The sequence below is a fragment of the Oryctolagus cuniculus genome, chromosome 1 (genome assembly GCF_964237555.1).
Source record: "Oryctolagus cuniculus chromosome 1, mOryCun1.1, whole genome shotgun sequence".
In the NCBI taxonomy this organism is placed as follows: domain Eukaryota; kingdom Metazoa; phylum Chordata; class Mammalia; order Lagomorpha; family Leporidae; genus Oryctolagus; species Oryctolagus cuniculus.
Window position 1 is genome coordinate 55,328,292 of NC_091432.1, and position 54,447 is coordinate 55,382,738.

A 54,447-nucleotide genomic window follows, 5' to 3' on the forward strand; every position below is an offset into this window, starting at 1 on the left:
GGCTCACTAGGCTAATCCTCCACCTTGCGGCGCCAGCACACCGGGTTCTAGTCCCAGTCAGGGCGCCGGATTCTGTCCCGGTTGCCCCTCTTCCAGGCCAGCTCTGCTGTGGCCAGGGAGTGCAGTGGAGGATGGCCCAAGTGCTTGGGCCCTGCACCCCATGGGAGACCAGGATAAGTACCTGGCTCCTGCCATCGGATCAGCGTGATGCGCTGGCCGCGCCGGCCACAGCGGCCATTGGAGGGTGAACCAACGGCAAAGGAAGACCTTTCTCTCTGTGTCTCTCTCTCACTGTCCACTCTGCCTGTCAAAAAATAATAAAAAAGTAAAAAAAAAAAAAAAAAAAAAAAAAAAAAAAAAAAGATAATATGCTAAAAGCCCTGTTGGGGACTCAGGAGTGGATGATCCAATACAAATAACTCATTTCAATGTTGCTTTCTTCCCAGGCCTCTAAGGTTTGTCTTCAACATTGTATCAGGGCATTTATGGCAACTCAACTTTATTTAGTTTCAGTCACCCATTGAGTCTAGTTTTCTGTTAACCAATTGAGAATATGTAAAACACTTCTAGCTACCTTAACTAGTATGACTCTTGAATCTCTAGTAAGTGTTCTCACATCAATAAACTCAGCCAATATTAAATTATAGTGTTCTTTCTTTGATCTTGTACCCTCAGAGTCCAGAGTCTCTATTATATTCACAAGATGTTTACTACTGCCAAGTTAGCTAAATCTTGCCATTCTTCTGGCACGTAATCCTTCTCTACCCAGATTTATTTTGTAATTTGTCTCCTAGAGCTTTCTGGGTCTGACTTATATTTATAGGTCTGTAGTTAGGAGATATGGTGGAAAAGAAAAATAGATACTTCCTTGCAAGATAAGGCCTGTATTATCTATTTTATGGCAAATTACCCAAAATTTAGCAATTGAAATGGAAATCATTATCTCACAATTTATTTGAGCCTGGAATCTGGAATTGAGTTAGGTGGGTGATTCTGTCTCAGGTTCCCTCATAAGGTTAGGAGCAAGATGTCAACTGGGACCATAATCATCATAAGACTTGATTGGGTCTAAAGGCCCTGCTTCCAAGGGGGCTCACTCCTATGCCTGGCAAAGTAGTGCTGGTTTCTTAGTGGGAGGCCTCAGTTCCTCACCATATGGCATATCCTTGTAACATGGCACCTGACTTAACCCAGATCTAAGAGAGAATAAGCAAACTGCATTATCTTTTTGTGATATAGCCTCGGAAGTCACACACCATCATTTCTGCAATATTTAATAGATTACATGTGGTCATTTAATACTAGAAGGTAGAGATCATTGGGACCTTCTTGGAGACTGATTACCTTGAGATCACAATAGGGTTTTCAAGAAAGATAAGGCCAGCCTTATCGGGAAGAAGGAGATTGCTTCTATAAGCAAGGGCTACTCTGTGAATTTTTAAGATTAATTAATTAATTTATGTGAAAGGCAGAATGACAAAGAGAGGGAGAGGAGAGACAGATATTCTACCCGTTGGTTCATTCCTCAGATGTCCACAACAGCAGGGACTGAAGCCAGGATCCGGGCCCTCCATCCAGGTCTCCTACATGGGTGGCAGGGGCTCAAATACTTGGGCCATCATCTGCTGCTTTCCCAGGCACATTAACGGAGTTGGATGAGAAGGGGAGCAGTTGAGCCCTAAACCAGCATATGAGATGTCAGTGTTACAAGCAGCAGCTTAACCCTCTGTGCCACAACTCTGACTCCACTCAGTGGATTCTGGAAAAACAGGATGCTATTTTTGTATTTCTGTTATTTTCTAATCAGTGCCCTAACTTCCATACCAGAGAACAAATAAAACTGTTAGTTCTACCTCAGTCTTAATTCAGCATTCTTCTGAATCAGATTCTGCTTATAATTTTTAGATCTGCACCTATAAGAGATAAGGAATTTTTCAGGGCAATTATGGAAAACCTCTGATTTTCTGAACATGCCCTGAGCTAAGATTTGAAATCTTGAGCCTCTAATTTTCTTTTTTTGCACGACTTCTGCCCTTGATTCCTTTTGCCTTTCAGTCTATCCCAGCAGCCAGTTGGTCTACCAAAGCCTTGCCTTAATAAGCATTTTATTCCATATGACAATAGAGAAACTGTTTAAGCAAACAGAATTTTTTAAAAATTTGTATATAATTACCTTTATTTTATTTGTTTTTATTATTTTTTTGAAAGGCAAAGTTATGAAGAGAGGGAGAGACAGATCTGCCTGCTGATTCACTCCCCAAATGGCCTGCTACATCCAGGGCTGGGCCAGGTAGAAGCTAGGAGCCTGGAATTCCATCCAGGTCTCCCATATGGTTGGCAGGGGCCCAAACAGCCCATCTACTTTACCAGGCACAATAGCAAGGAACTGGATGGAAAGTGGAGCAGCCAGGACTCAAACCCATGCTCAGATGAGATGCCGCCATTACTGGCTGCGGCTTAACCCACAGCACCATGACACCAGCTCCCAGAATGTATTTTATAACATAACTAAAAAATATATAGAGAGGTGTGGATATAGAGGTTTAAATCATGTCTGTAGGAATTTAGCCATTGCAGTCTCTTGTCTCTGCCTTCCTTTGTTGTATTTATTCCCAGGAAGATTCTCTCCATGTGAAGGCAGAGATGACATCTGGCTTACTTATCAGCATAGCAATTCACAGGTGGTTTTCTTTCTTTCTTTCTTTCTTTCTTTCTTTTTTTTTTTTCTTTTTTTCTTTTTTTTTTTTTTTGACAGGCAGAGTGGACAGGGAGAGAGAGACACAGAGAGAAAGGTCTTCCTTTTGCCATTGGTTCACCCTCCAATGGCCGCCGCGGCCGGCACACTGCGCTGATCCGATGGCAGGAGCCAGGTGCTTCTCCTGGTCTCCCATGGGGTGCAGGGCCCAAGTACTTGGGCCATCCTCCACTGCACTCCCTGGCCACAGCAGAGAGCTGGCCTGGAAGAGGGGCAACCGGGACAGAATCCGGCGCCCCGACCGGGACTAGAACCCGGTGTGCCGGCACCACAAGGTGGAGGATTAGCCTAGTGAGCTGCAGCGCCGGCCCACAGATGATATTTCAATAACTGTCCACTGTGTATTATGAATTACCAGTTCCTCTAGTGGTAAACAGACTCTGACTGCCTTCAAATGCAATCAAATAATTCCTGTTTCCTGGAAAGTCAATTGCTTATAACTCTTCCTATTACTGCATCAATCAGTGTTCAGCAGTATAACACAGAATCTGGTCTTGTTTAGGCAAGAAGAGATTTCAAGCAAAAATTGGATGCTTGCAAAACCACTGAGAGAAGCAAGCTCTAGGATCAACTCTGGAACAACCTGTAGTGTTCACAACCACTTTCTACCATAATTAAAAGACCTCCAAATCCCATTGCTATAGGAACTCACTGCTATTGTTCACACAACCATTTACTTCTGCTGCTGCTACCAAAAAAAAAAAAAAAAAAAAAGCTAGCTCCAGAATTATATCACTTCTGACAAGTCAACACAGTAAGTTAGAATCCATGCATCTTTCCTCACATGGCTTAGTTCTGAATCCATTTCTCACAAGATGTGTTGAACCAAATCATGTTTGGAATTCTGACTGAAACACAGTCTGGGAAATACCATTTGTTAGCTTTCTAGCTTTTGCAATTTAGAAAGGGGTTGGGCTCTTATAACATTCTCATAACATCAGTCCACACATTACTCTCATGACATTTTGTTCAGATCAAGTATTATCCTATAAAATTGTTAGTTTTATTGGGCATATTAGATTGAGAGTTCTTTAAAAACAGGGATAAAGTTTTACTCTGTTTTAGGATAGTCTGCATTTACTAGTTCCTCCCTCAAACATAATCCCACATTTATACACTGCTATTTTACAAACATGCAAATATCTACTACAAACTTGGAAGTTTCTACTAAGGACTTTGGTGTCTCTGAGTATAAATGTATCCTTATACCATCTCTCTTTCAGGCAGACCATGCTCACTGTCTTCAATGAGCATGGCTTCATGGATTTCCATCTGTTCCCATCCATTCTTGAACATTCCTGATTTTTTTTTAATCTTTTGATTTCTTTCCACTGAGAGTTCTCTTCTGCTCATCTGTAACTGTATTCTCCAATAATCCCTATAATATATTATTCTCCTTTCACAAGATATCACACTGTAATTTCTTTTTCAGTGTCTCTCTTCCCCCAAAGGCTTTTAGTTACGTGAAGGCAAAGACCATTTTGGCCTTCCTCAGTAATATATCCCCAGTGTCTTGGCACACTGCCTGGTACATAGTAGGCATTCAGTAAATATTGGATTATGGCAACTTTGTGCCTGGCCCCAAGTTATAGTCTCAAAGTTACCTCTGACCAACATTAGTAAATAACAAATTTTATCTTCCTTATTGTTAGTGTGCTTGAGGGCTTTGGTTTTGTTTTTTGGTTTTTGGGTTTTTTTACAAAATGAATGTTATTAAAACATAATGAGGAGCCCCTGTGTGGCGCATTGGTTAAGTCACCATTTGCAAAGCAGCATCCCAACGCAGAGCACCAGTGTGAGTCCCAGTGCTGCACTGCTTCTGATCCAGCTCCTTGCTAACACACCTGGGGAGGCAGTGAAGAATGGCCCAAGTTCTTGGGCCCCTGCCACCCATATGGAAGACCAGATTGGATTTCTTGGTTTCAACCTATACCATATTAGGCTGTTGTGGCCATTTGGGGAGTGAAACACCAAATAGAAGATCTCTCTCTTCCTCTCTGTCACTCTGCTCTTCAAATAAATAAATAGAATGATAAATAAATCTTTTGTAAAATCCTCTGAAGTAATAAATAACACACTCCAAAAAGTTCTACAAGAAACTACAAAAAGGGAAATCCAAATTTCTGACATACAGCTTGCCTTCTGACACAGACTGACTATCTGTCAGTAGTCTGTTCCATCGCCTGCTTGTTGGTGTCATTTACCTGGAGTATCCATCCGTTGTCCCCTTCCCTCTTTGAGGTCTCAGGTGTGTAAGTCCTTAGGGAAATTGCACATTAATGGGGTAATGGGTCTGTTTTGGGGTGAATTGCTGCCCTACTCTTCTGGTGCCTGTTAGTTTTCTGTGTATCTATGTGTTCCAATGAAGAATGGTAAGCCTCTTCAGTCAATGAGGAAAAATTACACACTACTTTTTCCTAATCATGACCACTTCTTCCTAACTGTTTCTGTTACAGAAATTGTGATGCCAAATAAAGTATAAAACTCCAGGGGCCCAACACTATGTTAGAGTCCAGCCAGTAGTGACAACATCTCATATTGGCCCAGCTGTAGCCGTTGCAGTCATTTGAGGAGTTGAACCAGTGAATGGAAGACCTCTCTTTTTCTCTCTGTCTCTACCTTTCTCTGTAACTCTATCCAATAAATAAATCTTTGAAAAAAAATTAAATTCCACAAATCAAGTTAAAGTCTATGTATCACTTCTGCTTCTAGTTTTTCTGTTACAAAGAATTAGTTTGAAAGTATATTAGTTTGTTCAGGTTGCTATAACAAAATACCATAAAATGGTATCTTTTTTTAAACATTTTTTAATGTATTTGAAAGTCATAGTTACAAAGAGAGGGAGAGACAGAGAAAAATCTGCTGATTCACTCTCCAGATGACTGGAACAGCCCAGGCTGGGCCAGGCCAGAGCCAGGAGCTTGAAGCTTCAGCCAGGTCTCCTATATTGGTACAGAGGCCCAAACACTTGGGCCATCCTCTGCTGCTTTTCTCAGGCCAATGGCAGGGAGCTGGATTGGAGGTGGAGCAACCAGGACACTAACAGGTGCCCATGTGGGATGTTGGCATTTCAGGCCACAATTCTGGCCCCAAAATGGTGACTTTTAACAGAAAATTATCGCTCACAGTCTGGAGGCTAGGAAGTTCAGAATCAAAGCCCCAGTAGATTCAGTATCTGGTAAGAGTCCTTGTTCTCATAGATGGTATCTTCTCCACTGTGCCCTCACAGAGTGGGAGGGGCAAAGAGGCACCCTTGGACCTCTTCTAAGGACCAATCCTATTGATAAAGGCTCTGCTGGTGATTTAATCACCTCTCAAAGACTCTACCTCTTAAGATTTCAACACATGAATTGGGGGTGGAGAGGATGTTCAGACCACAGTGGAGTGAGACTGTTGAATTCTTATTTATTTTATTTGAGAAACAGAGAAAAAAAAAAAAAAAACAGACCTCCCACCTGCTGGTTCACACTCCAAATGCCCAGGAGCCAGGGACTCAATCCAGATTTTATCCACCATGTGAATTTTTGTCCTTGATTTTTTTTTAAATTTTTTAAAACTTTGTATTTACTTATTTTCACTTTATTTAAAAGGCAGAGACAGAGTTCTTCCATTTACAAGTTCACTCCCTAGATGCCCACAACAGCTGAAGGTAGGACCCTAGAACTCAGTCAGGGTCTCTGTTGTGAGTGGCAGGGACCTAAGTACTAAACCATGATCTTCCCTGCTTCCCAGGGTACACACTAACAGGAAGCTGGGCAGAAGCAGAGGAGCTAGTACTTGAAGCAGGCACTCAGATATTGAATGCTAATGTTCCAAGAGCCATCTTTACTGCTGTGGGAAACACCTGTCCCTGTCTTTGGCTTTTCATCTAGTTGTCTCCTTCCTCTTTGCATCCACTCCTCCCCCGTCTCCTCAATTTTTTCTTCTCCTTTTCCTCCACTCTCACTCTGACTCTGCAATTTCTGCATAGCATAAAGGCTGCCAGCCAAGGGTTTAAGATCTTCTGAAATCCACTGCTCCATTTTCCACTAACCAAGCTAAGGTATGAGTGAGTGAATGTGTCTGCCCCGCACTACAGGCTAGCATAGCCCTTCCTGAATCCCTCAGCCAACTCCCACATATAAGGGGTCTTCAGAAAGTGCATGGAAAATGTGTATCATTAAAGAAGTGTGTATCAAACCTATCTTTTAATTTTTTTTCTGTGAATTTTTTGAAGTACTCTTGATGTGGATGAGGCAGGAAGGAATAAGGAGCTAAAGACTGCCAACATCCAAGCCAAGTGCACCACCCAAATATCATCATTTTCCATGTTGATCTTCATCATGCAGCTACACCTCACACATCAGGAACCAGGTGCCATGACACCTTTTTGGAGATTACCATAGACACTCATCCCCACCCCAAACCCTGCCTCCTATGAAGCTTAAATCAGGCTCTGCCCTGAGCACCACCTCTACCCTCTAAAAGGATTACCTCAGCCTAGCTGGGGGAAATCCTCTCTTCAGGGTGCCCTCATTCATGTCTCAGTGAGTACTATCTTTTTTCCTGTTAGTAAATCCTGCTCTTCTGTTCACCTCTGTCTACATCTCTCAGTTGTATTTTTTTTTTTTTTACCCTTAGCCAAGAGGCCAAGAAGTGATTTTTTTTCAAGATTTATTTATTTATTTGTAAGGTAGGGTTATAGAGAGGAAGAGGCAGAGAGAGAGCGAGATCTTCCATCCTCTGGTTCACTCCCCAGATGGCCAAAACAATTGGAACTGACCTGATCTGATCCAAAGCCAGGAACCATGAGCCAGGAGCTTCTTCCAGGTCTCCCATGTGGGTGCAGGGTCCCAAGCACTTGGGCCATCCTCCACTGCTTTCCCAGGCCATAGCAGAAAGCTGGATCAGTAGTGGAGCAGCTGGGACTTGAACTGGTGCCCATATGGGATGCTGGCACTGCAGGCAGCTTTACCCGCTACACCACAGTGCCAGCCCCCAGTTGTATTCTTAAATGCAGAAGATATGAGTCTGGACTAAGTCTAGCTGGGGGTTTCTTCAAACACAGTCAGGGCTCTTGATCTCCACAAGATAATTTGCCACAACATTCTCATATGTCATGATTCTTCAGCCTAGTGCAGTGCTTCCTCTTCTTGGTTCTCGAATCAGGCAGGGATCTAGCTCTGGCTTAAGGTATTGTGTTGTTAGCCCATGGATCTTTCCTGATTAACCTGAGGTAGTATAAATGGTGGAATACCACTTAGGCCCTGGAATCCATACTTCCTACTCTCAAATCCCAGTAGTACTATATACTATTTCTCTGTGCTTCATTTCCTTGGCTATAAAAGAGAGACTAATACCAGCCACCTCCTAAGGTTGTATACCTGTGGAACATTTTTAATATAGTTTGAAACATAGTAGGCATTTAGTAAGTGTTTATTATTAGGAGCTCATGCATGACATTGTGGGGGAGAGACCCATGCTGCTTTTATCACACACATAATTCGGCAAATGTGTGTTGAATGACCACAGTGCACCAGATACTGAGCTAGAAAGAATGTAGAGATAAAGCAGAAACTAATGCTGGCTTCCCTGAGCTGCATTTGTAATGATGGCAAGGGGCACCTGTTTATCTCGTTGGTCCTTCACTGCTCTTTCTATTGACTTTTGAATAGAAGAAAGAATGTTTACCTGTTGGCTTCTAATATTATCTTATAGTTTGTTTTCTTTAAAAGGTTAGAAGCACATTTTGCAATCATACATCATGATCTTCCTAGTCTCTCTCTTAAATTTACCATATTATAGAAGTTACATTTTTTCCTGTTTTCCTGTGGTTAGAAACAATACCTGTCTCTTCCCCAAATGCTCAGCTCTTCAAGTTCTCAAATTATAACTTTGTACCTTAAACTAACTCTGGTCCTCCTTTTTCCCTTCTCTGGGCTTTGATGTGTTGGTTTGTCAGCATTTATGTGTTTGCCCTTTGGCAATAGTGAGATATGGAAAGGTGAGCTGTAATCAGAAAGGGTCAGTGAGGTTACCATCAAATGTCTGTACTTATTTAAGTCCCTTTGTCACCAGTTGTTTTCCAAATCCAGCTGTGTTTTATCTCTGCCTTATGATTATTGTGGAAAAAGGCAGAAAGGAGAGAAACTTTTTAAATGTTCTGTCCAAAAGAAAGTAAAGAACCCTTTCTAGAACAAAATATGAAGAACTAGTATAAAATGACCTTTAAGGGAGAAAGGGGAGGTTTTTTTGTTTTGTATTGTTTTGTCTTGTTTTAAAGATACAAAAAATAACTAAAAATAAAGAACATTTCTTTGTTCTGGTTTATCATTCTTTATCAAAAACAATTTGGGGAGACCAGCACAATGGCTTAGTGGGTAAAGCCGCCACCTGCACTGCCAGTATCCCATACGGATGCTGGTTCATGTCCCGGCTGCTCTTCTTCCCATCCAGCTCACTGCTAATGGCCTGTGAAAGCAGTGGAAGATGGCCCAAGTGCTTGGGCTCCTGCACCCCTGTGGGAGACCTGGAAGAAGCTCCTGGCTCCTGGTTTTAGATCAGGCCAGCTCTAGTCATTGTGGCCATTTAGGGAGGGAACCAGTGGATGGAAGACTTCTCTCTCTGTTTCTCCCTCTCTTTGTTCGTAACTATGCCTCTCAAGTAAATAAATAAATCTTTAAAAATTTATTTATATACTCTGATAAACACTTTGTTTTCTGGCAGAGGGGAGCAGTCATGGACAGGCCTTGAGCTCAGCTGTAGGGATGTTAAATGGAGATGTGCAGTGCTGTGGGATAAAGATTAGTCTCTGAGACAGCACTGAGTGGGTCAGCATTGTTTCACTCTGATATATTTGTTTTCTCTTCTGAGTTCCTTGGTGAATCACAGATGTTTTCCACCCTTTATCTGATCAGCCACAATGATATGTAACTGTCAGCCAGAAAACAGTGTGTTTATAGGCAAGGGAAGTTAGGTATTTGATGCAATAGCAACCAAAATTCACTTTATTATGTATAGTTCTTCTCCATTGTCTTCAAACGTCTTTCCCTTTTAGAATTGACTTGCTATTATCTCTAAAAAGCCAGTCATTATTAAACCAGTGATAAAGTAAGTTTTTAGTAAATAATTTATATTTCAATAATCTTGTAGGTCAGAAAAATCCTACCAAAATAGTAAATAGAATTACTACACTTAAGGCAATTTTTTATAAACCAGAGCAGTCACATTTATTTTCAATTTGATGAGAAAAAAATGAATGTTCTTTTTGTGTCATTAGAATGTCAAAATTATCCAAAAAGATAGAACTGGTTAAGCTGTAAAAATTGTCAGTTGCTTCACCTGGCATCACAAAACTTTCCCATTTTCTCATGTTATCATTCCCATTTCTAGTTATAATTTCATTCTTAAATTAGTAGCTGTGAAGAGTACTAGATACCAGATCCAGACATGCTGGACTTTTCAATAGTATTTATAAATCTTTGAAATTTTCACCCCATCATTAAGGTGGTCCTTCAGGATTACACTTCAATGTGTGGCAAAATTACTAGAAATACAGAATATCTAAAACTATATAATGAGGCCAGTGCTATGGCATGGCAGATAAAGCCACCTCCTGCAGTGCTGGCATCCCGTATGAGCTCTGGGTCGATTCCTGGCTGCTCCTCTTCCGATCCAGCTCTCTGTCATGGCCTGGGAAAGCAGTAGAAGATGGCCCAAGTCCTTGGGCCCTGCACCTATGTGGGAGACCTGGAAGAAGCTCTATGCTCCTGGCTTCAGATTGTCCCAGCTCCAGCTATTGTTTGTGGCTATTTGGAGAATGAAGCAGCGGTTGGAAGATTCTCTCTCCCTCTCCCTCTCTCTCCCTCTCCCTCTCTCTCTCTCTGCCTCTGCCTCAGCGTCTCTGTAACTTTGCCTTTCACATAAATAAGTAAATCTTGAAAAAAAAAATATGGTAAGTACAACTCTGCTTCTCTGCCAAAATCTAAACCAGAATCAGAGATCCTAGATTCCCAGTCCAGAAACACGAGGCAAACAAACCTGAAAGGGAGAGTGCCTGACTTTTAGACCCTGCTTTGTAGAATTTTATGGGTGAGACCTTAAATACAGCTCTCATTGTGTCTCAGTTTTATCTTCTGTAGAATTCTGAAACTGCTCTCTACCTTTTACCATCCTCTCTCAGTGGTACTGATATGTGACATAGGAAGTTTCTTTGGACTACTCATTAACATTATCGTTATTATTGTCATCATCCTTATGCTTGGAAGTTAATTGTTTTGGATACTGCTTTCATCACAGAAACTCAAAGATTTATAAAGAGAGACTCATGTATTCATAAAGCATATCTTGGCAAATTCTATGATTCCATTATGCAAAATAAGTGACTTGTTTAAGTTTTCAAATAAGTTAGTAGATAATCCAGAGCTAGAAGTCCACTTTAATGTATATGAATATATACACTAGCTGTCAAAGCAATAGCATAAATAACCTATCTCTTTGTGTTATAAACTCACACCCTAATAATTGAGACTTTTAATGTCTTGCAAAACTGTACTCCCGCTTTAAAAATTACCTACAACCAGGAATTATTTGTAAATGACTTATCTTTTTTAAATTAACCATCAATGTTCCAAAGAAAGAAAATTAGTTTTAACTTCTCTAAGAAGACAACTCTGGGGCTAGCGCTGTGGCGCAGCGGGTTAACGTCCTGGCCTGAAGTGCCAGCATCCCATATCGGAGCCAGTTCGAGACCCAGCTGCTCCACTTCCAATCCAGCTCTCTGCTATGGCCTGGGAAAGCAGTAGAAGATGGCCCAAATCCTTGAGCCCCTGCACCCACGTGGGAGACCCAGAAGAAGCTCCAGACTCCTGGCTTTGGATCGGCGCAGCTCTGGCCATTGCGGCCAATTGGGGAGTGAACCATCGGATGAAAGACCTCTCTCTCTCTCTCTCTCTCTCAATTCTCTTTCTCTCTCTCGCTCCTCTCTTTGTGTAACTGACTTTCAAATAAATAAATATTTTTAAAAAAAGAAGACAATTCCACCAGATACAGTAGTTTTCCAAATAGCTACTGCATTAAAGTTCTCCGGAAAAAAAACCAATAGAATGTGTGTGTGTGTGTGTGTGTGTGTGTCTATGTGACAGATTTATGGGGTAGGCCAGCAGGCTGGAGACTCATGAGTTGCAGTGCAAATTCAATCTACTGACAGAATTCCTTCTTGAGGAGGAGGGGTGGAGAGGTGGTCAGTCTTTGTTCTGTTAAGGCCTTCAACTGATTGGATGAGACTTACCTAGATTATGGAGGATAACTGTTTTACCCAAAGTCCACCAGTTGAAAGGTTAATCTCATCTAAGAACACCTTCACGGAGACAGCCAGAATAATGTTTGACAAAATATCTGAGCATCATGGTCCAAACAGGCTGACACATAAAATTAACCCTCATGGTTACTTCAGTTATATTTTTCAGACTCAGGTAAATGATTTAGTGGCATTAAACCAATGTACATTATGTGAATTCTGAACATTATGTAACCCATTAGCTTTTTTAATGGACAGATAAAATCGTATTTATAATTTAAAATATGCTGTTTTGAAGCATATGTGTATCATGGATTGACAATCTAGCTAACATTTGCATTATCTCATAAAGTTATTTTTCTGATGAGAACACTTAAAATTTACTCTCAGCATTTTTCAAGAATGCTTAACCATAGTCACAATATTATAAAATAAATCTCTTCAATATATTCCTCTTATCCAACTGAAATTTTGACCAAAATCTCCCCAATCTTTTTCTTAACTGCTCCAACCCCTGATAACCGTGATTTTACTTCCCAGTTCTATGATATGAATTTTTTAGATTCCACATACGAGTGAAATCATTCAATATAAGGCTATTTCAAAAAGTTCATGAGAGTTATATATTATGAAAGAAATTGCATGGATTTCAAAAATTTTTCACCAAAATAAACTTTTTTTTGTTCCAATTCCATTTTCCCACAAACTTTTTGCAGTACCTTGGTATTTGTCTTTCTGTCAGTTGGGAAACCTGCATCCCATACCTGAGTGTCTAGATTCAAGTCCTTTGCTCCTTTCTCTAGCTTCCTGATAACTACATACCCTGGGAGGCTGCAGGTAATGACTCAAGTACTTGGATCTCTGCCAGTCATGTGGGAGAACTGAACTGAGTTACTTGCCCCCAGCTTCAGCCTGGTCCAGCACCAGCCATTGCAGACATTTAGAAGTGAACCAGTAAACGGGAGCTAATTCTTTCTCTGCATCTTAAATTAAAAAAAAAAAAAAAAAAAAAGGTTATTAACTCTTAGTTTCATTGACTTTTTTAAAATTTTTATTTATTTATTTGAAAGTCAGAGTTACAGAGAGAGAAGGAGAGACACAGATAGGTTTTCCATCTGCTGGTTCACTCTCCCAGAGGTTGCAACGGCCAGAACTGAGCCAGGCCTAAACCAGGAACCAGGAGCTTCAACCAGGTCTCCCATGTGGTAGCAGGGTCCCAAACACTTGGGCCCTCTTCCACTACTTTTCCCAATACATTAGCAGGGAGCTGGATCTGAAGTGGAGCAGCTGGGACATGAACTGGCCCCCATATGGGATCCAGCACAGCAGACAGTGACTTTATCCATTATGTCACAATGCCGGTCCACGTTGACTTTTCCTATTGTTTTTCTCATCTCTATTTCATTTCTTTTGTCCTTTTTTAAAAAGATTTATTTATTTATTTGAAAGGCAGAGTTATAGAGAGAGATTTTCCATCTGCTGGTTCACTTCCCAAATGGCCACAGCAGCTGGGACTGGGCCAGACCGGAGCCAGGAGCTCTTCTGGGTCTCCCATGTGGGTGCTTTCCCAAATGCACTAATAGGGAGCTGGTTAGAAAGTGGAGCAGCTGGGTCTCAAACCTATGCCTATATGGTGTTGCAGGCAGGAGCTTAATCCATTAAGCCACAGCACTGGCTCCTCACTAAATATTTGTTGAATAGATAAACAATGACCCATGTTAAAAGGCTGGGCCATTAGATAGTGTTCTAAGAATTTAGTTCTGTACTAAAATGCTATGAACACTGTAGTAGAAAGAATAAAAACCCCTCTTCCCAGAAGATAGGTCAATGCTGTAAGCCCTGGAACCTGTAAATATTAACATGACTAAATTAAGAATGTTGAGGATGATGCTGTGGCACAGCAGGTAAAGCCAAGGCCTGCAGTGCCGGCGTCCTATATGGGCGCTGGTTTGAGTCCCGGCTGCTCCACTTTTTATCCCACTCTCTGTAATGGCCTAGGAAGGCAGTAGAAGATGGCTCAAGTCCTTGGGCCCCTGCACCCATGAGGGAGACTCTGTAGAAGCTCCTGGCTTCAGATCAGCCCAGCCTCTGCCATTGCAATCATTTGGAGAGTGATCCAGAGGACAGATGACCTCTCTCTCTCTCTCTACTTCTGCCTCTCTCTAACTCTGCCTGTCAAATAAATAAGTCTTAAAAAAAATAAATTAAGACTGTTGAAAGGAGGAGTTTATCTTGGATTATCTGAATGCAATCACATGTAGGTAGAGGGATTTGTGAGACACAGCATACACAATAGAGGAAGACATTGTGAAGACAGAATAAAGAGATGAGGTCAGAGCGAAGATGCGATAAGTCAAGGAATGTCAACAGGCACCAAAGGCTGGAAGAGGCAAGACAGATTCTCCCACAGAGCCTCCATAGGAAGTGCTGCCAACAGCTTCATTTTTCACTTTTGGGCTCAACACTGTGAGAAAATAAACTACTATTGTTTTGAGCCACCATTTTGTGACAGTTTGTTAAGGCAGCCACAGGAAACTAATGCAAAAATTGTATACATTGTATGCAGAAGTGATTTTAAAAGGGGGAATATCCATGTTGCTGTAAGGGAGCTTGGTACACTTGGGAAGGTATGAGATTCTGCCACATATTAACTAACTTGCATTGGAAAAGTCAACTCACTTTCCATTTCTCTATCTGTAAAATGGGAGAAATGATACATCCCTTTGAGGTGAGACTCAATTGATTGACAGAATGTTTATTCCTGTATTTAATAAATATTTATTCATGTCTGTTGTATACCAGGAGCTATTTATTCTAAGCCCTGAATCTCTTACTCTCCTATGCATCTGGGACCCAGAAGCCAGTCATCTGGTAAAACCCCAAGGGAGATGATATGACAGACAAGGTTCCTGTTGAGCTTATACCCTCACCTCATATCGGAATGATAGTTTAAGTTCTGGCTACTCCACTTGCAATCCAGCTTCCTGTTAATACATCCTGGGAGGTGGTGAATGATGACTCAAGTACTTGGACCCTGCTACCCACAAGGGAGACCCAGATGCAGTTAGTAGCTCCTGATCGGCCTGGCCCAGCCCTGGAAGTGAGCCAGTAGATAAAAGTTCTCTCTCTCTCTCTCTCTCTCTCTCTCTCTCTCTCTCTCTCTCTGCCTTTAAAGTAGATACATTTAAAATTATTTCTCTTAGTAAGTTCTATGGAAAAAATGCAGAGTATTGTGATAGAGGGCCTAGAAAGGGAACACTATTATTTTCTTGATTTAGTTTATTAAAGAGTTACAGAGAGAAAGAGAGCGAGCGAGTGAGAGAGCGAGAGAGAAATCGATAGAGAAGTTTTCCATACGCTGGTTCCCTTCCCAAATGGCCACAACAGCTGGGACTGGGTCAGGTTGAAGCCAGGAGCCAGGAGCTTCCTCTGGGTCTCCCACATGAGTGCTGGGGCCCAAGCACTTGGGCCATCTTCCACTGCTTTCCCAGGCACATGAGCAAGGAGATGGATTGGAAGTAGAGCAGCCAGAATTTGAACTGGCACTATATGGGATGCCAGTGCTGCAGGCAGTGGCATTACCTGCTCTACCACAGCACTGGCCCCTGGGGCAACATTACATAGGGTGATCAGGGAAGGCTATTCAAGCTGAAACCTAATTACGGAGAAAAAAAAATCAACCATGTGAAAACCTGAGATAAGAGCTTTTTGGACAGTGGAATTTAAAAAAGGAAGTAGCCACAGCTTTTGCATGTTTGAGCAATAAAAAGCCTCGCATGAGCTTGGGCTGGGCATTTGGCCTAGTGATTAAGATGTGCAGAGTCTGTAGTGGAGTGCTTGTATTTAATACTTGCCTCTGGCTCCTAACCCCAGCTTCCAGCTAATGGGGACTCTGGGAACCAGTGGACTGTACCATCCCACGTGGGAGACTTGAGTTCCTGGCTTCACCCAGGTCCAGCCACTGTAGGCACTGGGGAAGTAAACCAGTAAATGGAAGCCTCTCTGTCAGGCTCACTTTCTCTCAAATAAGTTTAAAAATTGTTAATTTTTCCAAAAAAATTTTTTGTATGAGTTTGATATGTCTGAGTAACAGAAAAAGGGCCAGTGTGACTAAAGTAGAGAGATCAAGAGGAACATACTAAGAGATGAGGTCAGAGTGATATTCAAAAGCCGGATCATATAAGGTTATGTAGGCCTTGATAAGGACTTGTAGGTTTTATGGTAAATGTAATATGTATCCATGATTAGAGGGTTTTAGACATGAAAGTGGCAGTGTCTGATTTACATTTTTAAAAGATGACTGGCTCCTGAGCAGCAAATGTACTGGAGAGCAAGAGATGAAGTTGAGGGACCAGTTCTAGGAGGCTATTGCAGTAGTCTAGGCTAGAGATAATGATAGATGAAAGCGATAGCAATGTAGATCAAGAGAAGGTGACCAATTTAAAATATGTATTGAAAACAGAGCCAGTAGAACATCTGATGGATTGCCTGTGGAAGATGAAAGAATTAAGAGTGGTTCATATGGTTTTGACTTTAGCAACTGGCAAATGGTGAACAATGGAAGAAAAACTATTCTGAACATATTAAAAGTGAAATATCTGTTGGATAATCAGGTATAAATTTTTTTAAAGCCTTATTTATTTCCTTGAGAGGCAATGTTATAGACAGAGAGAGGGAGAAACAGGGAGAGGTCTTCCATCCACTGGTTTACTCCTCAAATGGCCACAAAGCCAGGAGCCAGGAGCCTCTTCTGGGTCTTCCACGCCCATGCAGGGGCCCAAGCACTTGAGCCATCTTCCACTGCTTTCCCAGGCCATCAGCAGGGAGCTGGATTGGAAATGGAGCAGCCAGGACTCCAAGCAGTGCCCATATGGGATGCCTGGCTTTGCAGGCAGATGTTTAATCTGCTACGCCACAGTGCTGCCCCAGGATAAATTTTAGTAGACAATTCAAAATAGAAAATACACATCTATGGCTTACAAGGAGGAAAAGTGGATCAGTGATGGAAATATATTGGAAATCATCATCATATTGTTGGCATTTAAAGTCATAAGGTAGATTTATTATCTAGGGGGAAAGTGCTCAGAGGGAAGAGAAGAAAGCCCAGGATAAATCCTTGGGTTACTTAATATTTAAAAGTCAAGTGCAAGGTGCTGTGGCACAGCAGGTTAAAGCCACAACCTGCAGCTCCAGCATCGTATATGGGTGCTGGTTTGAGTCCCAGCTGCTCCACTTTTGATCCAGCTCCCTCTAATGCACCCGGGAAGGCAGCAGAGAATGGCCCAGGTCCATGGTCCATGGGCCCCTGCACCCACATGGCAGATACAGAAGAAGATCCTTGCTCCTGGCTTGGGCCTGGCCCTGCCTCATTCATTGTGGCCATTTGGAGAGTGAACCCGTGAATGGAGGATTTCTGTCTCTCCTTTCTCTCTCTTACTCTTTCAAATAAATAAATAAATCTTAAAAAAAAATTAAAAGCAGAAGAGGAGAACATAGCAAAGACTGAGCTGAATAGGTAAAGGAGCCAATGACATAAGAGGAAATCCTTGAGAAAAATGAATGAATAAAATATAAGCAATATCATATGCATAAATATTTTCTCAGCTCCTGTATGTGAAAACAACTCTGGTAATACAAGGAAGTACACACTCTCAAGAACCTTATAATTTTGGAAGAGAGATTAAACAAGCTCCATAATAAATGCAGTATATGCCACCTGATAACCCCATTGCCAGGTTTGCCTTTCACTCCATTCTACACAAGCCACAACACTAATTTCCCTAAAACAGCACTCTGAACAATTACAACTGGTTAGCTTTGAACTAAAACTGATCAGAATTCTGCTCAAGAACTTTCTTTGCCTACAACCTCAAATCGTTATGATAGTCAAAGAAGCATGGCCACAGCCTCATCTCCTATCACTCCCTTTATGAAATAGCAGTGTTTTTTCCTTGATTGTTAGGTTTAGCAGTGATTCTACCCTTTCCTGCCCTTAAATGTAATTGGTTTATCTTTTCTTTGTCTAGAAGGTGAGCTCCTTGAAAACAGACACTCAGGCTCCATGCCTAGCCAGTAGTATATTACACCACTAACTCTGCTTCTGTCAAGTACAGAACAGTCATATAATATGGAACACTGGTGATGTAATCCAGCAAACTCTGAGTACAACAGAACTAGATAGGGATGCTATAGAAATGAAGAGAGGATGTAGATTTGTATAGGGAAGTAATCTGAAGCCAGTTACCATGGGCCTTTTATGCCAAAGAAAGGGATTTGGGATTTATGCTGTTAGAGGAGAACTACTGAGGATTTGGAGTGGGGCACTCACATACTCATATCTGGGCTTCTGAAGTGAATTGGTAGAAGGCATAAATGAGGGTAGTTTCAAAATTGAAAGTGATGGAGCATTAGTAGGAGTGAACTTTTAGAGGCGGCAATACCAGCCTAACTGGCTGCATGAGAGAAGACTGGGTGTCTGGGAGTGGTAAGAACAAGGCCAGCAGCTGTAATGGAGGGCCAGGATATGAAGGGCCTGAGCACTAAGCAAAAGTGTATGAACTGAGACCCTTGGGTTCTGATGCCTGTTTCCCTAGAACCCAGTTTCCCTTGATTAAGATTTTCTTCAGCTGTTAATGTTACAATTTTCTATTAAGCTCTGACCTGCTATTGTGATTTGCAAACCTTGACAGCACATTGGCAACACTGTGGGAGCTTTAAAAGCTATTGATAGCTGGATTCCACTCATAGAGCTTCAGATTTATTAGGTCTTAGATGCAGCCTGGACATTGAGATGTTTCAGGGGCCCCCAGGTAGTTCTAACATGTAGCCAAGGTTGAGATTAACTGATGTAGCAAACAGTGAAGTACTGATTCTTAAACATAGTAATATGTAGAAGAAAAAGGTGTTTTAAGGAAGACTAACATGAGTATACAGACTAAAGGGAAAATACTTTAGGTGGCCCTTTAGAATTTTTCAGTAATTCAGAAGAAAAACTAAGGCCTGGATTAGCATGCATGCAAGGACACTATAGGGAAGAAGATGATTGTAAGAAACATTTAGAAACAAGTTACACCAGGACTCAGTGACTGATTATCAAACCTGATCAAAAGGAAATTTAGAATAGTGGGACCTTTAGCAAAACTAAAAAGCAGTCGTTAAACAGCTGGTTAATCAAGGATGTGGCAACCAACATTAAGTACTATGTCAGAGTCTCTGCTACGTGCTCTACATACACTATCTCATTTAATTTTTACAATTCTATTAATATCATTGTCGTTCCCATCTGACAGTTGCAGAAACTAAAGAAGAGTAAGCAATTAAATAACTTGTCCAAAGTTACACAGCAAGTGGTAGAGAAGATACTTGAACTCAACGGTTCTGACTCCTTTGCTTTATTTTAGGAAAATGATCAGTTACATACAGAATCTGTTGAATTTGAGCAAACAACTGAAAAAAACCAAAATGGCTATCAAGACCTGATAAGAACATAAATGAGTGAATCAAGTCAGATTTCACTGTAAAGAAATGAAAACATCTAGGGGAGGCAGTTGCTACTCAGCTATACTTGAATATTGCCATTAAGGCAGATTTTTTCACAAAAAGGTAAAGACCTGGATTGGTATGTAAAAATCTAATATTTGAATGTCAACTAATTAAAATGTTCAAAACTATGTGTTCTAAACTAAATATGGTTGCAAGTTTGCTTCTCTAATCAACAGGCTGCTGAAAATTCCGAACTGGATTTCAAGTGAGCAACCTAGGCTGGAGGTCTGTAACTAAGGGGCCAGGAAGCTCTGAGAGGATGGCTACGCTGCAGCATGCTGTGCGCTGGCCATGATTTAATCACTGGACATGATTAAAGAAGTGCAAGAACAGAGAAGTTAAATCTGTCAGGGCTCACAGAGTTCTTCAGTCTTACAGAAAACTGACAAAACAGGAAGTGTAACACTAGCAGATTGAGGTGGGTATATTCAAAGTTTAATTTTATATGAGCTAAAAGCTAAATTCAAGGCAATGACTTGAGTAGTCACATATTTAGGATTTTATGGAAATGTTTCAAATTTATGAATGTTTATTTCTCTCACAGACTGAAAGGTAATTGAAAGATTGTGTTTTATCCACATTTTTACTATTTGTACCTCAGTACTACTCCCCTCTCCCCAGTTCACTTTCTCACATACCCATGTCTGTAAAGTCTATAGCAGAGGGGTTCACAATGGACAGAGTAAATAGAAGATTGAGTAAAATCTTTTTATATTTAATTGGGGCCTGCAGCTCACTTGGCTAATCCTCTGCCTGGGGCACTGGATTCTGTCCCAGTTGCTCCTCTTCCAGTCCATCTCACTGCTGTAGCCCGGGAAGGCAGTGGAGGATGGCCCAAATGCTTGGGCCCTGCACCCGCATGGGAGACCAGGCTGCGCCGGCCATAGCAGCCAGTTGGGGGGTGAACCAACAGAAAGGAAGACTTTTCTCTCTGTCTCTCTCTCTCTCTTTATATTTAATTATTGACCAAGTTCCTTGATTATTAGGACATCCAGATTTTGGGGGTAAGTGAATATTCTCTGAAGTCTAGACTAATAAGGTATTCGTTATCATACATGTGGTCTGTAAACCAGTTATGAAAACTTATATACAAAAGTATTTTTGTAAACTAAAATCCTACACAAATTATAAATATATTCTAGTCTTTTCTTGAAGCTAGAAGGGTCTTGGGATTATATAGTGAAACCCCTTGTATTTAAAACAAAATTTGTGGGACTGGCACTGTGGCATAGCAGATAAAGCTGCCACCTGTGGTATCGCCATCCCATATGGGCTGCTCCACTTCCGATCCAGCTCTCTGCTATGGCCTGGGAAAGCAGTAGAAGGTGGTCCAAATCCTTCCGCCCCTGCACCTGCATGGGAGACTTAGAAGAAGCTCCTGGCTCCTGGCTTCAGACTGGTGCAGCTCTGGCAACTGCAGCCATCTGGGGAGTGAACCAGGGGATGGAAGACCTCTCTCGCTCTGTCTCTGCCTCTCAGTAACTCTGCTTTTCAAATAAATAAATCTTTAAAAAACATAAAACAAGGGCCGGCGCCACGGCTCACTAGGCTAATCCTCCGCCTGCGGCGCCAGCACACCGGGTTCTAGTCCCGGTCGGGGCGCCGGATTCTGTCCCGGTTGCCCCTCTTCAGGCCAGCTCTCTGCTGTGGCCAGGGAGTGCAGTGGAGGATGGCCCAAGTGCTTGGGCCCTGCACCCCATGGGAGACCAGGATAAGTACCTGGCTCCTGCCATCGGATCAGCGCGGTGCGCTGCCCGCAGCGCACCAGCCGCGGCGGCCATTGGAGGGTGAACCAACGGCAAAGGAAGACCTTTCTCTCTGTCTCTCTCTCTCACTGTCCACTCTGCCTGTCAAAAAAAATTAAATTAAAAAAAAAAAGAAATTTGCATCTTTCCCCAAAATGAGGTGGTTTTCTTTTAGTCACTAACTTCAAATGGAAATCTTTTCTAGTTTAGTTTGTTAAATTGATTTAATAGCAATAATTGTGTGTGTGTGTGGGTGGGTGGGTGTGTGTGTGTGTAGAGTGAGAGATGGGGGGGGATGACCAATCTCTTCTATGGCAAAGGTTTAAAGATGAGGATTGTACTAGAAGCCTTCAGAGCCACACCACCTCCTTCTGTGATAGATTTAAATGTCCTGGGAAGACCTCTGTAACTCTCCTGAAAATTGTATTAAGGATTGGGTGTTTTTAACACCAAGAGCTGTTTTGATTGTCAAAGGTAAGTTTGGGTCTTTGTGAATACTGCTCTTTTCTGGACTCTTTAAGTCATGCATGTTCAAACACACACTTTTTTTTTAATTACACACTGTATCAAGAATTGTATGTTCAAAATGGAGATGGGGATATTAGTGTTGCTTAAGTATATGGAAGCAGGACTCCATTTTTCACATGGCTAACACATCGCAAACGTGGACCACAGTCCCCGGCCTTTAAAGCATTACCTGAGAAGTAGGAATAGTTCAACCCGCTGCCTGCTTTCCCATTTCCCATTTCTTACCATTGATTTAGTCACACAACTGTGTGATTTAAAATACACAACTGACAGCCTCGGGTGTGATTTTTTTTTTCTTTTTAAAGAAAAAATGAAATCCAAGAGGTAGCAATTTAAGATCTCCAAACGCCCGCGCTCTGACAGCGCTTCCCAAAGGCGGCTGGCAGCTTCCTGGGACTCCTCGGTGGCCGCTGGCCCGACGTTCCTCTGGGGAAGGCTGCTGCTCCTCTCAGGCAGACAGTAAGCCCCTTCCTTGTCTCCCTTCCTCATTCGCGCTGCCGAGGGTGGGTCAGGAAGAAACTGAATGGAGCTTCTTCCCCCCGCACCGCGATGCAAGTTTCGTCTCGTGGACGCTCTCTCCCGGGCTGCCGAACCCCGGGATCGGAGTTAGGATTCCCGGCGCAGCGCTCGCCCCGGGGACGCCAGGCCGCAACCCTGCAGGCCAGTCCCAAGGAGGCCAGGCCCGCGAGGGACAACCACAGTTCCTTGTGGGCGCCCGGGGAAATCAATGCTCACACACAACACGATCAGGAACGGGGTGAAGTAGAAGCTACAGCTTTCCCCCCGAATTCCTGGACACAACACGAGGTAGAGGAAAGGCGGCTTGCACAACTCAAGCACGGGGTACGGACTCGGGAAACAAAGAAACTGCAGGAAGATGAAGCGGCCACACCAACGCAGACTCAATAGGGCTCTACGACTTTACGCAAGAGGCCCGCATCCCGCCAACGCTGAGCCGCCCCTTACGCCGCCGGCTTGGCCTCAGAGCCTTCGCGAATATGGCTTTGCGCACTGCGGCGGAGCTGCGCCGCAACCGAGCTTGGCCCGGTAGCTCCTCCCCGGCGCCCTGCGCGGATTGGTGGCGGACGGCAACCAGGCTGCTGATTGGGTGGCGAGGGAGCCATTCGGGGCGGCCCTGGTGGGTTCGGCTGCCCCAGAGTGATAAGTTCGGATTCAGACACGCCTCACTGCCAGCAGCGAGCCGGAGCTCTATGGAGGTGGCCGCGGGAACCGGGTGGTGGCTGCAGCAGCGACTCCTCTGAGCTGAGAGTTTCAAGCCGTCCCCGACTCCTTCCTTCCCCTTCCCTCCCCCTTTTTTGTTTTCCGTTCCCCTTCCCCCTCCCTTCCCCGTCCCCGACGACCGGATCCTGAGAAGGCAGCTGCGGTGGCAGCTGCTGAGTTCTTGGTGAAGGTGAGTGGAGACGCCGCCGCCGAGTGCAGCGCTCTAAAATGGCCGCCGTCCCCGGCCTCTTCTTTCTCAGGCGGTACAAAATGGCGGCCGCAGGCGGAGCCGGGCGGGGCGACCCTTCTTAAGTGTTTTCCTCTGCATTTCGGGCACTTGAGGATTTCGGGCTTCAATTCCCCATTCCCGTTGCTCGCGGAGCAGAAGGGTAAACGGCGAAGTTGGTGCGGCCGCCTCCCGGTCGTCGCGGCGGGGTGGCGGGGCCGCGGCGCGGACGGCCGAGGCGCGGGTGTGCTCGGGCGGCGAGGAAGCGTGGTGGGGGCCGCGTGCGCGGCGGCGGGAGGCACACGGGCCGGCGGCAGGGCCCGGCCGTTGGCGCGGGACCAGCGAGGCGCAGGAGTCCCAGAGTCCGGCTCCGGCAGGGAGGAGGTGTGTGGGGCCCGGCGGCTGGGCCGCCGGCCGCGGGGAGAGGGTCCCTGCCCCGAGGTGGGTCCGGGAGGCGGGGGCCGGCGGCTGCCCGTCCCTGGGGGCCGGGGGTGGGGGCCGCTCGCCGGCGGCCGGTGGCCGGGGCCGCCCTCCTGCCGGAGAACAAAGAGCCGGGCGCAGGGGCGGCCCCGGCCGCTCCTCCCCGCCGGGGGACCCGCGGCCTCCGGGGAAGCTGTCGGAAGCACTTCCCTGCTCGAGCCTGGTGGGAGGAACCCACTGCTCTTTTGTTCCCAGGAAGGGAGAGACGGGGCGGAGGTTCCTGCTGCCATGTTGTGGCCCGGGCCGGCGCTGAGCGTGGGCCGCGGGGAAGCCGCCTGTTGCCGGGCGCGCGGCGGGCGCGTTCGCCGTGGTGTGACCCCGGTGCGCGGCTCGGCCGGCGCTGGAATGTCGCTGTTCCGAAACGTTCGTTCCCTGCCGCTTGGCGTGTTCTCGGACTTCCGTGAACGCTTCTCCTGGCATTCTGGACCACCTAGGATTTCCAGTTGGCTAAACAGCCCCGTTTTCTGTCCATTTGTGTTCGGGATCCTTTCTATTTTAGTCGTAGGAGATCTGCAATGCAGTGAAAGGTCAGGCAGATGCAGTACCAGGGTCTGAAGTAAACTAACTGATGGAGGTGGATGACTGCGGGAGCGGTGTCTAATTTCCCTACTCTTTCTCATTCTAGGTTTTTCATTTCTCCCATCCCCTCCCCTCCCCACCCTATCCATTAATATTATTCTTTTGAAGATTCTTCGTTGTCAAGCCGCCAAAGTGGAGAGTGCGATTGCAGAAGGGGGTGCTTCTCGTTTCAGGTATGTGTAGATTTATTTAAAGTCGTGAAATTTTCAGATACTATTTTTATAACTTAAAATTTAAGTGAGACATAATTGGGGTATAGTAAAGAAAAATTCTTTTTAAACAGTGCTTCTTCGGGCGGAGGAGGAAGTAGGGGTGCACCTCAGCACTATCCCAAGACTGCTGGCAACAGGTAAGGTTGTGAAGAGGAGTCCGTAGATTAGGTTAAAGGTGTTTTCTATGCATAGCATACATACATCAGGAGTCCTAAGCTTACGGGGAATGCTTTCTGCTAGATACCCTAAATACAGAATATCTGCTCTTGATTATTCCTTAGCCAAGTCATCTGATGTGAGTTGAGGCTCTCAAATTGCTGTTTTTTTTCCTCCTGTTCTATCATTTTTACCAATGTTATGTCTGAAATCAGCAATTGTCCTTACTTGGTTGGTGTTGTTAAAGTGGTATGTGTGCAGTATGGTCACAAAACATTAGAAAGGGATAATTCTGAGGGTGTGGTTCCTGGGTCTACAACCTTGGCAGCACCTAGGAATATTCAGTGGAAATCATACTCTCAGGCAGTAGCCCAAACCCACAAAAACAGAAACCAGGGTGGGCCCAGCAGTCTGTTTCAGTAAGTCCTTCAGGTGATTCTGACACTGCTCTTGGAGAACCAGTGATTGAGTTGCTTTGTAGTGAAGGAAGTTGAGAAAAGCTAAATTGCTTCCTTGTTACAATTTTATTTTTAGAATGCATGCTCCCATATGCTGGTTGATTCCCCAAGTGTCTACAAGGCTCAGAGCTCTGATCTCAGTTTAGGTCTCCCACAGTTGTGGCAGGGACCCAGCTATTCAAGCCATTTACCTGCTGCCTCCCAGGGTACACATTAGCAGGAAGCTAGAGTCAAGAGCAGAACTAGGACTGAAGTCCAGGCACTGCAGTATGGGAAGTATATGTCTTAACCACTAGGCCTCATACCACCCCCAGAAGAATCATTGCTCAGCATGATATTTGATGTGTGAATGTGTGCCATGCTTTAATTTTTTTAAATTTTAAGTCTTTTCTATTCTTCAGCGAGTTCCTGGGGAAAACCCCAGGGCAAAACGCTCAGAAATGGATTCCTGCACGAAGCACTAGACGAGATGACAACTCCGCAGCAAACAACTCCGCAAATGAAAAAGAACGACATGATGCAATCTTCAGGAAAGTAAGAGGGTAAGTTTTGAGATCTGTTTTACTTTATTTCTGTGGTGCACATGTGTTGTATTAAAAAGGCAAGGTTCTTGCCTAAAAAAGAAGAGTTTAATGAGTAACATTGATGTTTAAAGAATTGCCTTAAAATGAAAAGCAGCACATCCATATTTTGGAGCTTATGGTAGCTTTCCTTTTCCACCTTTGAGTTAACATTCATAAGCCTGCTGTGCTGACCCACTTGGCCTGGTATGTGGCCCAGTGAATTAAGGAATATTGCAGTGTTGGCTCATAGTCTAACCATGATAATGAGAAAGTCTTATGTTCTGGGAGGTGAGAAAAGCTTCTTGCCAAATGCCTGGGAAACCCCAGTCTGGAACAGATACTATAATCTAAATAGTGATGGGCTTATTTCAGCATCCCTTTCCATGAGGTAAGAAGACAGTATCTTGATCATAAGGGAGGCAAGTAAAAAATATGTTAAAAGTTATTTTGACTTGATAGTTGTGTATGTTTGTTGACACTTACAACATGATTCCTTTTTCCCCTAGCATACTAAATAAGCTTACTCCTGAAAAGTTTGACAAGCTATGCCTTGAGCTCCTCAATGTGGGTGTAGAGTCTAAACTCATCCTTAAAGGGGTCATACTGCTGGTAAGTTTTAAATTTTGGCTTAAAAAAGGAAAATATTTAACCTGAGTTTTTCTCCACTTAAATAAGTTATATCTCTGGATACTGATAGTGATCAGGTTTTGTAGGTGAATGTATGTTTGTAATAAGGTTGAAGAATTAGGGTCTATCAGCAGCTGTTCTGTTTTCCTTTTGTGGAAGACATGTTTGGGTCTTAAGAATCAGCTGTGTGATAGTTGGACTTTAGCTATCTAAGATACATCCTAATTCCTGGGGATAGGGATGAGATCTGGATAACTGGACCTTTAACTAGTTTCATTGTTATGAAAGAGAGAGAGAACAAGCTTGTTTCCATCCACTTACACACTCCCCAAATGCCCTCAGCAACCAGGTTAAAGCCAGGATTCTGGAACTCAGTCTGGTTCTCTCACCTGGGTGTCAGGGAGCAAATACTTGAGCTGTCCTCCGGCTGTCAGGGTGCACATTGGTACGAAGCTGGATCAGAAGCAGAGTAGCCAGGATTCAAAACACCAGGCGTTCTGATATGGGATATGGTACACTGGAAAAGCTAGTGTTCGAATGGTCGGATTTTTCTGTTAAAGCACTTTACAAGATGCACTTAGTTTACACAGTAAACCTTATGAAAAGGGAGCCTTTATTTCAAATTATAGGTTAGACATTTGTAGTAGTTTGTAGGAAGTTAGGAAATTTATAATCCTTAAGACTAAAAAAGTAATGTTACAAAAGAAATTTTCTTTTATAGGAGTGTGATTCAGGTTTTTTTAAAAACATTTTTTGTAGATTGTGGACAAAGCCCTAGAAGAGCCAAAGTATAGCTCACTGTATGCTCAGCTATGTCTGCGATTGGCAGAAGATGCACCAAACTTTGATGGCCCAGCAGCAGAGGGTCAGCCAGGACAGAAGCAAAGCACAGTGAGTGGTCATTTTTGTTGGCTTTTTTATAATTGTTTTGAAAGACATTGTCAAAAAAGCCTGAGAACTACCTTTTGTTTCCAAAAACAGACATTCAGACGCCTCCTAATTTCCAAATTACAAGATGAATTTGAAAATCGAACCAGAAATGTTGATGGTAAGAATTTGTATATGATACTAAGTACTGTATATTTTCAGTTTGATTCGGAATGTTGACTTTATCCTTAGGTTTGGTTTTGTTTGTGTTTTTCAGTCTATGATAAGCGTGAAAATCCCCTCCTCCCCGAGGAGGAGGAACAGAGAGCCATTGCTAAGATCAAGATGTTGGGAAACATCAAATTCATTGGAGAACTTGGAAAGCTTGATCTTATTCATGAATCTATCCTTCATAAGTGCATCAAAACAGTAAGTATGATGGACTGTAGGCTCACTGGGTACATGACTGCTTGAGAGAAATGAGTCAACTTCAGCACCCTTTGAGACGGTGGGTTGGCTGGTTAATGTTGTGGAACAGCATCTAGTAAGGAAGAATGCAGTGTTTGCTATAAGGGGGTAGAAGTGATGATGAATTGCTGGATTTGGAGAGATTTCTTCACAGACTGAAAGTGCTATGGTGCTATGAAAGTGCTTAGGAACTAAGAGTCAGCCCAAACATAAAGAGGAAAATGCTGCACCTGAACAAGAATAACTTTAAAATTTTGCTGACATGATATTTCATTCTTTGGTAGCTTTTGGAAAAGAAGAAGAGAGTCCAACTCAAAGATATGGGAGAGGATTTGGAGTGCCTCTGTCAGATAATGAGGACAGTGGGACCGAGATTAGACCATGAACGAGCCAAGGTGTGTGTGTTGCTAATGGAAATTAGTAGGTTGTCTTAAGATTTGTTCATCCTTTGATGGCATACATTGGCTTTAGCTCTTCTGATTGCATATTATTATCTTTATCAGTCCTTAATGGATCAGTACTTTGCCCGGATGTGCTCCTTGATGTTAAGTAAGGAATTGCCAGCGAGGATTCGTTTCCTGCTGCAGGTAAAAGTGATTTCTTCAAATTAGTTGATAAGCTGAGTGTTTCTTTATAAATAGCAAAATCTACACTAATTTTTTAAACTACAGGATACCGTAGAGTTGCGAGAACACCATTGGGTTCCTCGCAAGGCTTTTCTTGACAATGGACCAAAGACGATCAATCAAATCCGTCAAGATGCAGTGAAAGTAAGGAAGGGTATTTTAAGTTTTTTGTTGTTGCTGTTTTTTAACTTAACAAGGGGACTTAAAACTTGGCTCATCTTTAGTGGTAGAGTTTGGTGTTTTTAGTGTCTTGCCATTTCTGGAAGAAGTTGTTTACAGAAATCTAATAGCTTATTGTTTTTAGAAATTGGCATTTTCCAAAGTATATCAATTTTAACTTCAAGTAAAATAGGGTCCAGTGAACAGAGGGCTTATTGGTTTCATTTCTAAAGGATCTAGGAGTGTTTATTCCTGCTCCTATGGCTCAAGGGATGAGAAGTGACTTCTTTCTGGAGGGACCGTTCATGCCACCCAGGATGAAAATGGACAGGGACCCACTTGGAGGGCTTGCTGACATGTTTGGACAGATGCCAGGTAATTTTAAATGAAGTTAATTAAACTAAAAATGAGTTAACTATTTTAATAGCGTTCTTAAGATTTGTCCACGTATATATATGTTTTTAAGGTAGCGGAATTGGTACTGGTCCAGGAGTTATCCAGGATAGATTTTCACCCACCATGGGACGACATCGTTCAAATCAACTCTTCAATGGCCATGGGGGACACATCATGCCTCCCACTCAGTCGCAGTTTGGAGAGATGGGAGGCAAGTTTATGAAAAGCCAGGTAAGAAAACATTCCTGTATTCAGATAGCAAGTGTTAAATCCTGCAATAAATGTGGTTTTTGCTTTGTTCTTTTTAAAAAACAATTAGGGGTGTGTGTGTTTTAAGCCAAATTTACATCTGTGACAATTATTTCAAACTGAGTAAAATGCCTGTCCTTAAGATTAGTAAAGTACTAGTAAGCTCATCACTATTTGACAGATTAGATTTTTATTCTTCCCTGTTTCATCTTTTACTTTCTCTGGGCAAATTCAGTGAAGGTTTCCTTGTGGCTTGGCTCATCCCTTTGGTACTTAATTACCGTAATTTGTGGACCCCCTTTTTATCTAGACTTTCTTTCTCCCTTTCTGAACTAGGGGCTAAGCCAGCTCTACCATAACCAGAGTCAGGGACTCTTATCCCAGCTGCAAGGACAGTCGAAGGATATGCCACCTCGGTTTTCTAAGAAAGGACAGCTTAATGCAGATGAGGTACATTTGCCTATGTTACTTATATACCATAGTTTGTCAATTCAGAAATCTATTGCCCGATGATTATAAAAAGACGCGTTAAAGAGGACTTAATGCTGGAGTTCTTTATCTTTTCCTCTCTTTTTCTGTACTTCTTTTTCTGTCTTTGGATGTCCAGCGTCCTGTGAGCGAAGATTATGAGATATGAGGGCAAAGTCGATTGTAGTCGTCAGTAGAGCAAGGAAAAATGGTTATCAAGATACTGTTTGTGATTTCCCTGTATAACTAAGAATATAGCAAGATATTGTAACTGTATAACTAAGAATATTGCACTTCTGTGTATGAGGTCTTCAGTTTTCTTGCTAGAAATTAAATTTCTTAACCTGGAATAAACATTGGTTGTATTTTTGCCCTAGGTTCTAAATGTGCATAGAATTAGAGTAGTGTATTTAATGCTCACCAGCTGCGCATTAACTTGGATATCTCATTTTCAATTCCAGATTAGCCTGAGGCCTGCTCAGTCGTTCCTAATGAATAAAAATCAAGTGCCAAAACTTCAGCCCCAGATAACTATGATTCCTCCTAGTGCACAGCCACCACGCACACAAACACCACCGCTGGGACAGGTATGCAGCAGCGTACCTGCATTCCAGTACCTGAAAATGTCTGAAGACTTTGGTATCTCTCCCTTTGATCTTGTTGGTTCTTGAGCATGTATCATTTGAACATTCATACCTGTCCTGTTTATTTTTAGACACCTCAGCTCGGGCTCAAGACAAATCCACCACTTATCCAGGAAAAGCCTGCCAAGACCAGCAAAAAACCACCACCATCAAAGGAAGAGCTGCTTAAACTCACTGTAAGTTTCAAGTAGTTCCATGAATGTTTATAATTCTTGGGATACATTTCCGGTAGAGAAGATGCTAATGATACTTGGATTGTGTTCTTTTCAGGAAACTGTTGTGACAGAATATCTGAATAGTGGAAATGCAAATGAGGCTGTCAATGGTGTAAAAGAAATGAGGGCTCCTAAACACTTTCTTCCTGAGATGTTAAGCAAAGTCATCATCCTGTCACTGGACAGAAGTGATGAAGATAAGGAAAAAGCAAGTTCTTTGATCAGTTTACTCAAACAGGAAGGAGTAGCCACAAGTGACAACTTTATGCAGGTTAGAACACTTTTCTGATTCTGCTAAGAATTCTTTGTATTCATTGTTGAAAACTGTAATAGACTGATGGTGTTTTAACATTCTTTCTAAGGCTTTCCTGAACGTATTGGACCAGTGCCCCAAACTGGAGGTTGACATCCCCTTGGTGAAATCATATTTAGCACAGTTTGCAGCTCGTGCCATCATTTCAGAGCTGGTGAGCATTTCAGAACTGGCTCAACCACTGGAAAGTGGCACCCATTTTCCTCTCTTCTTACTTTGTCTTCAGCAATTAGCTAAATTACAAGATCGGGAATGGTTAACAGAACTTTTTCAACAAAGCAAGGTCAATATGCAGAAAATGCTCCCAGGTAAGAAAATGCTGGTTTGTTTCATTTTTTTTTTTTTTTGTTTTGTTTTGTTTTGTTTTTAAATAAACACTACACATGGAGACTCTTTGAGTGTAATTGTATGGGGAATTTATCCCATCTGAAAAATAAACATTGGAATGGATAGGCCTTAACACTTTTTTTTTTTTTAAAGAAATTATGCTTTAATTTTATCTGATTGTAGGTTGAGTTTTCATTTGCTGTGTTGATTCTTTATTTTTCCATGCAAGTCTCTTACACTTGACAAAGTATTTGTAAAACTGCTAGATAAGCCAACTGAGAGAGATGAAAAGGTGATACAAATTGCTTTGCCTTTTCAGAAATTGATCAGAATAAGGACCGCATGTTGGAGATTTTGGAAGGAAAGGGACTGAGTTTCTTATTCCCACTCCTCAAATTGGAGAAGGAACTGTTGAAGCAGATAAAGTTGGACCCATCCCCTCAAACCATATATAAATGGATTAAAGATAACATCTCTCCCAAACTTCATGTAGATAAAGGATTTGTGAACATCTTAATGACTAGGTAAGGAGTGGTTTTCTACTGGAGTAACATTGTATTTACTTGAAGAAACATGTGTGGTAGCAGGGACCTCAAGGAGAATTGTCTTTGAGTTAGAAAGCTTCATGGTTCTAACAGGGCTCTCTTTGTCTTTGTACAGCTTCTTACAGTATATTTCTAGTGAAGTAAACCCACCCAGCGATGAAACAGATTCTTCCTCTGCTCCTTCCAAAGAACAGTTAGAGCAGGAGAAACAACTGCTGCTTTCCTTCAAGCCAGTGATGCAGAAATTCCTTCACGATCACGTGGATCTCCAGGTCAGCGCCCTGTATGCTCTTCAGGTGCACTGCTACAACAGCAACTTCCCAAAAGGTGAGCGCTGGTTTCAGAAGGGTGAGTGTGGGCACTGACACAGCATGGGGATGACGAGATTGTGTTTTGTGTCTTAGGCATGTTACTCCGCTTTTTCGTTCACTTCTACGACATGGAAATAATAGAGGAAGAAGCTTTCTTGGCTTGGAAAGAAGATATAACCCAAGAGTTTCCGGGAAAGGGCAAGGCTTTGTTCCAGGTAAATCTTTCCTTGAATTGGATCCATTTTTCCCCCCAATTTTGATGTGTTCAAGTAGAGGGCTTTTTAAACAAACATAAGCAAAGACAGTCCTGCTCATTTGTCTTCACCCCTGTGTGTCATTGATGTTAATATATGAGATGTAAATTGAAAATAAATTTTTTTTTTATTTTTTTTATTTGAGAGGGAGAGACAGGTCTTCCATCTCCTGGTTCACTCCCCAGATGGCTGCAACAGCCAGAGCTGGGCTGATGAGAAGCCAGGAGCTTTTTCTGGCTCTCTACTCTGGGTGCAGGGGCCCAAGCACTTGGGCCATCTTCCACTGCTCTCAGGCCATCACGATCACCTAGATCTCCAGGTCAGCACCCACCTGACATGGGATGCCGGCACTACAGGCAGAGGCTTAGCCTGCCATGCCACAGCGCTGGCCCCAGCTAATGATTGATTAACAGTATTCATGTAGACTGGGTGACTGCAAGTTTGGGTTGAAGCTTGCTTCTTTAAAAATTTATATAAAGGGAACAACATGTCATGTATTCAATCTAGCTGCTTTTTTTTTTTTTTTTTTTTTTTTTTTAAGATTTTACTTACTTATTTGAGATGTAGAGTTAGAGACCGAGAGAAAGGTCTTCCATCTGCTGGTTCACTCCCCAGATGGCCACAATGGCCAGAGCTGAGCTGGTCTGGAGCCAGGATCCAGGAGCTTCTTCTAGGTCTCCCAACATGGATGCAGGGGCCTAACCAATTTGGGTCATCTTCCACTGCTTTCTCAGCCTATAGCAGAGACTGGAGCAGAAGAGGAGCAGCCAGGACCTGAACCAGCGCCCATGTGGGATTCCGGTACCTCAGGTGGAGGCTTAACCCACTATGCCACAGCACTAGCCCCCACAATCTAGCTTTGATTTTATCCATAGCCTCCTGGTCTTTGGGGAATCTCAGCTAATAATTGGGAAGTGGGACTGGGAATCTACTTTTTCAAGAATATTGTGTCCTATCCCCTTCCCTCAGCACTGTTAACACCGTGTAAGGGTACTTCAAAAAGTTCATGGAAGATGAAAAAAATGACTGGTGCTAGATACTTCGGTGCTATTGATACTATCTATTTTCCATGGACTATTTGAAGATGCCACATATTTTAGATTGGAAGAGTTGTCATCCTAGACCAAGGTCCTGAAATATTAACTGGTGAAGTGTCCAAGGATCACCCTTGAGCTTGACTATAAAGAGCCTGTGTACTATCCCAAATCCATACTCTTTATAACTTGGGCCACTCTGAGTAGTGCATTGGCAACTAGTTCTCTTGCATTCTGAGGTTTTTAAAACTAATGTCTAGGAGCCAGTGATGTGGCATAGTGGGTAGTGCCGGTATCCTACATGGGTGCCAGTTCAAGACCTGGATGCTCCATTTGCAATCCAGCTGTCTGCTGTGTCCTGGGAAAGGAATAGGAGGTGAGTTGGAGACCCAGAAGAAGCTCTTGGCTTCGGTTCGGCACGGCCCCAGCTGATGCGGCCAATTGGGGAGTGAACCAGTGGATGGAAGAATCTTTTTTAAAAAAGTAAATAAGACTAACATCTACACTGCTAAACTACAAATCTAATTTACAGGTGAATCAATGGCTAACCTGGCTAGAAACCGCTGAAGAAGAAGAATCTGAGGAAGAAGCTGACTAAAGAACCAGCCAAAGCCTTAAATTGTGCAAAACATACTGTTGCTATGGTGTAACTGCATTTGACCTAACCACTGCGAAAATTCATTCCGCTGTAATGTTTTCACAATATTTAAAGCAGAAGCACGTCAGATAGGATTTCCTTCTGCATAAGGTTTTTTTGTAGTGTAATGTCTTAATCATAGTCTACCATCCAATATCTTAGGAGTATCTTTAATGTTTAGATAGTATATTAGCAGCATGCAATAATTACATCCTGAGTTCTCAAGCAGAGGCAGTCTATTGCAAGGACCTTCTTTGCTGCCAGTTACCATAGGCTGTTTTAAGTTAGCTAAAAAACCTGAATAGCAACACTGAATACTGTAGAAATGCACTTTGCTCAGTAATACTTGAGTTGTTGCAATATTTGATTATCCATTTGGTTGTTACAGAAAAATTCTTAACTGTAATTGATGGTTGTTGCCGTAATAGTATATTGCCTGTATTTCTACCTCTAGTCATGGGCTTTATGTGCTAGATTTTAATATCCTTGAGCCTGGGCAAGTGCACAAGTCTTTTTAAAAGAAACATGGTTTACTTGCACAAAACTGATCAGTTTTGAGAGATCGTTAATGCCCTTGAAGTGGTTTTTGTGGGTGTGAAACAAATGGTGAGAATTTGAATTGGTCCCTCTTATTATAGTATTGAAATTAAGTCTACTTAATTTATCAAGTCATGTTCATGCCCTGATTTTATATACTTGTATCTATCAATAAACATTGTGATACTTGATGCAGTTGTGTGACTTCAAAAAACTATCCCCAGAGCCCTGGTTGCTATCTTAGCAAAATTAAGGCTGAGCATAGACTTTCCACCTACATTAGATTTCAGAAGACTTTGCAAGGCTGTACAAATAGAGCTGGCCCTGGCCCTCTGCCCGACTCTCCACCAAGGGGATGGGGGGACATTTTGAGCCCAGCAGTGCCCCTGCAGCCTATGGCCAAAGTGCTCGCAGTTTAGCTGACCAGAGTCAAGTGATCATTGCTGCAGACCAGTTGCCTGCACCCCACATCTCAAGACCAATAAATACTGGCCCCAAGGTGGGCCAGTTCAAAAAGTTCCTGGTTGGAGAAGAGTTAGGATATGGTGGGTTAGGCTATGGCTTGTGCTCTGCTTCTAATCCAGCTCCCCAGGATGGCAGCCTATGCTAACCCCTTGACTTCTACCCACATGGGATTGTTTCCTTGAATTTTTAAAAGTATCTGACAGTGCAGTGTTAACCTGCCATACTATTGAACAGTATTTCAATGTACTTGGGTGCAAGGTACATTCTATGTTTTCAGAAAATTATCAATATATATAATGACAAGTTTGCATATTAATTTGGCTTTTATATACTATAAAACTGCAGAAGTTGTTATGCGTAACTTCTGACCCCTACACCAAAACTCGATCAAGGGCACTAGTTTTCAGCACTATGATCTGGTACATGTTTGATCATCTTAGAAGGCTGTGTATGACAGCAGTTTCCAGACACAGCGGCCTTTGTACCTCTGGTTCCTCCCAGTCGCCGATGGGAAACATCTTTTCTCTGAAAACAACCACCTTTGCAGTTAGTCAAGTCTATGGAATTGTTGGCTCTGCCTTTCAAGCAGAAGTTGGACAGCTCACCTGGGCACCACGATAGCTGTTAACTGGCCTTCCCGCTTAGCCCTGCAACACAGCAGCTAGTGGAAGAGGAAGCCTTGGAACAAACACCCCGGGGCCTGTGTTAGGCAGCAGGTTAAGCCTTTCATGCCAGCATCCCACATGGGTGCCTCCTATTTGGGAGAGCCAGACATAATTCTGGCTCCTGGCTTTGGCCTGGCCCAGCCCAGCTGTTGCAGCCAGTTGGGGTGTGAACAAGTGGAGGAAAGATCTCTACTCCCTCCCTATCACTGCCTTTCAAATAAATAGAAACAAATCTTAGAGGCAGCAGTAGAGCACCTCGCTCAGGCCCTCAGCTTTTCCAAGGTTCCTCCCCTTGAGAACCATTCACATCCTTGGATGGCTCGCTTTGCTGTCCTCTCAGCCTCTCCATCCCCTTCAAAGACCTTCAGTTGCTGCCTGAGTGCCACTGGCCTGCTCGCCTCCCTCGACGCTCCCATGGCTCCCAACTGTGCTGATCACACACGTGCCAGCCAGCTCCCGGGTGTTTATCCTGTGTCACAAGTACATCAGAGTCAAAATCCATGACAGCTTCTCCCAGAGCAGCACTCCCTTGTCCTAACTGCAAGACAGCCCGCCCAGGCCACATCAGAGTAGCCCAGGCTACATCAGAGCCCCCTTGACCCTTCCTCCACCAGCTGCTCTCTCCATGTCTCTACCACCCTCATGCCTAAATGACCACAGTAGTTCTGGTCTCCTGGTCTCTTCTCCCAGTCCCTTCTCCTCACCCTCCAAAGTCTTAGAAGTCTGCTTCTTCCTCTGTGCTTCAGTGGCTCCCGATTTCCCTGCAGATAAAGTTCCAGTTTCTTACTCTGCCAGTCCAGGACCCGTCACCTGCTGTTTGCTCCCCCTGGTGTTTCATGTCCTTTCCTCTGGGCCTTTGCACATGCCATTCCCTCTGCCTGAACACCGCTCTCCTTACCATCCCCACCTCAGACCCCCTTCCCACACTGCCTTTTTGGGTGTTAGCAAAAATGTGGCACTCTTGGAAAATTTGCCTTCCTCTGCGCAGGCTAAGTCAGGGGTTTACCAATCAGCATTCTTGGTCGCAAAGAGTACACTACGGGCAAGCCAGGTCGAAAGGGATCTTTGTGAAACACCACTTGGGGAATCCACTGGGAACCCAGAGACCCAGGCTTGGACATGACCAGGGACTAAGCACAGGAAGAGCCTGCCTAGGGCAGTGCTGTAAGCAGCCCAGTGAGACCCGGAGCTTCCCCTGCCAGCATCAGAGTTCCCTGGGGATGCCAGCTCCAGGAACAGCCTCGGGCAGAAGGCACAGGTGACAGAACTAGGATGATCTGCCTACCCCTCTCTGCCTGGCTTCCAGTAGTGGAGCACAGGAGCTCGCTGTGGGGCCCCCGTCGCACGAGGCAGCCGTGACTCCCAGCAAGGCTTCCAGCGCAGGCGGAGAATTGCACTCTGGAAGGGATCTGTGTAGACAACATCCCTGTCCACTCGGAGGCCGCACATCTTAGTCACTGCCTACTCCCGTGTCAGGGAGCAATAAACAGGTGTCAGGTGCAAGGAGGCCAGGTCTTCGGGAACTTGAATTTTAGCCAACTGGGGGATTGGGACGCTTACAGGAGAAGAATCCAAACTTAGGTTCAGAGTCCAGAGAGTCCTGTGTCCGAGGGTGGCCTTGGATTGCAGTCTTCAGGGCCCTGGCGACTCAGTGACTGCCATAGCCAAGGCACTACAGGGCACTAACTCTCCTACCTGCTCCCCCATCGGGTGAAAGCAAAACACAGACGTTCCCAGCACACCGCTCAGCGCTCCCAGCCCACCCACAAAGCACCCAGTCAGCTCCCCTCCGGGAAGCAGGGCCCGCCTGCGTGCACAGGAGCGCCCCCTGTGGGCCTGCCCCGCGCTGGGGGCTGAGGGAGGCCTGGGCTCACCCTTCAAAGAGCTCCTGGGGCGATGCTGAGATAACAAGGTGCCTGGCAAGCTGTGGCGAGGGGACCCGGAGGAAAAGGGGGGGGGGCGGTTTCCTGGCCAGCAGGCAGGCAGGGCCTGCCCAGATGGCACGCCTGAGAATGAGGACGCTGGGGCTGGGGGTCACACAGCGGTGGGGTCAGCCTTCCCAGGACAGCGCTGGCCCGGGGGACGCCTGCGCGCAGAGCAGAAGCTGGGACAGGCACCGAAACCACACAGTCCTCCCGAACCTCCGCTGGAGAAGGTTGAGGAGCCCAGGGTGGAGCCTGGCCACAGACTGGAAGGCTGGCTCCACGGCGCCCTCTGCCGGCCCCCCGGAGAAGCCGCCGGGCCAGCGGGACAGATTCTGGGGAAGCCCGCCCCAGCTCCGAGAGCGTACCCCTCCCCACCGCCGCCCCCCACCCCCACCCCGCCGCCCCGGCTGCAGCCGGTGCAGCGACGGAATTGAGAAGCGGTAAGACCCTGCGCTACCCACATGGTCACAGCCCAGGGCCGAATGCCAGCCTTCTGCCCGTGGGTTCAGGGAGCCGAGGCCAAGCACGCCATCTCTCCACGTTTCCTTGGCCTTATTTGGGAAGCATCCTCAGTGTGCACCCTCCCAGGGTCACTTGGTGAGCAGCAGTGCTGGGCAGGCCAGGACCTGGGGTCAGAGTCCAGGCAGCTGTGGTGCCCCCTGAGTACCCAATGTGTGCCGGGAACAGTGACCCGGACTGTGCATTTTGGCCCAAACACTGGGTGAGAGGAGAGAGGCCACAGATGAACAGATCAGCAGTTTCAAGTGCTGGACCTGGGGAAACAAGACCCAGTACTGTAGCTGGCATGTGACAGCCTACAACGCCCACATCCCAAGTGGGATCCAAGTCCCAGCTGCTCTGCTTCCCATCCAGGTCTCTGCTGTAGCCTGGGAAAGCAGTGGAAGATGACCCCAGTGCTTGGGCCCCTGCACCCATGTGGGAGAGCCAGAGGAAGCTCCTGGCTCCTGACTTCGGATCAGTGCAGCTCTGGCCCTTGCAGCCACTTGGGGAGCGAACCAGTGGATGAAAGACCAACCGACCTCTCTCTCTCTCTCTCTCTCTCTCTCTCTCTCTCTCTCTCTCTCTTTCTGCCTCTGTCTCTCTGTAGCTCTTTCAAATAAATAAATCTTTTTTAAAGTTTTTTAAAAACCCAAATACTGAGCCAGCAGAGACGGGACCCCTTCTGGTGTTCCGCCACCCCTGGCCTGGTCATCCAGTGTGCTCTCCCTGGGGGTCTGTGTGGGTCTCTTCTAATAAGGATACCATCGTGTTGGATGGGGGTCTACCCTAACCACCTCCTCTTAGCTTGGTCACATCTGCAGAGCCCCTGTCTCCAAATAACCTCCCACAGAAGGGAGGGTCTTAGGAGGAAGGCACCTGCAGGCGACCACCTATGTGAAGGGAGGGAGGGAAGGGGCTTTCCAGGCAGCAGTGATGAGAGCCGAGGCACTGACATGCGTGGGGTGGCGTGGCATGGCGGAGCTACCGCCGGAGGTCACTGTGGCCAAGCCGAGGGGCGGAGCCCGGGGCTGGAGAGCAGCAGAGGGCCACATGGCAAACTGGTTGGCCCTCTGAGGACTTTGGCTGCCACTCTGAGTGCAGCAGGCTGTTTCTGGAGGCTTGTTAGTAATGCTACTTACCCACGAAGGCCACCCGACGCCTGCCCTGTCTTGTGGCACACAATGATCATCATTATGCTAACATTCATTGAGCATTTAGTGTACACCAAGCTGGGCCAGGTAGATTAGATCAGAAATCCCCTGGTGCGCATGCTCAGTCTCTAGAAAAGCGTGTCTCCAGAAAAGCGTGTCTCCAGCACTGGCCAAGGTCTTTCACTTATACGGCAGGTAGTCAGGAGCCCCTGCTGTGTGCTCTTTGGAAGTGCTAGGACAGACACACACACAGACACACGCAGCCCTGGGTGTGAGTTACCCTTTGCTGTAACGCAGGAGCCAGTACCCGTAGCCAGGATTGCATGTTGCAGGCAACAGGAGAAAAAGGAAAGCAAAGCCAGCCCAGGACCCATCTCAGAGGCAGGGGCCCCTCGCCCCTGGCGTCCTGTAACCAGGGCTGGGGGAGCCCCCGGAGGTACAGATATGCCTGAGAGTTGGGCCATGGGCCCTGGGGAGAGAAACAATCTGCTTCCAAATCCCCATGATGGGCTAAATTGTGTCCCCACCCCCAAAAAAGATAGGTTGAAGTCCTGACTCCGGGGCCTGCCAACGTGCCCTTGAGTGTGAACAAGGTGAGGTCATGAGGGGTGCAGGGGACTGAGCCACGGCTTGTGGTGCCAGAAGCCCTAACAGAGTGAGTGCTCGTTCAAGTACCGGCTGCTCCACTTCTGATCCAGCTCCCTGCTAAGGTGCCTGGGAAGGCAGTGGGAGATGGCCCAAGTGCTTGGACCCCTGCACCCATGTGGGAGGCCTGGATGGAGTTCCAGGTTCCTGGCTTCAATCCAGCCCAGGCTTGGCTTTTGAAGCACTTGCGGTAATGAACCAGCAGATGGGAGAGATCTAGCTGGCTCGCTCTCTCTTTCTCCCAGTCTCTCCCTGTCTCATCCTTATAGATGGCTGGGTAACCAACTAAATAAATAAATCTTCAGGGGAGAAAAAAGATGAGGTCATTAGCAGGATCAGGAAGGCCGCTTACCCAGTCCGATGGTGTCCTTAGGAAGAGAAGAGACACACAGACACGCAGCGAGGGTGCCTCAAAGACGCACACAGACACACAGCGAGGGTGCCTCGGAGATGCACACAGACACACAGCGAGGGCGTCTCTGATGCAGAGGCTGCAGTGACTGCTGTAGGCTCCAAGGAGCGCCAGGAGCCCAGCCACTGAGAGCAAAGCCCAGGACACACTCTGCCCTGCCAGCCCCGGGCTCCAGACCGTCAGCCCCAGAAGATGAGAGAACAAGTTTCTGTCGTTGGGGGCTGACTTTGCTACCCAGCCCTAGGAAACACAACCTCCTTCTGGGCCCCACGCCATCACCTCCATCCGGGACCACCAGGCCTTCCAGGCCGCCCCCTCCTCCCTCCTCCCCAGAGCCCAGGGGCAACGAGGGGAGGGCTTGGATGAATGAGTGAACGGATGGATGAGCTGCAGAGTACGAGTATTTAGCTCCGGGAAAAAGTCTCTTTGCACCAATAATCCACTTCAGCACTGACGAATTAGAAAACAAAGTTAGCCAAGAGGAATACATGTAATCATATTGAACTCTTTCAGAATGTCCAGATGTTCTGCGGCTTGAAGTTTATGTGAGTTGGGGGGACTCCCATTAAGAAAAAGGAGGCAAAATTTAGGCACAGGCCTTGGAAGAGATTCCAGTAAGCAAGGGGCCCTGACACGGAAGCTTCTTTAACTTCACAGAAAATCCACCTCTGGATAGAAAATTCAGAGGTGGAAAAGAGAAACCGGAAATCAGGAAGGAAAATGGTGATGCCCTCATCTCTTCGTCTGAACTAAAATGCCACAAGGGTGGGCGTCTGGCAGGAGGTGGAGCCGCTGGCCAGGTCGTCCACCTCCCGTCTCTGAGTGCCTGGCAGTGCGCCTCACTCCAGCTTCCTGCACCTGCACACCCGGTTTGGGGGGGGGCAGTGGTGATGCTTCAAATGCTTGGGTCCCTGCCGCCCATGAGAGGCCTGCACTGGGTTCCCAGCTCCCCGCTCCAGCCCAGCCCAACCCCACCATTGCAGGTGTTTGGAGTGTAAACCCGTGGAGGACAGCTCTGTCTCAAATAAATAAAGCTATAAACAAATGACAAACTAAGAAAAATATTTTCCATACACACAACAAAGAGTTAACTGCAAAGTTTCTTTTAAAAAAAATACACGCGATGGGTTCGGCACTGTGGCACAGTAAGTTAATCCTCTGCCTGCAGTGTTGGCATCCCATATGGACACTGGTTCGAGTCCCGGCCATTCCTCTTCCAATTCAGCTTTCGGCTATGGCCTGAGAAAGCAGTAGAAGATGGCCCAAGTCCTTGGGCCACTGCGCCTGTGTGGAAGACCTAGAAGAAGTTCCTGGCTCCTGGCTTCAGACTGGCGCACCTCCGGCCATTGCGGCCATTTGGGGAGTGAACCAGCGGATGGAAGACCTCTCTGTTTCTCCCTCTGTCTATAACTCTACCTCTCAAATAAATTTTTATAAAAAAAAAATCAATGGGAAAGGCTAACTTAAAAAAGTCTATAATTTTATTTATAAGAGGCAGGAAGGGCCGGCGCCGTGGCTCACTAGGCTAATCCTCCGCCTAGCGGCGCCGGCACACCGGGTTCTAGTCCCGGTTGCCCCTCTTCCAGGCCAGCTCTCTGCTGTGGCCCGGGAGTGCAGTGGAGGATGGCCCAAGTGCTTGGGCCCTGCACCCCATGGGAGACCAGGAGAAGCACCTGGCTCCTGCCATTGGATCAGCGCGGTACACCGGCCGCGGCGGCCATTGGAGAGTGAACCAACAGCAAAGGAAGACCTTTCTCTCTGTCTCTCTCTCTCACTATCCACTCTGCCTGTCAAAAAAAAAAAAAAAAAAAAAAAGAGGCAGGAATCATCCGCTGGTTCCTCCCCAAGTACCCACAGCATTCAGGGCTGGACCTCCCCAGAGGTCGCAATAGCGGGAGCTGAGCCGATCCGGAACCAGAGACTTCTTCCGGTCTCCCACGCACCAGGAAACAGAGGGAGGACAGCTGGGCTCAGGCAGGCTTGTTCCCTCTCATGGGAACAGCCTCGCAGGGACACAGCCTGAGGACCCAGGGCCTCCACCTGGCCCAGCTCACAGTACCCAAACTGGTTTCAGTTTCCACTCTTCATCCATTACTAGAAGACTTGGGGGTGAAGCCCTTAGCACGTGGGCCCTCAGGGGCACCCACACTAACATCCAACAGCACCGTTCCACCCCTGGTGCCTGGACAGTCACCTCCCCCTCACAAGGCAAATGACAGGCATTCCTGCCCGCAAAGTCCCCAAATCCTAATGACCCAGAGTTGCCCAAAAGTCTGGATCTCAAGTCTCACCTGAAACCCCAGGGAGCTTCCTCCAGCCACACGTGGGCAAGTCCAGGGACACATTTCCAGCATGCCATGGGGGGATGGGCTCAGCGTAAACATTCCCATTCCAAAAGAAGGGACCGGGAAACAGAGAGGATTTCTCAAACCCAAAGCAAGACCGAAACCCTCCAGTTTCCCGTCCAGCCTCCTGGGCCCACTGTGGCGGGGGATGGGCCTGGCTGGCCTCAGCCCAGGGTCTCAGTTCCCACTGTTGCCCTGGTGGGGCCCCTATGCAGCAGCCCGGAGCCCACGCATCTGCTGAGCATTGCCCCAGTGAGCCTGCCACTGCAGCCAGTGTCTCTGCTGGCCACCCAGGTTGTTGGGGACATCCCTGGGCGTCTACCCAGAGTTCCCATGGCTGTGTTGAGGTCAGCTCCCCAAGGCTGCACACTGCCGTCGGTGACTTACCAGGGCGCACCTGGCACACTGCTTGCAGATCTCCCCAGCAGGTGTCTCCCTTTTTTGTTTGTTTTTGTTTGTTTGTTTTTTGTTTTTTTGACAGGCAGAGTGGACAGGGAGAGAGAGACAGAGAGAAAGGTCTTCCTTTGCCATTGGTTCACCTTCCAATGGCCGCCGTGGCCGGCGCGCTGCGGCCCACGCACCACGCTGATCCGATGGCAGGAGCCAGGTGCTTCTCCTGGTCTCCCATGGGGTGCAGGGCCCAAGCACTTGGGCCATCCTCCACTGCACTCCTGGGCCACAGCAGAGAGCTGGCCTGGAAGAGGGGCAACCAGGACAGAATCCGGCACCCCGACCGGGACTAGAACCCGGGGTTCCGGTGCCGCAGGTGGAGGATTAGCCTATTGAGCCACGGCGCCGGCCGTCTCCCATTCCTGGTGCCTCTACCTGTCTGGGGTCCCCACTGCAGCTTCACCGGGCACCGCCGGCCAGCGGCTCTGGCCCCGCAGCACAGGCTCTGCCCGGCCTCCCAGGCTTTCCTCGGAAACTTGGTGGAAGCCGCCATGCCCCACAGCTCTTGCTCTCAGCAGGCCTGCAAGCCAGCATCACCTGGGCGACGCCAAGGTCCACCCCCCAGCACGAACCACGCTGGAGCTGCCACAGCTGCAGCCCAGAATGCTTTGCGGGCTGAACACAGGTGCTCCCAGGTACGCCCTGGGGTTTCCTCCAGCGTTCTGACCTTGAGGCTTCTGGGCCTGCATTGGGAGAGGCAGCCTTGAAGAGCTCTGAAATGGCTCCGGGCTCTTTCTCCCACTGTCTGACCTATTAGCACATGCCTCCCTCCTACCTGTGCTAATCTCTGGCAAGTGGGCTTCGGCAGCACGCTCTCATCTGAACATGCTCCTTCTCCAGCCAAGCCTGAGAATTTTTTAAAAAGATTTATCTATTTGAAACAGGGTCGGGGGAGATCTTCTATCCACTGATTCACTCCCCAAGTGGCCACAACGACTGGGAATGGGCCAGGCCAAAGCCAGTAGCTTCTCCCAGCCTCCTGCATGAGTACAGGGGCCCAAGGACTTGGGCCATCTTCTGCTGTTTTCCCAGGTACATTAGCAGAGAGCTAGATCTGAAGTGGAGCGGCCAGGACTTGAACCGGTGCCCATAAGGGATGCAGGCATCACAGGCAGTGGCTTAACCCACTGCGCCACAGCACTGGCTCCCAGGCTCTGGATTTTGCAAAGCTCTCTACCCTGCTTCTTTTTGCTCCCAATTCTCACTGTAAAACCTGCTCACAGCTGCCAGCCCCGCCATGCGGCAGCCTGGACGCATTGCTGTCTCAGAATCTCCTCTGTCAACAAAGCTGTCAGCCAGCTCTAAGCTCAGCCTCCCACAGTCTCAGGAACACAACAGGAGTAACAAGGGCAGCCTTTAGTCCCAAGGGAGGCTTCATGTCCGCCTGACTGTTCAGTGGCGTGGTGTCTGCCGCCATGTCTGCCCCAGCACCTGCTCCCCTCTGCCCGCATCAGCGTCACCGAGGCTTGCTCTCCTGGCTCTTCAAACTCTCCCAGGCTTTCCCTGTGAGCCAATTCCAACCCGCCACACCATCAGCTGTGCCCGTAGCAACCATCCCGCTCCCCGGGACCACTTTTCTGTTTTAGTTAGTTTGTTTTATGATTTATTTATGTGAAAGGCAGAGTTACAGGGTGGGGTGGAGAGAGAGGTCTTCCATCTTCTGGTTCACTCCTCAGATGGCCACAATGGCCCGGAGCTGCACCGATCCAAAGCCAGGAGCCAGGAGCTTCTTCTGGGTCTCCCGCGGGGGCACAGGGGCCCAAGGACCTGGGCTATCTCCTGTTGCTTTTCCAGGCCACAGCAGGGAGCTGGATGAGAAGTGGAGCAGCACATGCCCATATGGGATTCGGCATTGCAGGTGGTAGTCTTCTTACCCACTACGCCACAGCACTGGCCCCACCAATTTCCTGTTTTAGTCAGATTTTCATGACTATAGCAAATACCTGAGAGGAGTTACTTAGGAAGGAAGCAGGTTTCTTTTGGCTCATGGCTTTGCAGGTTCCCATCCGAGGCCAGGTGGCCCCCGTGGCTCAGTCATCTGGGGAGGTGGGAGGATGGCAATGGTGGAGGGTGAGCCACTATACCCAACTCCTAGGTAACCGAACTGGGCTGTTTCCACTCCCAGTCCATGAGCCATCATCAGTAAGTCATTAATCGTTAACAAGGATTTGGGGACCAAGCCTTTAACACAAGGGTCTTTGGGAGACGTTCAAATAACATTCAAACCACAACACTCATATTTTCTTTCTTTCTTTAAAATCTATTTAATTATTTGAAAGTCAGAGTTACAGAGAGAGGGGGAGAGACAGAGAGAGATCTTCTATCCACTGGTTTACTCCCCAGATGGCTGGAAGGGCAGGGTCTGGGTTAGGCTGAATCCAAGAGCCAGGAGCTTCTTCCAGGTCTCCCACATAGGTGGCAGGGGCCCAAGCACTTGAGCCATCTTCCACTGCTTTCCCAGGTTCATTCACAGGGAGCTGGATCAGAAGCAGAGCAGCCAGGACATGAACTGGAGCCCATATGGGATGCCAGCATTGCAGATGGCAGCTTTACCGGCTATGCCACATTGCTGGCACCAATAATTTAAAGTTAAATATTATTAGCAGACATGGAGCTATTTCACCCGTCCCCAAAACTTACAAATTTAAGCAAATTGAAACCCTTTTGTGTTCATTTGAGATGTGCTTGTCCTGTGACAAAGTGTCTGGGTCCAATTCCTGGCTCCAGCTCCCGACTCCAGCTTCCTGCTAACGCAGACTGTGGGTCCCTGCCACCCATCTGAGTTCTTTGCTTCTGGCTTTGGCCTTGCTCTGCCCCAGCTATCATGGGTGTCTGTGTAGTGAACCAGAGGTTGGGAGCTCTCGCTCTCTCTGTCTCTTTCTCTCTTTGCCTCTCAAAATAAAGAACAAATGTTTTAGACAGCTAAGTTTACAGAGGGCGTGGGGTCACATATTCAGGATACCAGATACTCGGGTACACAGGACATTTGGGGCTCAAATTTCAACCATTTGCTTCATCTTTGGAAATGCTGAGCAGCGAGCAGTAGGCACCTGTGTAAAGTGGGGACTGCATCTCTTTAAAAGGCAACAGCAGCGACAGTGCGCTGTGGGGAGACAAGGGCCCACCCACATAGCTCCTGCAGCAATGCAGCAGAGCCCTAGGGAGGGCCATCTCCAGCTTCCTGCCCTAGAAGCCAGGCCCCTCCTGATGGCCTGATGCCCCTCCCCCATGCCAGGGGCTGCAAGAGAGCATGCTAGGTGGCCCATCTTCCCCTTGCACCACCTCCCACCTCCACCTGCCACTTTCATCCACCTGGCACAGAACCACCAACTTCCCCACGGGTCTGCTAACCTGTCCCACTACCCCCGCCTTTCTCCGCACCCTTTAGGTTCCACTGTCTATCACCAGCCACTTTTCCACGTCCTCACCCTGGGACATTCCTGGCTTCTGAGGCTGTCACCTGCTCTCGTGCCTCGGAGTGGGCCACTGTCGGCTTGCTTCCCCCAGCCATTTCTCATGTCACCCCTCCTGTCTTCCAGGGGCCCGGATCCCCAGTGTACTCACTATTCCACTCTTCAACACTACAGCGTGGGGGCGGGCCTCTGGTGCAGCAGGTAAGAGCCGGCTTGGAACCCCTGCATCCCACATCGGACTGCCTGCGTTGAGTCCGGCCTCACCCTTGATTCCAGCTTCCTGCCAATGTGCACCCTGGGAGGCAGCAAGTGACGGCTCAAGTACTGCGGTCCCTGCCACCCAGATGGGGGACCTGGACCGGCTTTTTCCTGAGGCAGCCCAGTTGTTGTGGGCACACGAGAAGTGAGCCCGCAGATGGGAGAGTTTTCTCTGTAAAAACCAAAAACGGCCGGCGCCGCGGCTCACTAGGCTAATCCTCCACCTTGCGGTGCCGGCACACCAGGTTCTCGTCCTGGTCGGGGTGCCGGATTCTGTCCCGGTTGCCCCTCTTCCAGGCCAGCTCTCTGCTGTGGCCCGGGAGTGCAGTGGAGGATGGCCCAGGTGCTTGGGCCCTGCACCCCATGAGAGACCAGGAGAAGCACCTGGCTCCTGCCATCAGATCAGCACGGTGCGCCGACCGCGGCGGCCATTGGAAGGTGAACCAATGGCAAAAGGAAGACCTTTCTCTCTCTCTCTCTCACTGTCTACTCTGCCTGTCAAAAAACAAAACAAAACAAAACAAAAAAACAAACAAAAAAAAAAAAACAAGTAAGCAAAGCAGCAACTCAAGTCTTTATCCTGAAGGCGCCTCTGACTCTCCTTCCCCCTCCCCTTCCCCTCCCCCTCCCCTTGAGACACCCAGTCTGCACACCCTGCCCCTAGCTGATGAAATCGCCCCATCAGGCCTTAAAGTCCCAGTAGAAATGTCCTTAGCAAGGGCACCTTGGCAACAGGAGACAACCCTGCTACTCAGATGCAGTCTGGGGACAGCAGCCTGGAAGCTTGCTGGCAGTGCAGAGCACCTGGCCTCACCCTGGACGCCGATGCCCCGATCGGGAGCCCCAGGCCATCCATTAGCGCGGTGCAGTGTCAGGAGCCCATGGACGCTCCAGCCGACCCAGGCTCCTTGCTCACCAGCGAGGATCACCCTGCCTGCCCAGCTACCCTGACCGGGGCCCAGCTTCCACTGCACTCAGCAGCAGTTCTGCCCCTCCCCCACCACCATCTGGACAACTGACTTGGCAACAGTGGCACCCACCTATGACCCCTTCACTTTCCTGTGGATGAGGGGTCCCAGCTCTTCCCAGGAGCCAAACCCTCTCCTTGTGCCTGGACCTCCCTCCCACCCCCAGGGCCAGGTAACTGCAAGGTTTTGTCTTTCGCTCCACAGCCAGCAATGCCACTGGCCTCGGCACAGCCAGCATGGGCAGCACGGCGCCAACTCATGTGGCAACCGAGAACTTCAGGCCGCTTTGAATAGGGGTTTTGGACAAGTTCGGCTCCTTGCAGTGGGAGGCTCTGGAGAGAAGAATCCCTGAGTCCTTTGGAGGACCGAAAGGGTGGGAATCTGAGTCCGACGATTTCTGAGAATGCTGAAAATTAAGCGCGCGCACGGCTGCGCGCTCAGGCTCACACCGGAGCTGGCACGGGGCTGCAGGCGGCCCAGGCCAGGTTTCCACAGCCATTCAAGCGGCCCCAGGTCCCTCGCGTAATTGCTTATGGCCCAGGAACCTGGTGGCGCTCCCTTCTCCCGCCTGCCTGGCCCAGGGCGGCCTGAGCCACGCTCTGAGCTGGCGGCAGTGGGAGGAGGTGAGATGAGCCAGCAGCTTGGCCGCACGCAAGCCGGCCAGGGCAGGAAATGAAGTCTCCACTTCTTTCCAGCTGAGGAAATTGGAGTCCCAGCTCCCAGGGGAGAAATCAAAGCAGGATTGTTTCAAAAGAACATAGCAGTCTGGCCGGCCGGGAACAAAGGTTTTGGCCTTGATCCCTTTCAGGAGAAGTCGGTATCGCAGACGCTCCACACCCTTAAATGAAGCCAGCCTGTCTGGGACCGCAGACCAATTTAGAGCTTCACTGGGAAGCACACTCAAGAGCAGTGATCTGGGAGCAGTGTGACCGACAGCGCCTTCGCGGTGGCCAGAATGAGCGAGAAAGCTGATAAGAACAGTTTTAAAATTTCATCTAATTTTTATTTGTTTGAAAGGCGGAGAGAGGAAGGCAGGCATGCAAACAGATACCTTCCACCTGATGGTTCAGTAGCCGGAACCGGGCCAGGCCAAAGCCAGGAGCCAGGAAGTGAATCCAGGTCGGCCACGCGGGAAGCAGAGACCCAAGCCCCTGAGCTGTCACTTGCTGCCTTCCGGGGTGTGCCTTAGCAGGAAGCTGGATCCGGAGCCGTTGGAGCCACGACGGGAACGCAGGCAATGCGATGTGGGCTGCGGGTGTCCCAAGCAGGATTTGATCACTGTGCCAAATGCCCGCCCCAAGAACAGGCTCTAAGAAACCCGTGGCATTATAATTCACAGCCACATGGCGAGTCCAGCGGCTCCCTCATCATGGCTGCCATGTCTGTGAAGGGGGTGGGGGTCCCTAATCAAACTAAGCGGCCGCCTTTGACAGTTCAAGTGGAAACGTGACCCCCTGAGACACACGTGGTGGAGAAGGGTGAGGCTGCCAGAGACCGCAGAGCCCAGAGCCCGCTCCTGGTCCACAACCTCCATTTTCAGACAGGAAATTCAGTTTTCAGAACAAAACATAAGCTAGCCCCCACTTCCTGCCCATCTTAGGTTTGTCCCTTGCAAACAAGATGGGAGAGATGGAAGCCTGCCTCTGTGCTCACTCACTGTGGGGAGGGGATAAAGAAACAGACCCTCTTGATCTGGGGCAGGCAGGGCCAGGCAGGGCTGAGACAAGGAGCCAGGCACAGTTCAGAGCCCCTGGTGGCAACAACCCATGCACAAACTGTGGTCTTGCATCATCAAAAGAGGGTTCGATCTCCAGTGAGGCTGAAATGCCCTGCGTGATGGCAGGTATCTGCTGTCATGGGCGTGCGTCCCGTATTGGAGTGTCTGTGCTCAAGTCCTGGCTCTGCCACCCAGTCCAGCTTCTTGCTAATGCACACCCTGGGAGGCAGCAGGTGTCACCTGTAGTACATGGGTCCCTGCCACCCACAGGGGAGGCCTGGATTAGCTGCTGTCTCCTGACTTCGCTCCAGCTGTTGTGAGCATTTGGGGAGTGAACGAGAGATGGCAGATCTCTGTCTCTCAAATAAAATATAATTTTTAAATTATACAAATTATAATTTTAATATATATATATAAAACCAATAGTGTTATAGCAGGCAATGCATAAAAAGTGGATGTATTATTCTCAAATTCACAATTGTATGTATTTATGTTAAATATTTATTTATCTATTTGAAAGTCAGAGAGAGAGAACTCTTTCATCCACTGGTTCACTCCTCAGATGGCTGCAACAGCTAGGGCTGGGCCAGGCCAAGACTAGGAGGCTGGAGCTGATTCCCAGTCTCCCACATGGGTGGCAGGGGCCCAAGCACTTGGGCCACTTTCCCTTGCTTTTCCTAGGCCATTTTGCAGGGAGCTGGATTGGAAGTGGAACAGCTGGGACTGGAAGCAATGCCCATTTGGGATGCTGGCACTGCAGGCAGTGGCTTTAGCTGTTATGACACAGCGCCTACCCTGAAATCAAGGTTTTGAAACTGAACAATGTTACCAGAACCATTTCTGTGGGAGAAAAGAAAACAAAAGATACATTTTTACAAGCTTTATTTTATTTGAAAGAGTATCAGAGGGCAGGAACGGGAGACACACACACACACACACACAGAGAGAGAGAGAGAGAGAGAGAGAGAGAGAGAGAGAAACTGAGATTTCCCATCCACTGGTTCACTCCCCAAATGCCTACAACAGCCAGGACTGGGCCAGGCCGAAGCCAGGAGCCAAGAATTCCATCCGGGTCACCAAGGGGCCCAAGCATTTGAGCCATCCTCTGCTGCCTTCCCAGGTGCACTAGCAGGGAGCTGGATTGGATAGAACCAATATGGACTGCAGGTATCCCAAGTGTTGACTTAACCCACTGTTTCACAACACCCGCCCCAAATACCTACATTTCATAGACAAAAATATGCCGGATCTGTATCTGTGAAAAAAGTAGGCCTGAAATAACAGACATGGTCTTGATTTCTTGAAATTCCTTGAAAGCCCAACCTACTAACGCAGTAGAGGTAGAGGCAGCTCTTCCTATGATCCCTGGAAAGAACCGGAATGCTGAAAAGATGGCAAACAGCCTCCTTTTACATGAGGGAGGCCGGGGCTGAGGAGGGACGCATTCGTCAACAGTGGGGCTGGAGGCCTGGGCGGCTTTCATCATAAGCAGGGGCCCCTGGGCAAAGGGAGATGTGCATCACGGCTGAGCTCCTGCAGCGCTAGAAGTGCCTGCTGCATCCCGGGCTCCTCCGCCAGTCAGGGACGCCTCCCGCCAGCCTGCGCTCCCCTGACCCCAGCGCCACAACCGCCTACGGACAAGGCTGCACTGCACACGGCCCAGGTGCCAGCTTGAGGAAAGGACATTCTCCTTCCAAAGGCCGTTCTTACCTCTCTTGGCCACCTGTTCTCGCAGGAATGGAAAGTGTGCATGAGTGGAATCCAGACAAGGGATACTTTAACAGTCCCAGGAAAGGCTTGCTTCCTGGAGAGGAAAAATACTGGTCTCACAGGGAACTAGGAAGAAGCAAGACAGCCTAAAAGGATGGCCCGTGTGAGAGTAACTGACCCAGGGTGTCCTTGGTCTGAACCAGCCAGGTTCGGGGCACATTCAGACCTGGCTCAGTGACGCAGCTGAATTCATTGGGGATTGACAGTGTGATCACTGCTTAGCCTATGTTTTCATGCTCCCTTGCAACAGCTGTTTGAGTCTTTTGCTATAATGGAAATTGTCTGCTTTAAAATGTGTCCTTTTTAAAAAAAAAAAAAAGATCTATTTTATTTATTTGAAAGAGTTACAAGAGAGAGGTAGAGACAGAGAGAGAGGTCTTCCATTTGTTGGTTCACTCCCCAGATGGCCGCAATGGCCAGAGCTGTGTCGATCCAAAGCCAGGAGCTTCTTCCAGGTCTCTCATGTGGGTGCACGGGCCCAAGGACTTGGGCCATCTTCTGCTGCTTTCCCAGGCCACAGCAGAGAGCGGAATCGGAAGTGGAGCAGCCGAGACTAGAACCATATGGGATGCTGGCACTTCAGGCCAGGGCGTTAACCCGCTGCGCCACAGCGCTGACCCCTAAAATGTGTTCTATGAGCAGGCTCCGGTGTAGCAGTTGAGACTCCAGTTAAGGTGCCTGTGCCCCAGAGTCACAGTGCCTGGGTTTGATGCCCATGTCTGGCTCCCGGCTCCAGCTCCAACTCCAACTCCCTGCTAATGCAGACCGTGGGGGCAGCAATGGTGGCTCTGGTAAGCGGCTCCTTGCCACCCTCATGGGAGACCTAGATTGAGTTCCTGCATTCTGGCCATGTCCAAGCCCAGTGCTGGCTTTAGTGGGCATTTGAGGAGTAATCAGCAGTGTTCTCTCTCTCTACCTCTCAAATAAAGAATATCTTTTTAAAATAATACTTTAAAAATTGTGGGGGGAGGGGCTTAAAGTTTCATATTCAGAATAATAAATGTTCTTTCTTGCAAACATTTCAACATTTATTTAAATTCTATGGCTATAATTTACGGCTGTGGTCCTTGGTCTAGTCCTAAATTAACATCAAAGGCGATGCAAATCACATTTTGTGGTTGTGACAGCTGTGGTTTTTAACACTTACCGTGCAGGAGAACTGGCTCGATTTAGATGAGCAGAGTGATGTGTCTAGAAGTGACCTGCATAGCATATCAGTGTCACAAAGATTCTAATCCGGAATGGGATCCAGTCTTCTTTCTCTCTCTCTCTCTTTTTTTTTTTTTTTTTTTAGATTTATTTATTTGAAAGTCAGAGTTACATAGAGAGGGAAGGAGGGGTAGAGAGAGAGAGAGAGGTCTTCCATTTGCTGGTTCACTCCCCAATTGGCCACAACAGCTGGAGCTGTGTTGATCCGAAGCCAGGAGCCAGGAGCTTCCTCCAGGCCTCCCACATGGATGCAGGGGCCCAAGGACTTGGGCCATCTTCTACTGCTTTCCCAGGCCACAGCAGAGAGATGCATTGGAAGTGGAGCAGCTGGGACTCGAACCAGTGCCCATATGGAATGCCGGTGCTGCAGGTGTTGGCTTTACCTGCTACACCACAGCACCGGCCCCTGACTTTTTTTAAGTTTGAGAGGTAGAGTTACAGAGAGAAAGAAGTCTTCCATCTGCGGGATGTCTTCACTCCCCAAAAGGCCACAATGGCCAAAGCTGAGCGGATCTGAAGCCAGAGCTTCTTCCAGGTCTCCCACGTGGGTGCAGGGGCCCAAGCATTTGGCATCCTCCACTGCTTTCCTAGGCCATTGCAGAGAGCTGGATTGGAAGAGGAGCAGTCAAGATTCGGATCAGTATCCATATGGTATTCAGTGCTGCAGAGGGAGGCTCAGCCCACTATGCTACATGTGTTCTTTTTTGCTTGTTTGTTTTGAAAGTCAGAGTTACACACAGAGAGAAAGAGAGGCAGAGAGAGAGGGAGAGAGAGAGAGCGAGCTTTCATCCGCTGGTTCACTCTCCAATTGGCTGCAACAGCTGGAGCTATGCTGATCCGAAGCCAGGAGCCAGGAGCTTCTTCCAGGTCTCCCACGCGGGTGCAGGGGCCCAAGCACTTGGGCCATCTTCTACTGCTTTCCCAGGACATAGCAGAGAGCTGGATCAAAAGTGGGGCAGCCAGGACTCGAACTGGCGCCCATATGGGATGCCGGCACTGCAGGCAGTGGCTTTACCCACTACGCCATAGCGCCGGCCCCCTCTACTGCTCTTAAGGACTGTTCTGAGCCGCCTCTCCTGCTGACAACTCCACTGAGCAGTGGAGCGGGGGAGGCACACACCGTGAGGCTGCTGTTGGAGAGGCCTGCATTCCTGAGTCTGCCAGAGTGCCTGATTTGAGCTCCAGCTGCCCCACTTCCCACCCAGCTCCCTGATGCGCACCCTGGGAGGCAGCAGGTGATGGCTCGAGTACTTGGGTCCCTGCCACCCACATGAGAGACCTGGATGGACTTCCCGGCTCCTGGCTTTGGCCTGGCCCAGCCCTGACTGTTGCAGGCATTGGGGGAGTAAACGAGTGGGTAGGAAATCTCGGTTCTCTCTGTTGGTCTGCATTTCAAATAAAAATAAACAGTTTTTTAAAAGAAAGAAATGGAAGACGGAGTATGACACGCAGGCAGGGGCCCCGCCGCTGAGCTCATGTGCACTCCCCGGGGCAGCAGAGCTAGGCGCAGGACGGTGACTCTGTTGTCAGAAGGGTCTTCTTCCTCAGTGGAGCACTTCGCAGCATGGGTCATTTCTGCCGTGGCCAGACCCAGAACTGCGGCCACGGGAGCTGCTGTGCCTGAAGCAGCTTCCCAGTGGCTTCGGATGTGGCCAACGTGGCTGGTGGGGGGGGAGCACTGCTTTTCACCTGGGAGAAATGTTCAGAGAAAGCTGGGTGCCGGATTCTGTCCCGGTTGCCCCTCTTCCAGTCCAGCTCTCTGCTGTGGCCCGGAGGTGCAGTGGAGGATGGCCCAAATGCTTGGGCCCTGCACCCCATGGGAGACCAGGATAAGTACCTGGCTCCTGGCTTCGGATCGGCGCAGCGCCGGCTGTAGTGGCCACTTGGGGGGTGAACCAACGGAAGGAAGACCTTCTCTCTAACTCTGCCTGTCAAATTAAAAAAAAAAAAAAAAAAAGCAAGCAAGCTGAAACTGACTCCAAAACTCAGTGTGGGGACATGTACTCAAAAGCACTTTTTTTTTTTTTTTTTTAAGGTTTATTTCCTTGAAAGGCAGTTGAAGAGAGAGAATCTTCTATCCATTGGTTTACTCCCCAAATGTCTGCAATGGGCAAGCTGAGAGCAGAAGCTTCTT

The 54,447-nt window shown here is 47.2% G+C and overlaps 1 protein-coding gene and 1 non-coding gene across 2 annotated transcripts; both read left to right on the plus strand.

Moving 5' to 3' along the window:
- Positions 1–23,039: 23,039 nt before the first annotated feature.
- On the plus strand, positions 23,040–34,610 carry EIF4G2 (eukaryotic translation initiation factor 4 gamma 2). The gene is given in 22 exon segments (NM_001082379.2): positions 23,040–23,258; positions 24,400–24,526; positions 24,637–24,702; positions 25,581–25,721; positions 26,249–26,351; positions 27,129–27,260; positions 27,351–27,417; positions 27,514–27,665; positions 27,989–28,099; positions 28,208–28,291; positions 28,376–28,474; positions 28,723–28,864; positions 28,956–29,116; positions 29,471–29,584; positions 30,064–30,189; positions 30,318–30,422; positions 30,517–30,732; positions 30,824–31,082; positions 31,421–31,625; positions 31,762–31,973; positions 32,051–32,172; positions 33,778–34,610. Coding segments are annotated over 21 exon segments (2,724 nt in total). The 5' UTR covers positions 23,040–23,258; positions 24,400–24,485; the 3' UTR covers positions 33,844–34,610.
- On the plus strand, positions 29,637–29,777 carry LOC127485317 (small nucleolar RNA SNORD97). Its single transcript, XR_007912424.1, has one exon. It is a non-coding gene; the product is annotated as a small nucleolar RNA SNORD97 (small nucleolar RNA).
- Positions 34,611–54,447: the final 19,837 nt, after the last annotated feature.